Consider the following 72,089-nt stretch of genomic DNA (forward strand, 5'->3'; position numbering starts at 1 on the left):
CTCCTAGTTGAATCTGAGCATGTGTGAGTTTTGGTGTGTTGGAATTGCATACACACGATTCGAATTTCCATCGGGATAATTGAGAACATGCTATAAATTTTTGGCTGGCGGAAATTCGGACAGCTAAATTCTGATGGAGCATACACACATTCGCATTTTCCGATGAAAAGCTCTCATCGGTCTTTTTCTGGCCAGAATTCTGATCGTGTGTCCACGGCATTACAGTTTTAATGCAATCCAAGATGTGGTAGCTTTTCCAGAATTTGGATAGGACTCCTTTACCTGCTCCTTCTTCTTTGTCTATTGCTGCAATACACTTACTGAATGTTCTTTGTTCTTTTTAAATAGTTTAACTTGAAGGCGGCAATGACACATTGATAGGTACCTGTAACAATTAGAAGAACAAATATTGTACCGTACTGTAGAAGTTTTTTTTTTAGAGGGTCAGCGGCTGTAATGAGGTGTCCAGGGGATGTAGTGGGAGGGTCCAGGGCCTGTAGATGGGGGTCAGGGCCTGTAGTGGGGGCTATACTCCACTTATGTTTATGCAGACCACAATGCTGGGCAGGCTGGCAATCAACTGTGGGCCTCTAGGCTGGTGGGCAAAGCTGGGAAATGCTAGGCTGGCTGGTCGGGCACCTCTGGGCCTTGGTTCTGGCTAGTCGGGCACCTCTGGGCCTTTGTGCTGGCTGGCGGGCACCTCTGGGCCTTTGTGCTGGCTGGCGGGCACCTCTGGGCCTTTGTGCTGGCTGGCGGGCACCTCTGGGCCTTGGTGCTGGCTGGCGGGCACCTCTGGGCCTTGGTGCTGGCTGGTGGGGACCTCTGGTCCTTGGTCCTGGCTGGTGGGCACCTCTGGGCTGGCAGGCAATGCACGGTACATGATAGGTACCTGTAATAATGAAAATAACAAATACTGTACAGGGTCAGCGGATGTAGTGGGGGGGTCAGGGGCTGTAATGTGGGGTCCAGGGCCTGTAGTGGGGGGCTATAAAGTACTGTACAATTCTCCACTTATGTTTATGCAGACTGCAATGCTGGGCTGGCTGGCGAGCAACTCTGGGCCTCTGGGCTGGCAGCACTTCTGGGCAATGCTAGGCGGGCTGGTGGAGAAGTCTGGGCTGGTTGGCGGGGTACCTCTGGGCCGACAGGCAATGCTGGGCTGGCGGGTAATGCTGGGCTGGCTAGCTGACAACTCTGGGCTGCCTCGCAGGAACTTTGCCTCTTTCCTCTTCAACGGCAACAACTCCAGGTGGCAGCTCCGCCTCTTCAAGGTCATACCAAGGCTGCGAGGCATGGGAATGCCTGTATTTGTGATGCACTTTACGCACACTTGTGGGTATCTCCGTAGTCCCGAGTGTACGTAAAGCGAGTGTCCGTACAGCGGGGCATGCCTGTACCTAGTGTGGTGGCTGCATTAGGTTTCTTTTTAAGGCAAAGTACATACTCTGCAAATACAGAACATTTCTTGTTGGCCATGTAGAAATTCAGTAGCCTTGTCTGTTGTATCAGCTATCTTCTGTGAAATAGCGATAAGGAGAGTGGGAGATGATTGCAGTCCAAATCAGGAGATCAGCCAACTCTGCTTCCTTATAGATACAATAACAGTGCAATCAGCGAGTGCTTGCCAGGAAATGTGTTACTGGCAGGGTCACTAGGGAAAATAAGGGAATAAAAGCCTGAAAAAAAGGAAACTATTGCAACTGCCACACTTATGGACTGGTAGCCCGCATTATATAATTATTTTGTTTTGGGATATAGATATGCGTTAAACCTTAGCTCAAAACAACACTTTTATTTAACTATAGATACAGTGAGGAAGATTTATAGCCTTGTGAAGTTTTCATTGCAGTTTGTGTACCTATTGGGAATGGTTTCCATTTTCTAGACAATAAATAATGGGGAATTCCTCCAATATGGAGTTGTTTTATATGACTAAATGTGCCCTTTTGTCCTGATGACAACCATTCCACCTGATTTTTTTACCCTGATGTTACAGGTACAGGAAGAAAGATAAAGGCTTTCCGATTTGGGTGAAGCACAAAAGTAAATAAAAAAATAAAAAACAATTCCCCACTATAAAAAATAAATAAATAAAAATTGAGTTTTTTAACCTTCTCTCTCTGTATTATATGTTGTAGCATATTTTTAGGAGTTGGTACACACACATCCCAGTAGACTTGTTTGGAAAACTGGTGTAGTGATGTATTCTCATAAGGAAAATAAATAAAATAAGCGAAAAAAGCTATAGCATATGCTTTTATCAATCAAGCATCTCTTTTCTCTAAACATTCCAGGAATGGCAGTAATGGTACAGTACATTAAAAAAATACCGTTTGCATGCTCTGTCTGGACAGCCTTAATTGGTAGCTTTAATATATGGTTTAGAGAGGGAACAGCCAGTCCCCCAAAGTGTTTACTTTCAATAAGTTATAAATGGAGCCTGGTAGACTGAGTCAGCCCTTTGCTTCTTAAGCCGTGTACATGCGATCGGAATTTCCGTTAAATGTTCGATGTGAGCTTGTTGTCGGAATGTCCGACCGTGTGTATGCTCCATCGAACATTTGCTGTTGGAATTTCCACACACAAATGTTTGAGAGCAGGTTCTCAAATTTTCCGACAACAAAACTTGTTGTCGGAAAGTCCGATCATGTGTACACAAGTCCGTTGCACAAAAGTTCACACATGCTCTGAATCAAGCAGAAGGAGCCGCACTGGCTATTGAACTTCCTTTTTTCGGCTCGTCGTACATCATCACATTCTTGACGTTTTGGAATTTCCAACATTTTTGTGACCGTGTGTGTGGAAGACAAGTTTGAGCCAACATCCTTCGGAAAAAATATCCACGGTTTTGTTGTGGGAAAATCCGATTGTGTGTACGGGGCCTAACTGTATGTTTAAAGCCCCATACACATGATCAGAAATTCTGCCAGCAAAAGTTGGATGTGAGCTTTTGGTCAGAAATTACGACCGTGTGTATTCTGCAATGGACTTTAGCTGGCAGAATTCCCGCCAGAAAAAGATTGAGAGCAGGTTCTCTATGTTTCGGTCGGAAAAAGTTCCGATCGGAAATTCTGATCGTCTGTACAAATTCCGACGTGCAAAATTCCTACGCATTCTCGGAAATAATTCGATGCATGCTGGGAAGCATTGAACTTCATTTTCTCGGCTCGTCGTAGTTTTGTAGGTCAGTGCGTTCTTGACGGTTGAAATTTCAGAGAACTTTTGTGTGACTGTGTGTATGCAAGCCAAGCTTGAGTGGAATTCCGACAGAAAATCAGCTCGTGTGTACGGGACATTAGATACTGCAATAGCAAACGCTACCTGCCACTAATCCTGATTCTGCTAACCTTGGAGTTTTGGGTATTATTGTACTCTTGTATAAAATAAAATAGGCAGAATTGAAACCTCCCCAGCAAGTGCTTAGACCCAGGAACCCAGTCCCAGAGAACTCATCAATAGAGTCCCACTAGTTTAGCACTCTAGTATCTAAAAAATGCATTTGTTTTGGGAGGACTGATTCTTTCAACTAAAGGGTAGTTTAGCTCTCCAGTATCTAAAACAGGGATATGCAATTAGCGGACCTCCAGCTGTTGCAAAACTACTAAGTCCCATCATGCCTCTGCCTCTAGGTGTCATGCTTGTGGTTGTCAGAGTCTTGCTATGCCTCATGGGAATTGTAGTTCTGCAACAGCTGGAGGTCCGCTAATTACATATCCTTGATCTAAAAAAGAACAAAAATACATTCATTTTGGTTGACTGATCCTTTTTATTTTTAAGCTGATAAAAAAATGTTTAAAGTGATCATAATGGATGGGTATCCATGCACTCTACCACAGAAAACACTAACAGAAGAATGTATTCTACAAGTTCAGGATATTATATATTTCATAAGTTTAGTGGAGTCCTTAGAACTATGGCATTCACTGGATGACAAAAGCACTAAAAGTTAGGGGGGCTGGAGGGGACACATTAATATTTTTGGTACTGTCCATCATTCTTTCTCCAGTCTACATGAACATACATGCGGTTCCTTTTAGTAATTTTTCATTTGAGCAGCTACATACTGACAGAAGCAAATGCCATCCTTAAGGTGTCCAGGGGGTTCTGTAGAGTTGAATGGAAAATGTTTCTTGGCTAAGCAGCAGGCATAATCTGAAGAATATGTTGAAATGGTTTTTTCCCACATGTTTTTGCTCAATACACAACCAAAGACAGTTTGGAAAGTTTTTTTACAATCACTTAACTTAACGTACACAAAAAATAGCTGTGACTTAGAAGAAGAACCAACCAAGAGGGAACTGTTATTTAGGAGCAGGTTTGCTTGACAAGCCTTCTTTTTCATTGCTTGAGCGATCATCTTTGCTTTTTGTTTATTCCAGCAAACAGTTTTGATGAATATGATGGGTACAAGGATCATAGCAGTGATTCCAAGAGGCAAAACCACAAAAATCCGTGCACCATATTGTATATATGGTAAGGTAATGGCAATCGCAACAGAGAAAATAATACCAAACATTGCCAATAATACACAGAAAATACAAATTATTACCCTGCATGCAGTAAAACGAATGCAAGATGTAGGTGGTTTAACATCATTAATAATCTCTATAGCCTGCTTGTATGTTTGTGGGTTATCCACAACTGCCCTAAGTGGATCAGGAACAGGAGTAGAAGAAAATACCCCTGGCTGCCAGCTTTCACTTTCTTCATTGACAGCAGTCAAGGTAAGAAGAGTCTTTCCACTGTACAATAAAGATGACTGAAAATAGATTAAAGAATGAGCCACTTGATCATTGTTGCTGAAAAGCACTTGGGATAGTTTATCAAAGAATTGCTCATCATCGGTTTCCAAGTAAGTTAAATGACTTAGATGTAAAGGCAATTGGCATGGCTTCAGCATAATGGGAACAATGTCCTTCTGAGCGATACAGTCCTGGAACAAAGACAAGTTGGCTTCAAAGAGGCACCAGCGGCTGCGTACAAAGTCTGGACTCAGCACCATCACAGTCTTTTGGCTGCTCTGGATGCACTCAATCATATTATCTATAATGGTCTTCCCTGGGACAAAGTGCCTTTCATGAAAACAGATTTTCACAGTAGGAAAAGTCTTCTCTAGTTTATGAATAAGATTTGAAACCCAGACAGAATCTCCACTGCTGTAGCTGATGAAAATGTGGTACTTGTGATCCTTACCCAATTCAGGAACAGAAACAACTGGATATACATCATAGGTACCTGTTTCAGTATTCATTGTTGTAGCGTTAGCAGTCTAAAGGGTTTTCCTCAACAGTCTAAAAATAAAGTGAAAAAGGAATTCAATAAGGGGTATTCATTTATTTTTAAAATCCAAAATAAAGTATATTAAGCAGAACAAAAAAAAAGGCTCTTAGAGTATCTGTGTCATGAAAACAGTATACATCAAAATATGTGCCACTTGAATATACAAGCGCACAAAGTAATCAGCAATATTACAAAGTAAAGATGTAACCTCAGCTCATCTATCATACATTGACCAATATATGAGTTAAGTAAAGATTATCGTGCAAGTAAACATATTATCCAAGGGTAAATTCAAACCTGAGATACCTTAGAGCAGGGGTCTCAAACTGGCAGCCCTCCAGCTGTTGTGAAACTATCCCATCATGCCTCTGCCTGCAGGGATCATGCTTGTAACTGTCAGCCTTGCAATGCCTCATGGGACTTGTAGTTTTGCAAAAACTGGAGGGCAGCCAGTTTAAGATCCCTGCCTTAGAGAGTAGGCAATATGCCTAAAAAACTCACCCACAGCCTAACAGAGTAAGACTAGCTCCATGGGTGCTAAACCAGGTACAGACAGCCATCCTATATTCTATCAAATTTAGGAGGGCAACCCCTAGACTGATATATAATTTTTTCATACCGAAGGGTGGTACACTTTAGTAATCCAGTCCTGTGGGGACAGGGTTGAGGAGCTTTTCCAGTACATCAAAAGCACTTTACGGGCCTGAAATAATGCTCTGAATCTCCTTAACAAAAGTGTCAGGAATAACCGGATCCAGGATACCAATTATACAAGACAAGGGATTCCAAGGTAAATTTAATTGGTAAGCATGATTGATTTGCCAAGGACGGTGTCCCAGCAGCTATGAAACTTGGGACAATGCCATAGCATATGAATTAGGTCCCCATGGTCCCTTCAACACTTAGGACACATAAGGTCCACCAGTAAGTTCTTTTTAATGAAGTTTTAGAAAAGTATAACTCTAAGTAATATATACAGCTGAGAGAGGCATTGCGACACATTCGGGGAGCTATAACACACAACCTCCATAGCTTCCTCCCATTGATCTCCTGTCACTAAGTGAAGTAAACTTCTGACTTCTGGAACTTCTCCAGCCGTCTTCAGTGCTTACTTCTTTGCAATCCCCTATCAGAATCGCCGCCCTTGTGACCGTTGCATGATGGAAAAAAAATGCCTGTGGCCAATCCAGAACATTGGGGGTTACATGTAAGATATCAATGAGCCTCATGAGGCAGGTGTATAGGCTAACTGGTGAGTGAGCCAGGTACCCCAGGTAAGGTCAGATAGAAAAGTAGCAAACTAATTAAATTGTTTGGAAAGTAAAAGGATATCTTGAATAACAATAAAAATAACCATACAAGTTACAGTAAGATGACAGTGAAAGTTACCATAATCCTGGAGGTAAAAAGTTAGTCACAACAAAGTTAAAGGGGTTGCAAAGGCAGAAGTTTTTTTTATCTTAATGCATTAATCTATGCATTAAGATAAAACGCCTTCTGTGTTCAGCAGCACCCCTCAGCCCCCCTAATACTTACCTGAGCCCCATCTCTATCCAATGATGTCCACAAGTCCCTGTCAGTGCTGGGCTCAGCCCTTCCTTCTCAGAGCTGGCCGCTCAGCTTTCGGCTAATTGCCAGCTCCTATCACTCCACGGTTACTCAGCTGTTGATGATATCCTGCTTGTCAGTCCTGCCTACTTAAACCATTCAGCCCAGTGAATCTGCCTTCGCCTTGGTCAACATCACAGAAACTATCTCCTGCAATCCTGTTCAAGACTTGCTTTGCTGACATCCCTTCTGGCTCCTTTGCTGTTCCACTATATTGATCTCTGACTGCTGGCTTGGCTGACTATCCATTCCGGTTACTTAACTTTGGCTATGTTTTGATTACGTTTGCTCTTTTTACTTTTATTATTAAACAAGTGTGATTTAACTTTACTTCTGTCTCTGTCTGTTTTCATGGTTTCTGACAGTCTCTCAGCCGTCTGGAACTCTCCCTTCTGATTGGCTGAGACACAGCAGCGGAGCCATTGGCTCCCACTGCTGTCAACATCAGTTAGCCGATCAGGAGAGAGATGAGGCAGCTCTGTGTGTGAATGAACACACGGAGCTGCACTCACAGATGTTGAGCTAGTTTAGGCAAGACTCCATAATGGAAACTACAGGGCCGAGCTGGATGGATGGATGGGGTGACTGTATGAATATGGGACTGGATCTGCTTGGACACTCTGTTTGCTGATGCTGTAGAGCCGCTGGGATCGGGATCAATGATGACTCAAACCTGCCATGAGAGACAGGCTTCCCCGCCTGTATGCACTACTGTGAGGCTTGATGAAACTATGAGCATGTTTCATAAGAGTAATCTATTTCATCAGCCTGTGACGATTTCCGGTCTTCACAGATCTCGATCTCAGTGGCCTTGCAGCATCAGCAGTCATAGTGTCCAAGTGTCTCTGCATCCTGTGTATTATCCCTCCTGGGTTTGGGTTTATTAAAAGGAAATCACCCCACTGGTCCAGTTTCCTTGTCCTCTTTCCTCCATTCACATACTCACTATTCCTTCTCCATTGGTCTGACTGGTGCCTATCCTGCTTAAAATCACCTCCTAAACCATTATCCTGATTCCTATTATTTTGAATAGGAATAATAGGTATCAAGGATTCTCCTATATTCTCCTGCCACTAAAATACTTTTTTATTCCTTCTTTGATTTTTCTCTTTTTTTTTTATTTTTAATATCAATATATTTATTGAGTCTTGCAAGATAGACAAGTATAGATAAAATTGCGGACGCAGCCGCCAGGCTCACCGAAATCATGAAAATCATGAACGGGTAACATTTTACAAGCAATACTTGAGCAACAGAGTATTAATGAGCATTGATAACTTCCAATGTCGTACAGAAGATACTAGGCAATTAACAAGTATCAACATCAATAGTAATGTAAAAAAAGAAAAATGCAAAACTATATACATATGAATTTAACAAAACATAAAATGTATCAAGAGAGCAGAAAATGCATAAGCAGTGATTTACTAAAATGATTAAGTGATTGAATCACAAAATGAAGAAAAATATCCTTATGCACAATACAAAATCCAGGTTTGGGTGGTAAACAATCTCAAAATATCACCCTCAGTGTCTTACCTCCACCAGATATACAAAGTGCAAACTCACCAGAGCCACTTGGTGTCTAAATTATAGGACAGCAAAAACACATTCAATGATCGCTGATCTTCCTTTCAGGGGTGCATGTGATAATCAATGGATATGGTTGATCCTCCAATCACAATTGTAGGGCCATCAGGGGAACTGCTTACTCTCAGCTGACCAAAAAGCAGAAGTATCACCAACGACAGAAGAAAAATACTCATAGTGTAATATTTATTACAAATCATGAATTTAAAAAAATATATATAAAAACAAACACAATAATTCACATACCGTATATACTCGAGTATAGGCCGACCCGAATATAAGCCGAGGCCCCCAATTTACCCCCAAAAAAACTGGCAAACTTATTGACTCGTGTATAAGCCGAGGGTGAGACATGCCTGTCCATCCCTGTGTGTGTGTCCGTCCATCCCTGTGTGTCCGTCCATCCCTGTGTGTCCGTCCATCCCTGTGTGTCCGTCCATCCCTGTGTGTCCGTCCATCCATCCCTGTGTGTGTGTGTGTCCATCCATCCATCCATCCCTGTGTGTGTGTGTCTCCATCCATCCATCCATCCATCCCTGTGTGTGTGTGTCTCCATCCATCCATCCATCCATCCCTGTGTGTGTGTGTCTCCATCCATCCATCCATCCATCCCTGTGTGTGTCTCCATCCATGTGTGTGTGTGTGTGTGTGTGTGTGTGTCCAGCCTACCTTTGTCCCGAGCCTCCGTCCCGTGCCTTGCCTCCTTGCCTCCGTCCCGTGCCGTGCCTTGCCTCCTTGCATCCGTCCCGTGTCGTGCCTTGCCTTGCCCCCGTCCCGTCCCGTGCCGTGCCGTCCCGTGCCCTCTTCGTCGGCGGCCATTGTAAAGTTCAAAAGCTGCGCCGCCGCCTTCGCCTGTGATAGGCGGAACACTGAATTTCCCAGCAGCCTGTGTTCCGCCTATCACAGACGTCGTATCATCCTCGTCCGTAGTACGAGGATGATACGATGTCCGTGATAGGCGGAACACAGGCTGCTGGGAAATTCAGTGTTCCGCCTATCACAGGCGAAGGCGGAGCCGGAGGCGCGGCTTTTGAATAGAATGGCCGCTGTCTGTCTGCTCGACACGCTGATCGAGCGGGCAGACAGCGATGACTCGAGTATAAGCCGAGGGGGGCACTTTCAGCCTCAAAAAAGAGGCTGAAAATCTCGGCTTATACTCGAGTATATACGGTAAATGGATTGCTTGAGCATAAATGGGTAAGTAACAGTAACTTACCTCAGAAAACCACCAAACTAAAGCATAGGGAATGGTGGTTAGACCTTGAGTGTATAGCAGTTGATTTAAGCAGTTCATATAAAGTGCATGAAAATCATAAGTCAAGTAAATCTTACATAAGGTGCCGCCACGCTGAAATCGGAATGGCGGCGGGACCTCTGGTAGATCTACACCCATTTTGCGCCACATGCATCATCAGGAGCATAATAACATCACATACTGTGTCCTCTTATATATGAAGCCCTCACAGGATATCAGGATTCCATTGACTGGGGACAGCATGGGCCGTGGAATACCACAGACACCATTTTAGTGTAGTCCATGATGTAACGTCCAGTGCTGGCATCATATTTTTGTGGTCTGAGGCTCTACTTTCGGTCTGATCTTTTGGATCAGGAGACATAATGCAGCACGCGCACCATATTTAAGTAGACCAGGAAGAGAAAAAAACTCTATCAATAGAATTAAAGCGGAGGTCCGCCGACCACTGCAAATATTAAAAGCCAGCAGTTACACATACTGCATCTGCTGACTTTTTATAATAGGACACTTACCTGTCCTGGAGTCCAACGAGGTCAGCACTGCAACTGATGTTTTCATCAGCTGTCAGAAGCTGCTGTCCGATATTGCAGGTAAGGGAACCTGGCAGTGTAGAATTACAGCTTCGCACTGGGTCTCTACTGCGCATACGCGTGGCTCTACTGTGCTCTCCTACTGGCCCGGCAGAGGGGGAAGGAGGAGGGAGGAAGAAGAAGCCGAGCTGCTGGCGTAATTCACCATGGCCTGGAAGTGGGGACAGGATACCTATCAAAGACAGGTATCTGCTAATCCCCCCCCCCCCCCAAATGGTGCCAAATGTTGCACCAAAAGGGGGAGGAGAAAAATGAGTGTAAGTTCCACTTTTGGGTGGATCTCCGCCTTAAGAAACCTTGTGAAGGCGATATCGAAGGGCTAAAATCGAGGGAAAATAAAAAATGGACATACAAAAACTTAAATAAATGAAATGTAAATATATACTAATGAATATCAAATAAAAAATATATAGAATGTGTGTGGAAAAATCTACATAAAATATATAAAAAAAATATCCCAAAAATATTTATAGAGAATCAAAGAATAAAATAAAATAAAATAGAAAAAAGGAAAGTGTATATAAAAAAAACAGAATAATATAAAAAAATGGGAATCCAGGAATCTGAGATACAGATGTGGGCTGCATATTAGTGAGTCCAAACCTAAACAAGTCACATATATAGTAAATAGAATGAGATGTCAAAGTCCTAAGGAAGATATCAACTAGTGTTAATGAAACAACTGACAAGTCACAAGTCCATCCAGTTCAACTACAAAAAAATAAATAAAAAATTAATAATAATAATAATAATAATAATAATCATATCATACAATCCTATATACCCAATTATATACCCACAGTTGATCCAGAGGAAGGCGAAAAACCCCAGAAGAACATGATCCAATTTGCTACAGCAAGGGAAAAAATTCCTTCCTGATACCCCCGAGAGGATTTTGCCCAGATCAACTTTACCTATAAATGTTAGTATATCAGTTATATTATGTATACTTAGGAAATATTCCAGGCCTTTCTTAAAGCAATCTACTGAGCTGGCCAGAACCACCTCTGCAGGGAGTCTATTCCAAATTTTCACAGCTCTCACTTTGAAGAAACCTTTCCATATTTGGAGATGAAATCTCTTTTCCTCTAGACGTAAAGAGTGCCCCCTTGTCCTCTGTGTTGACTGTAAAGTGAATAACAACACCAAGTTCACTATATGGACCCCTTATATATTTGTACATGTTGATCATATCCCCCCCTTAATCTCCTCTCAAAGAATGAATAAATTCAGTTCCTCCTCCATGCCTCCATGCCTATTAACACTCCAGGAGGTATACTACATGTGTAGATCAGGACGCGTTGTGAAGTCAGTAGCTGGTGAGGCCCTGGCTAGTATCAGAGTTAGATACAGTTCTTCATCTTCAGCCCATTGGCTTACGCTTAAAAACCCATGCGTCAGGATCCAGGCAGTCAATTATATTCCCCCCAGACAAATAAATGTCTGGTGAAAGGAATCTATTGGACAGAGGATTTTTTTATTTTATTTCTGCATTATTTAACATCTCTGTAGATGCTGAGATTTCACTGGTCAAGTACAGGGTTGTTACAGAATGCAAAAATAAAAAATAAAATTACACTGTGCTCTAAATAGCTATCAATAAGTCCTGATTTTATTAAACCAAGTCCTTATGTTGGTTACATTAGTAAACTGTGAGAACTAATGAAAGTGCCATATATAATCTATATAATAAAAGAATAGAACCTGAACCATTTTCTGATTATATAAATTATATGGTATCTCAAAAAACTGAGTACACCCCTCACATTTTTGTAAATATTTTATTATATCTTTTCATGTGACAACACTAAAGAAATTACACTTTGCTACAATGTAGAGTAGTACGTGTACAGCTTGTATAACACAGTATAGTGTAAATTTGCTGTCCCCTCAAAATAACTCAACTCAATGAGTACACCACTAAGTGAAAATTTCCAAATTGAGCCCAATTAGCCATTTTCCCTCCCCAGTGACATGTGACTCGTTAGTGTGAATAGGGAGCATGTGTGTTAAATTTGTTGTTATCGCTCTCTCATACTGGTCACTGGAAGTTCAACATGGCACCTCATGGCAAAGAACTGTATATAAATTTGGAATAGGCTATAAGAAGATCGCAAAAACCCTGAAACAGAGCTGTAGCATGGTGGCCAAGATCATACAGCTGGTTAACAGGACAGGTTCCACTCAGAACAGGCCTCGCCATGGTTGACCAAAGAAGTTGAGTGCACGTGCTCTGCATCATATCTAGAGGTTGTCTTTGGGAAAGAAACATATATGAGTGCTGCCAGCATTTCTGCAGAGGTTGAAGAGGTGGGGGGGGGGGGTCAGTGCTCAAACCATACTTTGCACACTGCAATAAGTCTGTATGGCTGAAGGAAGGACGCCTCTTCTAAAGATGATGCACAAGAAAGCCTGCACACAGTTTGCTGAAGAAAAGCTTGGATTACTGGAACCATGTCCTGTGGTCTGATGAGACCAAGATAAACGTATTTGGTTCACATGGTGTCAAGCGTGTGTGGTGGCAATCAGGTGAGTAGTACAAAGACAAGTGTGTCTTGCCTACAGTCAAGCATGATGGTGGAAGTGTCAAGGTCTGGGGCTGCATGAGTGCTGCCGACACTGAAGAGCTACAGTTCATTGAGGGAACCACGAATGCCAACATGTACTGACATACTGAAGCAGAGCATGATCCCCTCCCTTTGGAGACTGAGCTTCAAGGCAGTATTTAAACAGGATAATGACCCCAAACACACCTCCAACACGACCATCGTCTTGCTAAAGAAGCTAAGATTAAAGGTGATGGACCGGCCAAGAATGTCTCTAGACCTAAACCCTATTGAGCATCTGCGGGGCATACTCAAATGGAAAGTGGTGGAGAGCAAGGTTAACATCCACAAGCTCCGTGATGTTGTCAAGGAGGAGTGGAAGAGGACTCCAGTGGCAACCTGTGAAGCTCTGGTGAACTCCACAAAATATTGACACTTTAGGTCCAGATTGGACTAGGAGGATACCGGAAGTGACGTCCAGCGTACGAACGTGGAGTCCGTTCGTTTGATGTTGTTGTTTTACTGTTGTTTTGCCTATGAACTGCATGACCAAATGTGAGTACCCAGGACTGTGTCCTTTTTAGAATAAAGTTTCATTGTAATTACATACTTCACTATTGGAGCTCCTCCTTTTCTCCTATGGACATGATTGATGGTTTTTGGCTAAGCACCTAGAAGGGACCACCTGTAGTACCTACACCAGCTGATAACACTGATTGCTAGAATTAACAATTGCTGTTTACCTTACAGCAGTGAGGTATGGTAGTCATTGCACCTAGTGTGTGGACACCTATTGTTTGAGGATTCACGAGATCACCGGTGGAACTATGTTTCTTGTTCACGGAGTTGCAAACGAGGATGAATTTACACAGACATACCATCAAGGAACATAAAGAAGACAGTTTATGTACACCTGTGGGACATCACTTCTCACAACCGGACCACACTATAGATGACCTCAATGTTTTAGTTCTTAAAGGGAATTTCAGAACTATCCAAGAAAGGAAAACCTTTGAACTAAGAATGATAATTCTTTTTGACACAAAAAATAATGGCCTGAATTTAGATATAGGTTTCCTTACTCATTATACTAAAGTTTTACAACCCCCTCTGTGACTAGCAACCCCCCCTCCATTCCATAGCTCTCCCTCTGTCTTATCTCACGAACTCTTCTGTTATCTTTATTGCCATTGATGTGTACCGTATATACTCGAGTATAGGCCGACCCGAATATAAGCCGAGGCCCCCAATTTACCCCCAAAAAAACTGGCAAACTTATTGACTCGTGTATAAGCCGAGGGTGAGACATGCCTGTCCATCCCTGTGTGTGTGTCCGTCCATCCCTGTGTGTCCGTCCATCCCTGTGTGTCCGTCCATCCCTGTGTGTCCGTCCATCCATCCCTGTGTGTGTGTGTGTCCATCCATCCATCCATCCCTGTGTGTGTGTGTGTCTCCATCCATCCATCCATCCATCCCTGTGTGTGTGTGTCTCCATCCATCCATCCATCCATCCCTGTGTGTGTGTGTCTCCATCCATCCATCCATCCCTGTGTGTGTGTGTATCCATCCATCCCTGTGTGTGTGTGTGTGTCTCCATCCATCCATCCATCCGTCCGTGTGTGTGTGTCTCCATCCGTGTGTGTGTGTGTGTGTGTGTGTGTGTGTGTGTGTGTGTCCAGCCTACCTGTGTCCCGAGCCTTTGTCCCGAGCCTCCGTCCCGTGTCGTGCCTTGCCTTCGTCCCGTCCCGTCCCGTCCCGTGCCGTGCCTTGCCTCCGTCCTGTGCCCTCTTCATCGGCGGCCATTGTAAAATTCAAAAGCCGCGCCTCCTCCTTCGCCTGTGATAGGCGGAACACTGAATTTCCCAGCAGCCTGTGTTCCGCCTATCACGGACGTCGTATCATCCTCGTCCGTAGTACGAGGATGATACGACGTCCGTGATAGGCGGAACACAGGCTGCTGGGAAATTCAGTGTTCCGCCTATCACAGGCGAAGGCGGAGCCGGAGGCGCGGCTTTTGAATCATAGAATGGCCGCTGTCTGTCTGCTCGACACGCTGATCGAGCGGGCAGACAGCGATGACTCGAGTATAAGCCGAGGGGGGCACTTTCAGCCTCAAAAAAGAGGCTGAAAATCTCGGCTTATACTCGAGTATATACGGTATGTGTTTTTTTTGTTGTTTTTTTTCTCTTCTTTCCCTCAGAGGTGTTTTTTTTTATTTTTATTTTTGTTTTGTTTTTACATTCTGCTTAAAAAATTGTAAATCAGTACTGCTTGGACCTTGAAGAAGGGGACATACCCGAAAGCTTGTCCTGAAAAATTGTATGTTAGTGCAAATAAAAAAAGTATCACGGACAGTACTCAATTTTCTTTGTTCACAGAGTTACTGTATTTCCATGACACAGTGTGGATTCACATACTACATCTCTGAATACGGACTGTTTTCTTATGTCAGAGATAGAGACACTGTCACTTTTATCGGATATCAATTATTCTTATTTTTTTGCTAAATATTTGCCAATAGAATTTTTTTTCTTTATTTATTTACACTGTTTTTACACTGTATGCACTTTATGGATTGAGTCACATCTTGAATTCCATTGTAATCTTAGAGTTTGTTTATCTTTATTGTCATTGTATGCACTTTATTGTCCTTAGTTAAAGAGGATCCAATCGTCACATTGCATGTGATTGACTACTGCTTAGTTGGCACTTATTCACCGTGGGAGGTGGACATTTGAAATCACTAGCTTAATTAGTCACATGTAGTTATTTAAACTATTTTGTGTACCATCCATTGACATATACATTTATTAATTTATGCACCTGACATGCATGCTTTGGCCAATCACAGCGCAATCTGCTGAGAGAGCCATAATTTGGCCAATCATGACTCAGGGGGACTTATGCCCTGTACACATGATCGGAAATTCGGCCAGCAAAAGACCGATGAGAGTTTTTGGTCGGATAATGCGACCGCGTGTATGCTCCATTGGACTTTTGCTGGCTAAATTCCCGCCAGCAAAAGATTGAGGCCCCGTACACGCGAGCGGAATTTCTGTCGGAAAAATCTTGTGCCACATACACACGATCGGAATTACGGTCGGAAAAAGCTCTGATGTTTTTCCCGACGGAATTCCGCTCAAGCTGTCTTGCATACACACGTCACACCAAATTCCAACCGCCAAGAATGCGGTTACGTACAACACATACGTCGGGACTGTAAAAGGCAAGTTCAATAGCCAGTGCTCCACCCTTTGGCTCCTTATGCTTATCTCATGTTTATCTTGTGTTAGTAAAAGTTTGGTGAGAGACGATTCACTCTTTTCAGCCCCGTGCTTTTCAGATCGTTGCTGCTCTTCAGTTTGTTCTTGTGGGTCTGTATCTGTTCTTCAGTGCGTGTAGTCAGTTCACATTTGTCAGCGCGTGCTATTTATAGTAGTACCATATTTGATTTGCAGTGCGTTCTTGTCCGCTCGTTTCGGATGTTCAGCTGGTTCTTTCAGGCCTTGCTGTTTTTCAGTGCTTTCTGTGTAGTTTGTTTTGACCAGCCGATTGTTTTGAAGCCATGTTGTGGGTATGTGCTCGTCGTAGAGTTCATGCTGTGCGGGGGCTTGGTGCTGGGCTTCTAGCTTTGACACAAACCCAGTCCATAAACAGGGCAAGGAGGAGTTCATGGACGAAGAATTGGTTGCTCCAGCGTGACCAATTCTCTCACATGCCTATTATTATTGCGTGAGATGCGAGAGAAAAACCATGATGATTTCAGGAATTTTCTCAGGATGACGGACCCCATTTTTCACCATCTGTTGGCTTTTCTGACCCCTTATATCGGCAGGCAGGATACCTTCATGCGGCAAGCCATCACTTCGGAGCAGAGGCTTGGTGCCTGGGAGAAGCCTGCAGGACCTCAGGTTCTCAACAGGCATCTCCCCCCAGGCTCTGGGGATCATTATTCCAGAGACCTGTTCTGCCATCATTCAGGTCCTGCAGAAGGACTATATGAAGGTAAGTTTCCTCCTTTAACATCACATTCTATGTATTTAATGTTTGCTAATATATTGTATTTATTTCATCATTCCCTAATTACCATGATTGGACTATGTTGTGAATGTCCCCTTTATCCCTTTCATGACTAAGCCTATTTTTGGCATTTGGTGTTTACAAGTTTAAATCCATACTTTTTGCTAAAAAATCATTTGGAACCCCCAAACATTATATATATTTTTTTAGCAGAGACTCTAGAGAATAAAATGGCGATTGTTGAAATATTTTATGTCACACGGTATTTGTGCAGTGGTGTTTTAAATGCAACCTTTTGGGAAAAGGGACACTTTCATGAGTTAAAAAAAAACGAAACAATAAAATTAGCCCAATTTTTTGGCATAATGTGAAAGATAATGTTATGTAAATAGATACCAAACATGTCACACTTTATAATTGCACGCACTCGTGGAATGACGACAAAGTACGGCACCTAAAAATCTCAATAGGTGACGCTTTAAAAAACAATTCCGGTTACTAGGTTAGCGTTACAGAGGAGGTCTAGTGCTATAATGTTTGCTCTCGCTCTGACCATTGCGGTGATACCTCACGTGTGTGATTTGAACACCGTTTACATATGCGGGCGCAACTTCCATAAGCGTTTTCTTTGCTTCCTGAGCTCGCGGGGACGGTGGGCGCTTTTAAAAAAAAAAAATTATTTTTATTTATTTATTTTATTTATTTTAAATGAATAAATAGTTAAAAAAAAAAAAAATGATCACTTTTATTGCTGTCACAAGGAATGTAAACATCCCTTGTGACAGTAATAGGTGGTGACAGGTACTCTTTATGGAGGGATCGGGGGGCTGAAAGACCCCTGATCCCTCCTTTACACTTCAAACTATTCAGATCGCTGAAAACGGCGATTCTGATTAGTGTATATTTTTTTTAAACCGGCGCCATTGGCAGCCGAGTAAACGGGAAGTGACATCATGACGTTGCTTCCGTGTTTACTATTAGAAGACTGGAATGAAGCCGCTTAATGCTTCATTCCAGTCCCTGCCCAGCAGCCAGAAGCGGCGGATGTGAGATTGGTGCTCCCGATTGAGCGGGAGCACCGGTAACAGCGGCGGGAGGTTGTTATGGCTGGATAGACAATCGCCCGCTGTAAAAAACAGTACCGGGATGATGCCTGCAGGTGCGGGCATCATCCCAGTAAAACCCCCCGGAAACCGAGTACGCACATCTGCGTACGCTCGGTGGGAAGGGGTTATACTCATGCAGGTTGGATTTTTTTATTTTTTCCTTTTTTGGTCCTTCATGCATATTTGTCTTCACTAATCCTCATGCTCCCCTGGGCCCATATAAACCTAGTCTAGTCATTTAATGATGTATATTGTCAGCTCCATTGTAGTTCTTACCCTAAACACCCTCTAAAATGTGTACAAATGTTATTGTTGTCCTTAAATTCATGCAGAGTGTCAGAGGTTTTCTTTTGGTGCCCAAAATCACTTGGAACCCTCCCTCCCCCCCCAACCGCTAAGTCAGCTGATACCAATCCTCTATCTGCTGACCTTTCCAAACCCATACACGCTATACCTACTACGTCTTGTGGTCATATTTATGGATGAATTCACCAAAGCATGTAGTGTAAGGGCCTGCCTGGATACTTGCAAATGATACTGTTTAAAGTTTTGTTCTCCTATTATCTTAATAAGTAATTGCAGAATCTAAAAATGAGCTTCCATTGTTTTGTTTTTGTTTTATTATGCCATTTCTTACCTGTCCAGTGGGCTGCCAATAGTGTAATTAAGGAGGGGCTGGCCAAAGTAACACACATTACTTTGTTACTCTATTACTTAGTTTAGAAGGTTACCTGTCCAAAACATACCCCAACCCCCCCCCCACCCTTTAAATACTCTTTACAATAAATGTTATACTGATGTTGGCAAAGAATGTTTGTGTCTAATCTGCTTGCAATGTTTATGTGCAAAATTACTAATAAGATTTTTCTTGTTTGACTCCATAGTTTCCTTCAATGCCACAGGAATGGCATACTGTGGCTTCCCAATTTGCCCAGCGGTGGGATTTTCCTAACTGCGGAGGGGCAATTGATGAAAAGCATGTCCACATTGTCCCACCACCCCATTCAGGGTCATACTATTTTAACTATAAGGGGTTTCATAGTATCGTGTTGATGGTGGTGGTGTTGGCAAGATACAAGTTTCTGTATGTGGATGGGGGGGGGAGGAATGGCCGGATGTTTGGATGGAGGAGTATTTATCCAGACCGAGTCCTACTGACGTCCCGAAAGTGGTGGCGAAGAGAACGTCAAAGAACTGCCATTGCCGGCTGGCCAGAGCTAGAAGAGTTGTGGAGAATGCGTTTGGGATCATGGCCAGCCAGTTCAGCCTGTTTCAAACAGCCAGAAATATGGCGAAGTACAAACTTAATCACATTGTGTTATCTTGCTACATCCTGCACAACTTTTTAAAACAAAATAATCCGAATTATGTTGCCTCAGTTTGGCCTGAGGCTGGACTTCAGGAAACAATGATGGCCCTGGAAGCGGCCCATCCTGGCTTGCCCCCTCAAAGCGTCCGTGAAGTGTGTCAGAATTATTTGACTATTTTTTGGGTAATTGGGCCATTGCTTTGCCAGCATATTTGAAATAAATCTTATATTTAATCTGCTAAAATTTTGATTTAGATTTACTGCTTGTGTTTCTTTTTGCAGTCTCCTAGGTTCTCCTAGTGCACTTGTAGTGCCAAGTGGTTTTTCCCTTATTAAATAACACCCAATGTCACTGTAAACACCAACTTCAAACACAAAAACTGGCATTGAAAGAAGAAGCCACACATTGTTGAGTATAAAACCTTTTACTCTGTACACATTCACATGTGCGTTGTAAAACATAACATACACAACTCTGAAACTTACAAAGTTCGACATTGAAAAACTTGTAAGGCATTATATTGTCCAAAATATTTGGGGGTTGAACCACTTCCTCTCACCTACTTGAGTTTCGAGGAAGGGGTTGCAGTCACAAAACGCATACATTAATATCCCCTGATGGCAGAAAGCACATGTTGACACACTGTGTGCATCTTCAAAATTTGGCTTATAAAATGTTTCCAAAATGTAAAAATTAAAAAGAAAATGGTGCCAGTTTTTTGGGAAATTAGATTCTTCCCGAGGACATCAATCATGAGTTCTTAAGTTTTTGTTCAATCTCCAGAGTTTTTTGTTTTAGGTCTAAATCCCAACTACGCCACATTATGTCCTGGATTAGCCTTTGGGCACTGTCACTGGTAAAATTATGAGATTGTTCTTCCACAACCTGTACATCACCTAAAAATAAAAATACACACCATGTATTATAAATATGCAGGCATACATCTCTTACCTGAATCTGTGGTGTCATCTGTGGTGTCAGACACTCACCTGTTGTGGTGACAATCACAACCACCTCTCCTTCCTCCACATCCTCAGGTTGTGACCTCTGTTCCCCTTCTTCAGGAGGATGGCGGGGGGGGGGTCCCTGGTGTGCTGAGACGTCCTGAGTAGGGATGAGCTTCGTGTTCGAGTCGAACATACGTTCGACTCGAACATTGGCTGTTCGTCCGTTCGGCGAAGTCCGAACATTTTGGTCCGTTCGCGCCAAATTCGTGTGGCGCTCACGGCCCACAATGCACTGCGATGGCGCAGTGCATTGCTGGCTCATGATTGGCCAAGCATGCACTGTGACCCCGCATGCTTGGCCAATCGCAGCGCCAGCAGCGAGGAGAGCCATGATTGGTCAGGCTGTGTAGTGCACGCCCCACACTATATAAGGCCGCCAGCGCGGCGGCCTTGTGTAGTGTGTTGGCGTCTAAAGCAGTGGGTGTTCTGTGTACCTTCAACACAGTACACACCGATCGTTTTCGGCCGATTTTCGATCTTGCTGTTGTGTAGTGGTTATTGTCTGCGTGCCCTGACCGCAGTATACACCGCTATATTCACCTCACCTATATAGCTAGTGATCTATCTTTTATAATAGAGCTTGCAGTCAGTAGTGTTAGGAGCTTGTGCGTGCTGTCTGCATGCTCTGTACCCAGTACACACCGTTATATCCACTTACATAGCTCTTATCTATTTGAGCCCACTTGCCATCTGCAGGAGTTATTGGAAGTTGTGTGTGCCTCCAGCACAGCACAGTATACATCTGTATATACCCCTTTATCTCTGGTGTTCTATAATAAAGGTATCTGCAGGAGTTAGTGGGTGTTGTGTGCCTCTAGCACAATATACACTACCCAACTGCTTTTTTACCCAACTCCCTTCAGGCCATTACCATGTCTGGAAGGCCAGCAAGGAGAGGCAGACAGGCGCGAGCCGATAAAAAGAGGGCAAGCAGGCTCTGTGTCTAGAGACAACAGTGCTGGTCGTGGACGTGGTGCATTGTCATCAGCACGTGGCCATGGGACACGCTTGTCCTTCTTTTCGGAAGCTGGACATGTTGAACCGCAACATGCCAACGACTTGGTAGAGTGGATGACCAAGCCCTCTTCATCCTCTCTCACCCAGTCTCAGGGTACTAGCAAAGCAGCTGCCAACGCATTGTCTTCCCTCCTCTCAATGTCATCATCAGTGACTCCTTCCCTAGACCCACCACGTCCTCCTGAGGAGTCTCCTGAACTCTTTGAGCACAGTGTTGGGTACATGCTCCAGGAGGATGCCCAGTGTTTTGTAGGCTCTGATGATGACACTCAGCTAAAGGAAGGCAGTAGCGTGAGCGCAGAGAGAGGGGATGCTCAAGAAGGACAGCAATCTGGCAGTCATGTTCCACAAGCTGCAGCATACTGCCAGGTTTGCTACAGTGATGAAGAGGGAGGGGGATGATGAGGGCACTGACTCCACGTGGGTGCCTGGAAGGAGGGAGGAGGAGGAGGCACATGTCCAACGAGGCAGGATGCCCTCCGGGGGCCAGCTTAGGGGCAGCACACCGACTGAATCACACCGCAGAGCTCCGCCTGTGCAGAGCGCTGACTCTGCGCGTTATTCTAAAAGTTCTTTGGTGTGGGCCTTTTTTGAGACGAGTGCATCAGATCGCACCGCTGCTATTTGCAACATATGTCTCAAGCGTATCTCACGTGGCCAAAACATCAGCCGCTTGGGCACCACATGCTTGACCAGACATATGTTGACCTGCCATGCAGCTCGTTGGCAAGCGTACCTCAAAGACCCACACCAAAGAACAAAGCGGACCTCTCCTTGCTCCTCATCAGCTGGCATCTCCAACCCCACTAGACCTTCAGTCCTCTCTGAAACCTGCTCTGACAGGAATGAACGTGTAGAATTAGGTGTGTCACAGCCAAGTGCTTCCGGGAACTCTGCTAGCGGTACACCCACGTCCGATTATAGCAGGAAAATGTCCCTGCCCCAGCTGCTGGACCGGCGGAATAAGTTCACTCCCAGCCATCCACATGCCCAGCGGTTGAATGCTAGCTTGGCTAAATTGCTAGCACTTCAACTGCTGCCTTTTCAGTTGGTAGACTCGGCCCCCTTCCGTAAGTTTGTACAATGTGCGGTTCCTCAGTGGCAGGTCCCCAAACGCCACTTTTTCTCACGGAAGGCGATTCCGGCTCTCTACAGGCATGTGGAAGGCAATGTCCTTGCCTCGCTGGACAGGGCGGTCAGCGGTAAGGTGCATATTACCGCTGACTCATGGTCCAGCAGGCATGGACAGGGACGTTACCTGTCTTTCACGGCCAATTGGGTCACTCTTCTGGCAGCTGGGAAGGATGCAGGACAAGGTGCAGTAGTGTTGGAGGTTGTTCCGCCACCACGCCTCCAAAATGCTACTATTGGTTGTGACACACCTCTCTCCTCCACCCCCTCCTCTTCTTCTTCCTCCATGGCCTCTTCCAGTGCTCTGTCCTCAGAACCAGCGGTGCTTCGTAGGTGTTCCAGGGGCTACGCAAGTACGCAGGCAAAACGATGCCATGCCGTGCTTGCGCTGGTTTGTTTGGGGGACAGGAGCCACACTGGGGCGGATGTTTTGTCAGCTCTGCAGGGGCAGGCCAAGAGGTGGTTGACGCCACGCCAGCTTAAGCCAGGAATGGTGGTTTGTGACAATGGCACCAACCTCCTCTCCGCCCTCTGACAGGGACAACTGACCCATGTGCCCTGTGTAGCTCACGTCCTTAACCTGGTGGTGCAGCGGTTCTTGGGCAGGTACCCCGGCTTACAAGATGTCTTGAAGCAGGCCAGGAAAGTCTGTGTGTATTTCCGCCGATCATTTAATGCCTGTGCTCGGCTGGCTGAGCTCCAAAAGGAGTTGAACCTGCCCAAGAACCTCCTTATATGTGACATGCCCACCAGATGGAACTCAACATTGGCCATGCTGCAGCGGCTGCACACGCAGCAGAGGGCCATCAATGAGTACCTGTGTGACTACGGCACCAGGACAGGGTCAGGGGAGCTCGGTTTTTTCTCACCACGCCAGTGGGGCATGATCAGGGATGCATGCACTGTCCTGTCACCATTTGAGGAGGCCACAAGGATGGTGAGCAGTGACAGTGCATGCATCAGTGACACTGTACCTCTTTTCCACCTCTTGGAGCATACGCTGCGTGGAATAATGGACAGGGCACTTGAGGCAGAACAGAGGCAGGAAGAGGAGGACTTCCTTGCCTCTCAAGGCCCCCTTTATCCAGACAGTGTTCCTGCTGTGCCACCCATCACACAGGAAGAGGATGAGGAGGAGGAGGAAGAGGAGGAGGAGGAGGATTGTGTCAGCATGGAGGTGGAGGCTGGCACTCAGCATCAGCATCAGCAGCAGCAGCAGTCTTGTAGGGATGATTTACAGTCCCAAGAAACACGTGGACTTGTACGTGGCTGGGAGGAGGTAGCTGCGGATCATGTTGTCCTTAGTGACCCAGAGGACTCCGGACCGAATGCCTCAGCTAACCTACGCTGCATGGCCTCCCTGATCCTGCAAAGCCTGCGGAAGGATCCTCGTATTCTTTGGATCAAGGAGAGGGACCATTACTGGCTGGCCACTCTCCTTGATCCACGGTACAAGGGTAAGGTTGCCAACCTCATCTTGCCATCGCAGAGGGAGCAGAGGATGAGACATCTCCGGGAGGCCTTGCAGAAAGGTCTGTGCAACGCGTTCCCAGAGACTGGGAGGTTACAAACTCCTGGTCCTGGACAACGTGTTGCTGAGGCATCGGTCAGAAGGAGCGGTGGAGAAGGTGGCCGTCTGACTGATGCTTTCAGACAATTTTTTAGTCCGCAGCCCCAAGGTATGATCGGTTCCAGCACCCATCGCCAGCGTCTGATTTACATGGTGCAGGAATACCTAGGGGCAAGGTCAGACTTGGACACCTTTCCCACCGAAAATCCTCTGGCTTACTGGGTCTTGAGGATGGATCACTGGCCAGAGCTTGCACAGTATGCAATTGAGCTACTGGCCTGTCCTGCATCCAGCGTTCTTTCGGAACGCACCTTCAGTGCTGCTGGTGGCTTTGTTACCGATCACAGGGTGCGCCTGTCCACCGAATCAGTTGATCGACTGACCTTCATCAAGATGAATCAGTCTTGGATCACCCACAGCTACCAAGCACCTGAAGCTGATGCAACAGAATAATTTTTTTTGAAATATCACATCCCTTCAAGACTGCCTATGCTGATGCTGAGTGACTGTCCTGTTATGTTGATTGTCTATCCTCTTCCTCCTCCGCTGATATGTTGGAAGAACATTTCTGGTTCTGGTTGATGCCATCAGCCCAATTTTTCTGCCCCTGTTTAACAGGGGCGTTTAAGTACAATTTTTGATGCAATGCTTTGCAGCAGGGCTAATTCCTGCAATAAAACTAGAGTATATGGAAGAGGTTGCAGTGTGGTGGCACCAGCAGCAGTGCCTAAGGCCCAATTTTTCTGCCCCTGTTTAACAGGGACATGTAATTACAATTCTTGATATAATATTTCACAGGAGGGCCCCTTCCTGTGCCCACCCAGAGTAACGGTGAGGACTTATAGTGTTGTGGCACCAGCACCACAACCACCAAAGGTCAATTTTTCTACCACTGTTCAACAATGGCATGTAATTACAATTCTTGATATAATCGTTCACAGCAGGGCGCTCCAGCGCCCACCAAGAGTCACTTTGAGGGCTTACAATGTTGTGGCAAAACCAACACCTTGTTCCGCCATCCGAGCATATAGGGCAGGCCCCTACTTTCAAACATCCAATTTACAAACATCTCCTACTTGCAAACGGAAGGAGACAACAGCAAGTGAGATGAAAAAAGATGGACGACAAAACAAATTATACAGGGGTGATAACCCTTCCCTATGTTTTCCAAAAAGCTTAAAAATAGTTTTTTTGACTGGAGCTACACTTTAAAAATGTACCAGTTGAAAATTACAAACAGATTCAACTTAACACAACAAACCTACACAGTCCTTGTTTGCACTGCCTGTATACTGCTGTTCTGAGTATATAGGGCCTGGGGGCCACACGCATTTCCTTTTTTTAATATGGGTACTGGGTTCCCCTTAATATGTGTAAAAGACCCAAAGGGGCTGGTAATTGGCAGGGAGGGCTACCCATGCCATTTTTCTCAATGATTTTCAACCATATTGCAGGAACCAGATATAACATTAAAACCGCAAGCAGTTTTAAATGGTGTTATTTCCGTTTAATGTCATTTTGTGCAGGGACTGTTCTAAACACGGGAAACACGTGGCACTTCACAGGCATACTACAGACACCCCCCAGGCACCATATTTAAAGGAATATTTCACTTTTTTTTTCACTTTAATCGTCATTAAAATCAGTGCTCCTGCCAAAACGGCCATTTTTAAAAACATTTTAAGCATTGACCCATGTCCCCTGGGGCAGGAGCCAGGTCCCCAAACCCTTTTTAGGACAGTATCTTGCATATTAGCCGTTAAAATTAGCACTTTTCATTTCAAACGTTCGAGTCCCATAGACTTCAATGGGGTTCTAACGTTCGTACGAATTTGGGGTCCGTTCGAAAGTTCTGGTGCAAACCGAACGGGGGGGGGGGGGGGGTGTTCGGCTCATCCCTAGTCCTGAGAATAAAACAAAAGGTATACTTAGCACACAGATATTTGAGGTAACAAGTATGAATGTGAAACATTGCTTGGAAGTGGGATACCTTTTTCTGTTTGGGCAGAGTTCCAAGCTGAAGACAAGATTAATTCCCTTACTAAAGCTGGAATACTTACCTTTTTTGGACAAATTTCATACCTGGAGAAACCCCAAGTATCCACTGGAGTACCTGTGTGGGACATCCTAAAAAGTTAGTTTTTGTGTCCAGATGTGTAAACAGCTGCTGAGTGTCCTCGCCTTACATTACACTGAATCTAGTTTGCTATTCCTTCTAGGTTCAAACACATCTAGACAACAATTTCCTAAACTTCTTTGAAAATAAAAAATAGCATGACCAAATGTATTTAATCCTGTATCTGGGAAAAACATTGTATTTATTTGGCAAACGAACAATGTTTACTACGACTGATTACTGGGCCCATGAACATGAAAGTAGCCATTTTAAAATGTCCAACAGTAAAGAAAAACACATGGCGCAGCATGCAAGTAATAATTAATAATAGGAACACATGACAAATACTTACTGTTTTGAAGAACCTTTTTGATCTTTCTGTACTGATCCTGCTCCCTTAATTTGAGGTCTGACCAGGGTTTCCTCAGTTGATCCTTGGATCGTCGTACCCCAAAATTCCTGTGCAGACTCTTCACAACTTTATTCATGATCTTGGCCTTTTTCATATTTGGGTTTGGGTATGGTCCACAATTCCCGTCATAGTCGTTCCTCCTCAAGATTTTCACCATCTACAACATCTCACCAAAGGACATATTGGAGGCCTTAAACCTCCTCCTGGATCATGACGTTTCTGGCTCCGGGCTTTCCTCCGCCTCTTATTGCCATTATGCATCTGCTGTGTCTCCGCCATGTTCCTCTACTACTGCAACGAAAAGGATGGGGCGGGGAATATTCTAGAAAGAACGTCAGGGGCGGGCGAAGTTTCACACATGCGCAGTGTATAAAAAGCTAACACGCGTGTGTCGTAACTATGTTCTGTGTGCGGAGGAAGGAGGAATGGAAGCGACAAATGTTATAACGAAGTTACGATTTTAACTTGGGACATGAGCGGCCTATACTGAATCTAGATTGAGGCCTACATTGGAATAAGATTAGCCTGAGATGAGTGTTTTTGTCTTTTGTTTGGTCTTGCAGAGAAAATGTATCCATTTAAAGATCAAGAATTCCTGGGCGAATTCCTTGATAAATATCAAGATATGAGAAATTTATGAAAAGGTGAAAAACCCGTTATATCACAATAAAGCAGCTAGGAAGGCATCGCTGGAGAAACTGCTTGAATTTATAAAGACTCGTGCCCCCATTGCAAACATGAGGTTCCTGGAAAGTAAAATTGGTAGCTTGAGAAGCACCTATAGGAAGGAGTATCTAAATGTCCAGAAGTCCCTGAGGTCAGGAGCAGCAGCAGAGGATATCTATGTACCCAGTCTGTGGTACTACAACAGGATGCGTTTTCTGGATGACCAGATTGAAGCCAGGGAATCGCTTTTCGACTCTTCTTGCCCTCCTTCCATCCAGCCTTCCATCCAGCCTTCCCTCCACCCTTCCCTCCACCCTTCCCTCCACCCTTCCCTCCACCCCAGCTGAGGTTTCCGTGGACCAGCCTGGGCCTTCCATCCAGGAAGAGATTGAGGAGCCCAGCTGAAGCCAGGTATAGTCTTTTTAGACATTTTTTTTATGGGAAAATGATTGTTGTTAACTAGATGTTATTATTGATAACAAATAAATGATTTAACAAAAGGGATTATTCTTTAGAGTTGCGGTTCCACATTGCTCTAATTGTCTGGTACAGGCAATAATCTAATAACAACAGGTATTAAAGTATTTTTTAAAACATATTGACACCTATACTTAAAAGCATGAAATAAATATTTTCTACTCTTATACTATCTTTGTTTGTACCTTGTAGGGCTTTTCTTTTTTCCGACCCCAGTGTGCCCCCAGTTTCGCCCTTCAGTTGCTTATTACCCTCCCCAGGGTGGAGGAGAAGGGGGGTCTGATGTTTTGGGTCAACAACAGGCCTCCTTGTACTGATGACAGCTGCAAATCATTAACCATCTGTGCATGTTCCTGCCACCAGGGACCCCTGGGGTGAAGATCTGAGAAATACCTGTACCCCTGTACATGTTTTTAAAGTTCATACACCTTTTGAACACCTTTAAAGTGGAGGTCCACCCAAAAGTGGACCTTCCGCTCATTGGAATCCTCCCCCCCTCCGGCGCCACAATTGGCACCTTTCAGGGGGGAGGGGGGGTGCAGGTCCCTGTACACTACAGGTATACAGAGAGCCACCACACAGATGTCTATCGTATTCTTCAGAAAGTAAGAGAGAACTCCAGCTCCATCCAAACTATAGTTCCATCGTGAACAGGTTAAATTCCTGGGTTATGTAATTTCCACTGCCGGTTTTTCGATGGACCCAGAGAAACTTTCGGCAGTCCTACAGTGGCCCTGAACTGTAGGTTTATGTCCTCTGCAGTGTTTCCTGGGATTTGTCAACTATTAACAGGGGCATGTAATTACAATTTTTGATATAGTCTTTCACAGCAGGGCCGTTCCTGCGCCCAACAAGAGTATCTGTGAGGGGTTACAGTGTTGTGGCACAACCACCACCACCCAAAGCCCAATTTTTCTGCCCCTGTTTAACAGGCCCCCCCCCCCCCCACTGTCCAATGCTGGAAGAGAGAGATTAATGATACCCTTCCGTATAAGAAATTGATCTATGCACATAGAGGATGTCCACTTAAATATGAGCAGATCTCTGGTAAATGGTTGGGAGATGGGGAGACATGTACCTGATTTGCTGCTATATTGTTCCCTTGCCCCCCTCCCCCCTCTGCTTCTCCCTTTCTGTGTTTCTTCCACCCCTTGGGCCTCCTCTTATTATGTTCCCCTCCTCCCCCCCTCTTCCCCCCCCCCTTTTTTTATTTATTTTTATATTAATTTTTGCTCCCCCTTCCCCTGCTGATACAAAATGGCTTTATAATTACTTTACCTATGATGAGTTTCTATCCTTATACAGCACAGCTAATCCAATGTACTCATGTATGCAATACTGCCTTTTCCAGGTTGGCCTATGTTACCTGTTGTTCCGTTGGTATGTTTGCTATGTCTGCTTTTTACCCCGTCTCCTGCTCCTTTCAATAAAGTTTGTTTTTTGATAAAAAAAATTAGCACTTTTTATTTTTCACAATTGCATCCCATAGACTTTAACGGTATTTGTGTGTTCGCACACATTTTTTGCCTGTTCGCATGTTCTGCTGAGAACTGGGGGTGCTGGGGTATTGTTTTGATATGGACTTGTTCATGGTTGCACTCACGCAAATGGCGAGGTCATGTTTTTTTAATTAGAGTTGGGTACAACTTTTTCCAATGACCCCCCCCCCTTTTTTTTTCATATGCACAATGCATGCATGCTTTACTTGGAGTGATGCCCAGGATAGGTTTCTAGGCCCTCTTTCTCTTTGGGAGCACCCAAGTATGCCCGCCCTGAGGGACCGCAATTTGCTTGGTGGCCCTGACTTCTTGCTGACATGGCTTGGGATCTTGGACGTCCCCTAGTCATGCCGTCCCTCCCTGTTGCATTTGTGTTGCATCAATATGGCTGATGCAATGGGGAGGGGTAGGTGCCTGCATATACTGGTGTCCACGGACATCAGCAAATACAACTCTGGCAAACGTTTTGCTCATTTTATGCTTGTAAATGGTTGAAAGGCCCCCCTTCCTTTTTCTGGAGTCGTTCAACCCATGGATGGGTTTCTTTGCATCAATATGGCTGATGCAATGGGGAGGGGCATATAATGACCCACGTGGTGGACACCATGTTGTTGGGATCCCTGGGAGCCTCACACCATTTGGACAGACATCAGGTATGCCTGCATATACTGGTGTCCATGGACATCAGCAAATACAACTCTGGCAAACGTTTTGCTCGTTTTATGCCTGTAAATGGTTGAAAGGCCCCCCTTCCTTTTTCTGGAGTCGTTCGACCCATGGATGGGCTTCTCTATTTAAAACAGAGGCAAGTATATTTAGCATGAAATCCTTGCAAAGTAGCAGTTTGTGCTCTATTTACAGAACATACGGCATGATTGGCAACTGGTATGGTTTATGTTTTATGTATTTTTAGAATCACAAAGTGGGCCACTGTATAACTACACCACTGATGCCGTCTGATGGGTCTTCAGGCTCCCAGTCTATTTAAATCCAAGGAAAGCTCTGTTTGAGTAATGCCCGTACACATGAGTGGATTTTTCATCAGAAAAATCATGGATGGTTTTTCCAATGGAATTCCGCTCAAGCTTGGCTTGCATACAAACGGTCACACAAGTTCTCTGAACTTTCGACTGTCAAGAACGTGGTGATGTACAACACTATGACGAGCTGAGAAAACTAAGTTCAATGCTTCCGAGCATGTGCTGAATTGTTTCTGAGCATGTGTAGGAATTTTGCGCGTTGGAATTTGTACAGACGATCGGAATTTCCTATCGGAACATTTTGCTCTCTCAATCTCTTGCTGGCAGGAAATTCGGCCAGCAAAAGTCTGATGGAGCATGCACACGGTCGCATCGGTCTTTTGCTGGCCAAATTTTCGATCGTGTGTACGGGGCAAAAGTTTTACCCTTGAAGATGTTTCTATCTCTACCATCCGAAAAGGGATGAACTTACATAGATATGTTATGTTTGGGCTGATTTGTAGGTGATACTTTAAGCTGTGTTTGACTTCATCCACCCATACCCCTCCCTAGGGAAGATCCGGCACATCTGGGCACTTGTGGCTGATGGGTTGCATGGCATCATTGGATCTTACTCACTTTTCACTTTCAGTCTGGCTCCCATGCTCAATTGGGGATGCTCGCCATATGTTTGATTGCAATCATATGTGTATATCGCATGCGCTTTGTATTATGATTCTCTTATCTCTTATATATATATATTGCTAATTCTTGTTTTCTTTTTCTTGTTAAGCTTTGACTGATACATATGTATCTTAGTACTTAGTAGATCAAATTCCATGTTTTTTCCTGAAGAAGCCATATGACACAACATGTAGAAATATGAATGTGGATACAGTGAATCAATATTACCAATAAGGTATCCATATACACCATTGGACATGGTTGTATTGTATGCATTGTTCTTATGATATTACTCATGTAATAAAATGCATATTTTTATAATTACGGTTTATGTATCTATATTACAGTGCAGCTATAAAGTCCCATATCCCCCCCAAATCTTTGTTTTCTGTATATATACAAGGGATGTTTGTTGCCATAAATATTAAAATGTTTGATACTTCGCTTTGACCACACAACTTTCCATTAATGGCTGTGTGTTGGGTTATTTTGAGGGGGCAGCAAATTTACGCTGTTATACAAGCTGTACAGTCACTACTTTACATTGTGGCAAAGTGTCTTTTCTTCAGTGTTGTCACATGAAAAGATATAATAAAATATTTACTTAAATGTAAGGAGTGTATATAGCACCTTCATTAGTTATCATAGTTTACTAATTTAACCAGCATATAAGGACTTGTTTTAGCATATGTAAACGGCGTTCAAACCACACATGTGAAGTATCACCACGAACGTTAGAACAACAGCAATAGTTTTAGCACTAGACCTCCTCTGTAACTCTAAACATGTAACCTGTAAAAAAATTTAAAGCATTGCCTATGAAGACTTTTAAGTACTGAAGTTTGGTGCCATACCACAAGTGTGCGCAATTTTAAAGCGTGACATTTTAGGCATCCATTTATGTGGCATAACACCATCTTTCGGATTGTACAAAAAAAAGTAGGCTAAATTTAGTGTTTTTTTAAATCTGTTTAAAAAATTGCTGCACAAATACCGTGTGACATAAAAAGTTGCAACCATTTGATTCCCTAGGGTGTCTGCTTAAAAAAAGTATATAATGTTTGGGGGTTCTGAGTAATTTTCTAGCAAAAATATTATGATTTTTACATGTAGGAGAGAAGTGTCAGAAATGGCATGGGTGGCAAGGGGTTAATTACCATGAGTAAGTAATATACAAATAATTATTATGTATTGTGTCAACGAAGTCACATAGATAGGGAAGGACAAGGGAAAAAAGGAACGGGGAATGGGAGATATGGGGGGGATACATTTAGCATGGTCCGAACACAGACAACCATATCAACAGGGAGTCATATGAACTTGTAATAACCATAAGAGCACCCTTCCTGTCCCAGACATTCAATCTAAATAGACAGGCCTCTCCTCCAAACTGGAAGGGGGTAGGCTGTTCAAAATGAATAAGAAAGGTAGTGGTGCGCTGTACACAAAAAGGATATATCTATTGATAAAAGCAGTATATAAAATTCGCAATGGGGGGATATCCAGTAAACAATACAGGTCTGGGTATGTCTATGTGATTAGTTTAAACAGCAACACTCATTTCTACTAATAGTCCACAACATAAACACATATAATAGTGAAAATTCATATACAATCCAAAGTGCAACGTGTTGCGATCCTGTAGTCGCATAAAAGTGCAAATATTCCAATGTGCCGCTGTGGCTGATAAAACAATAATGTTTGTTGCTATTAGTGTAAAATCTACAACATGAAACCGTGAAACAATAAAAACAAGAAAAAAGAAAAAACACAATATAACATTCAAAAGTGCAGCGTGTTGCGATCCTAAAATCGCATAAAGTGCAAGTGTTCAGCTGTGGTGCACATAGGCAAACCTTCAAACATAAATGATAATTAAGTGACAAAAAATATAAGTGTATCAGACACAAAGTCCGTTTTCAGTGCAAAGTGCTGCGATTATTCTCAAAATCGCATAGGGTGTGACTTCTTCAACAAGATATACGATGTGGAGCTGTTGCAATGGGAAGGGCAGTGGTGCTGGTGGAAGGGGATATGGCCTTGGTGGTCCCGTATATACCAGTAATGGATGTCCCCTTACCTTACCGCTGTAAGGTAACAGCGTATATATAGAGAGCTTTTTGGAATCCTTTTAGCTGAGTTTTCCCTTTAATGTGGGGTGCCCAGGTCCTGACCAATGATATGGTCCCTTTAAGGGAGTTTCCTCTGTGGTATTGCAGCCAGGGTTCCTCAGAGGTATGGCATATACATGGGTTTAAGCAGAGATGGAGGAAGAATACTCCATAGTGTAAAGTGCTTCAACAGGTTTATTGTTATTAAAAGTTTAAAAATACTCACAAACAAGCAAACAGTCTGTACAAGCAGTGTATAAACGAGCTGCGGGCTCGGTCTACGTCACTTCCTGGTTGCTGTGTCCCGCACGTGTTCGTCACGGGTCACGTGACTTCATCAGGGGATAAACACAACAGTAGGAAGTGTCCTTAAATAACTTAAACAGTGCTAGTATATGGCAGCCATTATTATGGAGACCCGGAAGTCAGCCGGCAGCCATTTTGTTGTTGATAATGTCGCCGGAAAGGGCACCGCGGCCATTTTTTTGGTGTCTGGCATACTTATTGTGCTTTAAAACCCGGAAATGGATAGAAGGCACCCGCCCATCTATCCATTAAACAGGAAATGCGGCCGGCGCCTTTGATATAGTTAGTTATATGTCACAGAATGGTTAGTGAACATACTGGATATAGAGGACCGTTTTACATATGTAAATATAAATAAAGAAATGTGAACACAGATAAAACAAGCAAGATTGCTAGTTAAGGGACGTATTGAGTTATGTGGCACTGAATAAACCATACACTGTTAAGATATGAAAAATATATTAATAGATATGTGTATGTATATGCCAATAGGTATATATATAACTATAAGGGGAAATAAAAATAAAATTAAAATTACATTTAATATAATCGGAGGGGAAAGGAAAGAAATTATTAAAAATTCCTGGAGAAACTCTTTAAAATATTAGAGGAATTTTTTTAAAATTAACAATTAAAATTAATAAAACACTAGCGTAAAAGTCGCATAATTAATAAATATATCAAATTTAATTTTTTTTATTTTTAATATAGACGTACCCGGAAATGACGTATATCGCCGAGTGAATAAAACCATTCATCCAACAGTTATATTAAAACGTGAGAAAGATAATGCACATAATAACAATCATTAATCATAATAGGGGGGAGGAGGGGGAAGGGAAGATGACTATAAAAAGACGTGAAAAGCCTATCCATAGTGGGGGGAGTGCCCCGAATGTGCCTACAATTCTCCTATATTCAATAAACCACCTAAGGCAAAGTAGATTGATTTTTCTGTTATCCTGGAAAAGAACTTGCTGGTGCGATTTTAAAAGTCGCTAATAAAACAATTGAAGCTTATCCATAGTGGGGGGAGTGTCCCGAATGTGCCTACGATTCTCCTATATTCAATAAGCCACCTGAGGAAGAGTAGATTGATTTTTCTGTTTTCCTGGAAAAAAACTTGCTGGTGCGATTTAAAAGTCGCTAATAAAGCAATTGAGGTCAAACTCAATGTTCAATCCATTTGGCGTCAATGTATCTAATGTATATATCCATTTGGATTCGAGTTGGCTCAAGGTGCGGACCTTAGGTCCACCGCGCCAATGTTTCACGTAGGGCTCGATCCCCCAAAATTTTAGTTGTGACGGGTCTTTGTTGTGGTGGATTAAGAAATGTTTGGACACGTTGTGTTTGTCGAAGCCTTTTAATATGTTGTAAGGCTGGCCGCAGGCCAGCCTGTATTTGTGGGAGGAGCCCGGGCGCTATTTAAGCCTCCCTCCCTGGCTGTGACGACGTCTGTTGCATATTTCCGGGTCACGACTTCACTTCCGGTATCGTGATTTCCGGTTTGCGTTCCAGCCGTGGTTCTTGCAAACCGGAGCACCAGGCTTTTCGTGGAGCGAGGCGGACGGGCTGTTGGACTGGCGGGAGGTAGGTGGTGTTGGGGGGGGCATGGGGGAGGATGGCTCTGACACATCGATGGCGCCGATCACGCTGATGGTGGGGGTTATTCCTGTGTGGGGACCATCTTTTGGGGGATCTTGGGGGCATGTTTCTGGCCCAAGGAAGGACACATCATGGGGGGAGGGTCGGTTTTCAGCACGGCCGCCGTTCCGAGGGGGGGGGGGGGGGACGTCCATCAGGGGTGATACAGCCCCCCCCCCCCCCCCCCGCACAAGCTGGCTTGATCAAGTCTGCTGTCATTTTCATCAGGTACATTGCTGGTTCTTTGTCAGGGTACAGGGCAGTGCCCCGGTCGCATGTGTCAGCCATGCCAGGTACTCGCACAATCACTCATGCGACAGGTGGGGTTCATCGGCCATGGGTGGTGCCATGGTGCAGTTCATCTCAGCATTCTCTCAAGTACGCGTCAGTGCTTGTTCATTCATTTATGCATTCATTCATTCATTCGTTCGCATCACTCATTCAGGTCTGGAGCATGACGCATATGGTTAGCCGGTTTTGCACATTTCACATTCCTCGTCAGTCGCAGGTTGACGGGGTCATGGCGGGGGCAGCTACTTAGCTATTTGGTGGTCTTACTTGGGGGGGGTGGGTTGCTGGGCTCACTGAGGGCATCTCAGGGCGGTCAGGTGCATGCAGGGGCGTTTGGGGCATGCGGCATGGTTATTGTGGGCTCAGTCGGTGAGGGGGGTGGGGGTGTTGGGGGGGGGGGGGGTAATCTGATGACCATCCAGGTTTTGTACCTTTTCTTCAAGGTTTCACGTTTGCTCCACAGGTTCTGTTCCTAGCTCAGGCGTTGTATGATTGTCAGGAAACCGTGATTTGATTGCCATTATCAGGTGTGTTCAGGGATGGGTGTCAGGGTTAGTAGGGGTTTGTCAGGCGCTTCATTTCTTCAACAGGGTAAGTAATGTGCTTGATTTTCTGTCCGTGTTAACTCATGTTAGGTACATTACCTTGCGGGTGACTCGTTCGTCTTGTCGCAACTTTTCGCAAACAGAAGGTGCGTGTATTTCTTCAGGTTTCATGGGTTCTTCACATGGGGCAAGTCAGGTTTTCATCTCGTCTTTAGATCCTTACGGGCCAGGATTCACTTAGTTTTCGTAGGTTACAGGCTCGCGGCCAACATTTCATACGTCATACGTCGCACTTCACTTCATACGCTTATTTCGGTACCCACCACGCTCTGTGGGTATTTTTGTTATTAGCCCTGAGTGTTCGTTATTAATTTACCTGTTGTAGCGCCGCAGGTCGCTCGGGCTTTCTCAGCACACTCATTCAGGTATGGGGGGGGGGCGCTTCAGGTTTTATTCATGCACTGATTGTTACAGGATTACATCCTTGGCAGGGTTAGGTCCGTACTTTCAGGGAGAGAGGGAGGGCCGGGTCAGTATGTAGTTTCTCATGTTCTTGTGCTTTTACCGCAGATTCATCATGTCACATGTTTCTGAGAGTGACGAATTTGCGTTCATTCCGCCATCTGTCACCGGGGGGTCTGCGCATGGCAGCACCCCTTCATTAAGGAGCTGGACGGTGCCCAGGCTCACGGCGGAACTTCGGCGCAGGGGAATTTCTTTTCCAGCTACTGCCAGGAAGGCTGAACTTTTTAGACTATTGCAATCCGGCACGGGACAGCCACTCCCCGACAACAGCATGTCGCAGGTTTCGGTGCAGAATTCCCTTACGCAGATTCATGCTTTGTTGAACTCATTATCCACTTCCATGTCCCAGATGCAGGATAGAATGGAGGTGGTGGAAGCGCATGCGGCCAGAACGCAGGCGCTTCCTGTGTCCCCAGCTCCAGTCCTTGCCGGGGCTCTCACAGGTAACATGGCCGTTCCCCTGCCTTTCACAGCTCCATCACCGTTGGCAGCTCCCCCATCTGTGTCACCGTCTCACTTCATTCCTGCCAATTTGAAAAGAGACATTTTGGATGGGAAGGATGTGAATCTAGCCTCTTTACTAATTGCTTCACAAGACATCACTGAAAACAAATCGTATGCTTGCGGTGAGGTGTCGGTTGTGCTGAAAGTCAAAGACCCCAGACTCAATCGCAAGCTCAATGTGGCTGAGTTTGTGCTGGCTTTCGGCATCTTCCGGGACATCATTTGCGCGGTCAGTCCGGATAGGAGGGTGGAGTTGGACCTTTATCTCCACAAGGTGGTAGATCTGGCTCACTAGTATGGGGGTTGCAGTTTCTATGACTATCACCGTTCCTTTTCGGCCAAGGTGGCGGCCACTTGGACTCAGTTCCAGGTGGTCATGTGTTGGAGCAACGTGGACATGGAGCTGTTTTGCAGGCATTTTGCCAATCAGAAGTCCCCGGTATGCAGCTCCTGTCAGTCTTCAACGCATACCGCTGCTTGGTGTCCTGTGGTTGAGGCCCCGGGTCCATCAGGGGTTAGCAGACAGGGGGTTGGTGTTTCTTCCACGGGTCCTTCAGGCCAGGTGGACAAGCTGGGCAGGACCATTCATTTTTTAGGGAAATCGCAGGTTTGCAACAATTTCAATCATGCTGGCTGCAATTACAATCAGTGCAGACTCCTGCATGTGTGTTCTAATTGCTTCAGGGCTCATCCCAAATCGTCCTGTATGGTCAAACCATTTGGGACCACATGACTAGGCCGGGTGAATGTTGCTGCTTTAGGGGGTTATTTAGAGGATCACCCATACACGGTGGTCAGGGATTTTCTGTTGAATGGCTTCATGGTTGGGTTCCACACAGGGTTAATCACGTTGCCTACGGAAACGTTTGAGTGTAGAAACCTGGTGTCTGCTGACCAACATGCCTCATTAGTTGATCAATTGTTGGGTGTAGAAGTTGCCAAAGGGTTTGTGATCGGCCCTTTTTCTTCCTCTCCGTTCGGCATGTGGAGGGTTAGCCCCATTGGGGTTGTATGTGGCAAATTTTCAAATAAATACCGTCTCATCTACGATTTGTCCGCTCCTCATTGCTCACACATTCCCAGCATCAACTCACTGATTCCTTCGGAAGAGTTTTCTTTGAAGTATTCTTCGGTTGATTCAGCCATTCAGCTTATTCTTCAGTTGGGTCAAGGGGCTTGGTTATCCAAGGCGGACGTTGCTGATGCGTTCAAGTTACTCCCAATCAGTGCGGCACTCTGGCAATGGCATGGCATCAGGTGGCGGGACTGTTATTATTTTGCCACAAAGTTAACTTTTGGGGCCAAAAGCAGTCCCTGTTTGTTCGATATTTTCGCCCAGGCTCTCCATTGGATCCTGGGTCATCACAAAGGCTGCCAGGGGGTGGTGCACTATCTCGACGATTTTTTGCTCGTGGAGGATCCATCCAGGGCTCCTAGGGACCTGCAGTATCTCATGGATTTGTTTACTGAGCTGAACGTGCCATTGGCTGTCCACAAAGTGGAAGGTCCCGCCAAGGTCATAAATTTTTTAGGCATCACGCTGGATTCCAGGCGCATGATTGCAAGTTTGCCCAAAGTGAAGCTGGACAGAATACGTCTGACCATCCATGCGTTTGTTTGTTCAGCCGTCTGTTCAAAAAAGGAGTTGCAGTCACTCTTGGGCATGCTCAATCATGCGATGCGAATCATTCCGCAAGGCAGGGCTTTTGTTTCCAGACTTTTGGCCCTCTTGCCCCTTAGCCAGGATGCGGACGCTCGTGTCAGCTTGCAAGCTGACGCACGCGCTGACCTGATCATGTGGGATCACTTTTTGCGGGACTGGAATGGCATCTCATTGCTTGTGCCACAGCCTTCCAGCTCTTCACCCAGGGTGTTCTCAGATGCAGCGGCATCAGGAGGGTTTGCGGCCATGTGTGGGGTGGAATGGCTGGCTGGTCGTTGGCCTCGGGAGGTGTTTCAGTTACCGAAATTCGCGCAGACTTCGGCTTTATTTGAAATCTACCCAATTGTGGCTGCAGCTGTCACTTGGGGGCCGGTCTGGACGGGAAGTTCTGTTATTTTTTTCACAGACAATCAGGCCACGGCCAACATAATCAACAAAGGCAGGTCAGGGTCCCTAGCCATTATGGCCTTCATGCGCAGATTGACATGGTTGGGGTTGACTCACAGGTTCCATTTTCAGGGGGAATTCATCAGTGGGGATTTTAATAGGGCGGCCGATGCTTTGTCACGTTTCAAATTCAGTCAATTTTTCTTACAGCATCCGGAAGCAGAACGGTTGGGCAAGCCAGTCCCTCCTTTTTGCCTTCTCACCATGGACTGACAAGATTCTGGACACAGGCGATCGGTTTGGCCAACGCATCCTTGTCCAGCAACACGTTTAAAGCCTACTCCACGGGGTGGAGGAGTTTTCTCAGGTTTTTGAGGTGGCATCCTTCTAGCAGCCCGTGGGATATCCGTTCTGTCATGGCATTTGCGGCCTATTGCCACAGCGAGTTGGCTTTGTCCGCCAGTACCATCAAATCTTATCTCGCAGGCATTCAGCATTTTAGGTCCATCCAAGACCCTGCTAGTCCGTCCATTTTTGCCACTCACCCTCTCAAAGCCTTGCTGAGGGGTGTGCGGAAAGCTCAGGGTCAGGCTCAGGCGGCCAGGCTGCCCATTTCCGGTCGGATGGTTCGGGACATTTCGGATTTACTTTCGGCATCCCCTTTTGGCGTAGGTCCCAGTCTGGTGATCAAAGCAGCAGTATATTTAAGTTTCTTTGGGTTCCTCAGACCAGGGGAGGTGTCACGGGTCAGCAATCATGCACCTTTTCTGTCCAAGGGTAGTCTTAGCAGGTTCTCGGACCACTTCGCTCTGCAGCTCAACAATAACAAGACCAAGCAGGTGGGTCAGGGGTATGTAGTTAAGTTCTATGGTACCAGCAGTAGGTGGTGTCCACTCCAGGTACTTGATGCGCTTGGCGTGTTTTTTGCGGCATCTCCTCAGCACAGCCCGTTGTTACCATTTCCATCCGATCCATTGACATCCAAACAGTTCATGACACATGTTAGGTTGTTAATCGCCAAGTTGGGGTTGGACCCCAAATCATTCACGGGTCATTCATTCAGAATCGGGGCAGCATCTGCCGCATCCAAACAGGGAGTGCCCCCTCATATCATCAAGCACATGGGGCGCTGGAATTCCGCCTGTTTTAGCAGGTATATCCCCGATCCACAGGAAGAAGTCAGCAGGGCATTCGCCTCTTTGTTAAATGAATCTCGGTTTGTGCAGCACTATTAAACACTCTATTTATTCACCTATCCACGTGTCTTTTTGCCCTCTTTTCAGGTATACTGACCTACAGGCCGAGGCACAATGCAGGTCTTAGTTAGGTTGCTCTCAGGTGTCGAGGAGGGCTCTGATTACAAGTTGTAAGGCTGGCCGCAGGCCAGCCTGTATTTGTGGGAGGAGCCCGGGCACTATTTAAGCCCCCCCTTCCTGGCTGTGACGACGTCTGTGACTATTTCCGGGTACCCACCCGCCCGGTTCCCACTTTCTCGGTATTTACAAACAAGCAGGTATTCATACAGGGTATGCCCTCTTTTCAGGTATACTGACCTACAGGCCGAGGCACAATGCAGGTCTTAGTTAGGTTGCTCTCAGGTGTCGAGGAGGGCTCTGATTACAAGTTTTGTACGTGTTCTTTTATGCGTGTTCTTAGTGGTCTTTTAGTGCGCCCAATGTACTGTAGTCCACAACTGCACTCCAAGGCATACACGGCACCCACTGTGTTGCAGCAGATGAATTCATTGATGGTATAGGTATCACCAGTGCTTGTAGAAGTGAACTCCTTTTTCTTTTCGTTGGGGCGCTTAGTCTTTGTGCAGGCAAAACACCTCTTACAGGGGAAAAAACCCTTCCCTGTGAAAAAAGTAAGTCCTCTCCCTGGGGGATCTGGGATGCTCTTCACAATCTTGTCCCTAATGGTAGGGGCTGTTCATAAGCATTGGATCTAGAGTCATTGCATACATGGCCCCCATAATGTAAACATAATACAGTAAGTGAAATCGAGGTACCTAAGCCGGTCAAAAACCTTCAGGTGTGAAGCTACCTGACCATCCGGGTAGCTCAAAAGTGAATAGACAAGTATCCTAAGGGTGTAATAAAGCAAAAAACATAACAATCAGAAAAGAGGGGGGAAGAAAAATAGGAAAAATCGGCAGGGAAGGAGAAGAAAGTGTGTGAAATAATTTTCACTGGATTCATTAATATATTGTGTCTACTTTCATGTAGAGCCTGTAGTTGTCGAAGGATGGTTCGCCTGGACAAGTCTCCCAAAGGAAGGATCCGCTAAAGTAAGTAATGCAATGTCTAAACTAGATGAGGCTGTAGTTGTGTCATGTACGTGGGTTTTCCAGGCTGTCCATGTAAGGTCGAATCGCTCACAGGTATCTCTACAGGTAGCGAGCCAGCTCTCTGCTTCCATGATTTCCCCCACCTTTTTCAACCAATCAAGCTCACTTGGAATATGCAAACTTTTCCAGTGTGTTGGTTGGTATAAGGCATTTTGCTGCATTGAGGAGGTGGGGAAGAGCACTTTGTATGGGGGGGGGGGGGGGATGCGGATCAGAAAGTGATTTGGCAGATCTGGGATATCTATACTCAGACTATCTGATATGTGTTTGCCAACCATAGTCCAAAACGGTGTTAGTACAGGGCACTCCCACCAGATAGCAGATGTGGAGGAATGTTCCCTTCATTCCATACTCCCTCCAGCACCTGTCGAAAGCAGTGGGCAAAATTCTAGCCAAGGTAGTAGGTACAGGTTAATCTTGATATGATTTTAGAATTGTTTTCTTGGGTCCTAGAATCTATTGAGCTTGAGTGAGTTAGGCGATATAGGTGGTGGAGCTGCTCAAATTGGAGATCCCTTTCCCGTTCTTTTACGTAGAGGGATTTGGAGCTAGGTGTTGCTGTCTCTAACATCCCATATAGAGCCGAGATTATATGGGGCAGGGGGTCTGCAGTTGCCCACATACTTTTGAATTCTGTTAGAGTGGTTCTCATCTGAGCTTGTCTATGCAATTTGGCTATGAATGTCTCTAACTGGCGGTACCTCCAAAGCAAAAGGGGAAGCTACCATATCGTTTTTGCATGGTGGCAAGTGGCATCAACGAGTCCCCCCTCCCCGAATCTTGCCATGCTAATAACCCCGTCACTTGCCCAGGTTCCAAGAGATGCCACCTGCTCCCCGGGTGGAAACCATGGGTACCCGCCTATAGGTGCCAGCGGAGATGTCCATGGGGCCAAAGCCAAACTGACATTCATTCTGTCCCACATCTTCAGCGAGTGCACCGTTAATGGGGAAACCCAGTCAGAGAGACCCCTTCTGCGGGGACCCAGGGCGCATAGGATAAAACCAGCGCACCATTGTTTTTTCCAGGGGAACCCATAGTTTAAAGGGTGTGTGGAACTTCCAATTTAAAATATGCTGCAAGCAATCACCTGGTAGTATTGCAATATGTTAGGTATGCCCAGATCCCCCTTAGATTAGATCTTTGTAGCATCGCCATGGCAAGACATGGTTTCTTTCCACCCCACACAAACTTAATAAAGAGGCTGCAGAGTTCCATAAAGAGACGCTTGGGTAAAGGCATTGGTATCATTTGCAGGAGTCATTTTTAAAATGTTTGTCCGGCCAACCCATGTAAATAACGCCTTGTTCCAGGTCTGTAGATCTTGCCAGATCTTCTTAAGTAAGGGGGCGAATTCCAGAGCCGCTGCCAATTTCATGGATTGGGAAACTGCATCCTCCATGAGACTTACCCTTTTGCCCCTTACAACTCCATTGGTGGTCTTGGCGATTGATGGCACTGTTCTCCCAGGGGGCCCTATCCGCTTCCAGACTCTTCCTGTTAAGATGTCAGTAGGGACACTCCACCAGGAGTGGATATCCTTCCTTGTCTTACCTAAGGCTTCATCTCCTATCATATTAGGTCTTCCTTGGTTACGGCTCCATTCTCCACACGTCGACTGGTCTGCTGGTCAGATCCTGGCTTGGGGTTCCTCCTGTTCCTCTTCCTACTTACTCAAGGGTACCCCAAAAGAGAAACTTCCTGTTACCACCATCCCAGTATCTTCTGCTCTTCCCGCTGTATATAGCGATCTCTGGGATGCGTCCTGCAATAGTCGGACTGATGCACTCTCTAGGTCATGTGGTACTCTGAATGAGGGGTCCACCTATGAACCTGAGTCGATCATTCACTCCAGTTCACATAACCATTTACCTTTGTCTGTCCCTAATCTCCCTTGGACGCACAGCCAGGCTAACTTGTCTGCAAGTTCCACAGTTGCTATGCCCTGTGATGCGATTGAGATGGTCGCTAAACCTGACAATACTATTCAGTCGACCTCTGCACCAGTTATGCCAGTCCAGTATATGCCCAATGAGCTTCCTGCTTCTTGTTCAGCACCTTCGGTGACCTGGCCTCACCCTACTGCTACTATGTCCGTTCAAACCCGTTTAAGAGGCTCAATTCATCCTTTCGATAGAATACCTCATTCGGCCAGGAGGGGTTTTCAATCTTTTTCTCAGGGTTCTCTGCATTCTGTTTGTGTTGCAGCTATCCAGCTTGACTCTTGTGACATGTCACTTTCTAACCAACCTGACCTCAGGGATCCACTGACCTCTGCCCAGTCTGGTGGTCCTGTTATGGATGCCCAGCTCATCTTTAAGGGTGTGGGGGACCCTGCTCAGACTCCTGATCTTCTCTTGCCCTTACCCATTCCTAAAAAGCCTTTAGTCCTCAAGTCCTCTTGTCCTCTCCCTACCTCTGTTTCCGTCTCTGAGGATAATCTAAAATACGAGGTTAGTCAAGTTTTGGATTCCCGGCTCCGTAAAGGCATTCTTCAGTACCTCGTACTTTGGAAAAGGTTGGGTCCTGAGGAGAGGTCTTGGATCACTGCATCTGAGGTCTTTGCTCCCTGTCTGTTAAGGAGGGTCCATCTGGAGTTTCCCTTTAAGCCTGGACCCAGGCGGGGGAGGGGGAGGCCTCGTAAGAGGGAGGGTACTGTCATGGTTATGCAGTGATCTTCCTGTGTTTGCTTACCTCCCCTCATGTGTTCAGACTATGAGGCCAGCCACTTCCACCTGGTGGTTTTTATAACCTCTACTCTAAGCATGGCTCCACCCCAGGCCCTATCAGGGAGCCCTATATTAACCTGTGCACTGCAGGCCATCAGTGCTGATCAACCATTGTGTATTCCTTTGTGTGTTAGCTTCCTGTTTCCTGCCGTGTGCTCTGCTTCTGTTTTCCGTTACCAACTTTGGCGTGTCTTAACTATGCCTGTTTGCCGGTGATCCTGACCCTTTGGCGTGTACCCGACTATTCTTCTCTGCTTGTGGCCCCGACCTTGGCTTTGTCATTCACTATCCCTATCCTCCTGTTGCCTACTGTGGGTGTGTGCTGGGGGGCCCTGGGGGTCGCGACCTGGAGCGAGTTGCAGCCAAGTCCATCCTCATCACTAGAGGCGCTGGTGAACACTTGCTGGCTCTTAGACTCTGCGCCCCAGGGAATCTTACGCTCTAACCCCAGTGGGATCTGTCCCCCGTCTGCAGCAGTCAGCCGTAGGGTCCACAACCTTGTGGTGCACTCCTGATCCCTACGGTGTGCACCTGTCACCTCGCCTCAAGGTGGCCTGACATCTGGTCAATGGTGGCACCAAGTAGCAAGTCAAAGGCGCCCTGATCTACTTGTAATAGGTCAATTCTAGTGTACACTTTGTGGACACTGGAATAGTAGCTAAAGTTCTACAGGACTAACACTGAAATCCCCCTAGGATTAGTCTGCCCTCCCGAAAGTCTGCCAGCTTGGTGAGGACTTGGTCAATGAATGTGAATTGTTGGGCGTTAGGGGAGTATAAGGCAAATGTGTATGCTTGGCCCATTATGGTGCCCTTCAAGAACACATAGCGTCTCTGGGTGTCCACCCTGTGGTCAGAAGGTTGGAAGGCTGGATTTATGTTTTGGGGAGTTGCTCAACCATTGTGAAAATAGGTGGATGGGTGAGTGAGGAGTCAGTGAAATGGATCTCCTGCAGAAACAGCACCTGCGTCCCCAGTCTTCTCAGCTCTAACCATAGCCTATTACGTTTATTGGGGGAGCACATACCATATACATCATATGACACTACCTTAACCATAGCCATGTTGCATTGGGGGATGATTCTCCAGGCGACCATCTTAGATCTGCTGAATCCGGAGAGGGTGAGTACAATTCCGCCTTCTGAGCAGTAAAAAAAGGGTAAAGTAGAGGGTGAAGAGACAAAAAGAGGGGAAGGAGAGAAAAAAGAAGATAATTATCATAGCATAAAGTAAACATAACAGCTTGGAGTTTTGTTTTACTAACGCCTCAAAGGATTTTACCCTAAACTGCTTGCCCGATTCATGCAGCTCCCCTAATATAGGGGAGCCGCATGAGTGCGGCAAGATGCCCATATCCAGGCTAACACCCAATATGGGTTGTCCTATGTGGGTGATATGATCGGACATAGAAAGCCAGGAAGTTTCTGCTCCTCATAGGAGTTAAAGCAGTGATTGGCAGTTGTTGGGACCCTGGATAAACCAGGGTTCTAAAATAGTGCACTAAAATGGTGTTGTCCTCTAACAGCCTTATAGTCCATTTGCCTGTGTGCATAGATTATAGTAAGCAAAATGAAAAAGAAAAAAGGGGGCTTCAAATGAGGTATCTGGACACATTCCTGATGCATGCATAACTGAAGAAGCTATTTTTAGTCAGTGGGCAAGTCTAAAGGTTGACAGTGGTTTATCAATGAGGATGTGGTCAGGTTTGTGGATTCTTCAGTCCCCTGCAAGGGCCTCCTGCCTCGCAGCTGTAGAGGAAGAATGATGTGGTTCCGTGAGTTCCGGTTGGATCGGGCTTGCTGCCAAGGCTGGGGCGCTAGTATTGTTTGGATATGCAAGGAGAATGTCCAATCTGGGAAGTCTACAGGTTCCAGATTAAATTGCGACAGGAAACATGGGAGGTCGTCTTTAGTGCATAGGGTTTTAGATTTTCCATCCCGTCCCGCGTGGAGGCTGAAGGGGAACCCCCGCCTATAGGTAATGCCTGCTGTGCGCTGTGATTCCAAGAGGGGGTGTAATGCTCTGCTCTGCATCAAAGTGTGACGGGACAAGTCCTGGTAAAAGAACAGACGGGCTCCATCAAAATCAAAGTAGGGGCATTTAAGCATCAGTTGCATGATTTGATCCTTGACTGTATATTTGTGCAGTTTGTAAATTATGTCATGTTGATTGTATGCATCCTGTGAGGGGGGTCGAAGGGCTCTGTGGGCCCTATCAATCTCAACTGCTTCATTGGGGGGAGGCCTAGAAGTTCCTTGAATATGCCTTGCAGTGTGGGAACAATGTCTTTGACTCCTGTTGCATCTGGTAACCCCCATATGCGTATATTGGATCTGCTGCTGCGATTCTCATAATCATCTAGCTGTGAGATTAGAGTCTCTATTTGGTGATTTGGGCTGTGCACTTGTCCCTAAGCTGGGGGTTGGCAGGCAGAGCTTCCTCTACTATCTGCTCCAGTGTCTACAACTTGTTGCCTAGCTGAGAAGTATCTGCTTTCAGCTGCTCTATGTCCTGCTTAGAGGCCTTTTCAACTCTGGCAGCAAAACGATCCAGGTTCTCTTTTGTGGGGAGAGATCATATATGTTGTTTCAAGTCCCGGTCCCCCGCCAGCTCTGAAACATCTGAGCCCTGATCTACTGAGGCCGAGGAGCCAGGGGATTCAGGGGGGCAATGTCTCTTACCAGTTGTGGTGTCTGGATGAAGGACATAGCAGGCTGTGGCAGTGCTCGGATCCCCGCTGCAGCATCCATTCTGTGGCCTTTCCCAGTCGCCATTTTGGGTGTCCTGCCACGCGACTGCCCTCTGCTGTCGAAATATGCTCCTGTGGAGCCTGTACCGTGCTGTGTGGTGCCCCTGTGTCTTGTTTTTAAGGTAATTTACTATATTTTCAAAAACTGTACTCAAGCAGGTGGCTTAACAGACAAATTACTGAAGTTTGAAGTTATAATTTCCAACCAGTAATTTCACAGTAAACAGAGAAATAATAAATTATTATGTTATAAAATATCTAAATATATTATTTAGCTTGATTAAAAAGGTACAAAAATTTGGGAAAAAAATACTGCGCTAAAGAAATCTCTCAACAATCAGTCTAAATATCTAAAGGCTGCGATTGATATGATGTGATAGACACCTATAAAGCATATAAGTCAGGAATTTCAACCGCGCTCACAATTACAAAAATCTAAAAAAATATATCTAAAACCTATAACAGAATAATATGTATACACTATAACTAGTCAAAAATTATAATACAAAAACCCAACTAAGTGAATAATAAAAATATACTCTATAACTCATACAATAATCAAGTGTACAATATATATATATATATATATATATATATATATATATATATATATATATATAGTTCTCAAAAATTATATATAAGCAACAGTTCCTCATAAAGACGTAGTAATGAGCATACAGTGGTAAAGTGCACAGAATTTTTGTGAACAATCGGAAATATTATGAATAGAGTGCTCAAAAATTATATATAAGAAAACAGTTCTTCATCAACATGTAATCGTGGGCATAACAGTCCAATAATCATAAGTGTTTCTTCTCAAGAAATCTTATGCGGGTGCAAGAGAGAGAATTTCCTTTACCAACACCGTGCTGATAAATGGTAAAAATGCGCGCTTACCGAATCCCAGAATCAGAAAGGCATTTGATATCAGAAATCTTTGGGGTCATCACACAGGGACATCACCTAGTTTTCACGTGGTTGGACCATTCATAAAAGGCAAGCAAAGACTCCCATAGCGTAAAACCGTAAACCAAAATCTTTTATTCCATAATAAAAAAACATACTCACAAACATAAAGGTCAAATCAGCGTTAAGAAAAGCCGGCCGGCAAAGCGAACGCCCAAATGTCACGTGATTTGCGTCAAGCACGTCAAGACCACCCTACGTACGTTTCGCCATATGTGGCATCGTCTGGGGCATTGATTAAAAAGGTACCTTTTCAGCAACAGATTCTCCCTCTTAACTGTGTGAGGAAAACATGGGATTATTGGTAAACCTTATACCCATAAACCCATGTTTTTTCCTTATGGTAAAGAGGACTAGGCTGGAAGGGAGCATGTGTCTTTTAGACACATGCCCCCTTCTATGAACCTGCAGTGAGAGGAGAGCCTCCACTAGCACATTTTTATTGGACAGCTTGGACCAATGGTGCTTTACCAATGGACCATGGTCCAAATCTCCAAGCTGTCACTTGGGCTCAGTGACTCTGACAAGAAGTCAGAGGCACTGTAAAGCTCATCATCTCAGTTTGCTGCAAAACAGCGTATGCCAGCTTGTACTTAAACTGGTCGCGCTGTATGTAGCTCCTGACAGGCTGCGCAAGGAGCCCAGTATAATCAGAACCATAGGTGCTAGGAGCCCCAAAGTTTGACCAATGGTGGGGTGGGACTTTGGCTACATACCCCATAAATTTGTGTCTGTGACCCCAGGTTGCCGAGATATGACCCTCAAAGCTCAATCTTTTTTTTTGCCTCCCCTGACTGCACATCCCTGGTGTAGATTCACAAGAAATAAAAGAATCAATTTTGCCTGTAGTCGTAGAAGTTCCATGGATTCTGCATATTTTTTTTAATCTGATAGTGCTGGACAGAAAAGTTAGTGATCAAAGGGCAAAACATTCTCCTCTCCTTTTTATTAATATTATTGAATGCTAGTAAAGAATCTATATCATAGCCTTTTTTTTAAGAACCTGGTTTTAAGAGCAGAGGATTATTGAATGAAATCATCGCAATCATTGCAGTTATGTCTCATACATAGGAATTCGCTTTTCGGGACATTTTTTAGCCATGAGGGATATAGTGAAAGCTATCAATGGCAATGTAGTTGTTGTGGTCTGTGGACTTGAAAAAAGTTTGGTATACATCCTTTCATTTATTATCCATAAATGAAGCCCCAGAAAATACATTTCAACTTTACTGTAGGTAAATGACAGCTGGATATTCAGAGTGTTATCATTTAGATAGGACATGAAGTTCTGTAAAGAAATTTAATCTCCTCTCCATGATAACAGGATGCCATCAATATAGCGCTTATATAAAAGTAAATTACTCCTTTGTTTGTTATATATAACCTCTGATTCCCAATTAGCCATAAATAAATTGGCTACATTGGGGGCAAATTTAGCCCTCATAGCTCCCCCTTTAGTCTGGATAAAATAGGAGCCATTGAACCAACAGTAGTTATGTAACATAGAAAAGTTTAAAAGCTTCAAAATAAATACCTGCTACCGGGGGAATAGTACTACAATGTACTCTACTACCATCTCTATGTTCTATATTCATGTACAATCAAGCCACGTCAGCAGTGACTAGGAAGGTGTTTTCATCTACATGCTTTATTTTAAAATCTGTTTGGTATCTTTCAGATAATAAGGTATAATAATAACCAAAATTTGTAAAAAAAAAAAAAACAATATATTCACCTACTCTGGTAGTCAGGGAATTTATCACACTAATGATGGGCCTACCAGGTGGATCTAGTGAATGTTTATGAATTTTAGGGAGAAAATTTATAATAGGAATTTGTGAAGCAGATGGAATTAGATAATCCTTTTCCTTTTTGTTCAAAATGTCTTGTTTATATCTAGCAATGGACGAACTTCCGACAGGATGTTTCGCAAACGCGAACGGCGAACACGGCAAAAAGTACGGACCCCATTGACTTTAATGGCAGGCGAACCTTAAAAACCTCCAGGTCATATTTTCAGCTACAAAATACTTACTAGCTGTGCACACATAGTCCCACAACATGGACACTGACATAACAAAAGTATTAAGTGAATCTGGGATCGACAACGACAAGCATTCTTTTTTTTATCTGTGAAATTTTGACAATTCAGGAGCGCATGAAGGCCATGGAGGATAGGTAAGGTTAGGCCAGGCTATGAAGGGGGTGCAGGAGATGATCAGTGCCACAGTCAGGGCAGTGCAGTCCTGTGCCAGTGTCCCAGTGTGCCAACCTGTGCTTGAGCCCCTCCCTCTGCCCGGCCCTTACCCCCACCTATGCAGGGCTCCACTGCGGTGGTCCAGAGGTGCCAGTCCAGTACTGATCCTCAGCCATGGTGCTGGCACTGCCTGCTGATTGGCTTCTCCGCTGCTATCTCCCTCACTGTCTCAAACCAGCACCGCGATAGAGACTGAGCACTGACACCAGCACTGTGATAGAGAGCACTGACACCAGCACTGTGATAGAGAGCACTGACACCAGCACTGTGATAGAGAGCACTGACACCAGCACCGTGATAGAGAGCACTGACACCAGCACTGAGATAGAGAGCACTGACACCAGCACTGAGATAGAGAGCACTGACACCAGCACCGTGATAGAGAGCACTCACACCAGCACCGAGATAGAGAGCACTGACACCACACCAGCACCGTGATAGAGAGAGCACTGACACCACACCAGCACCAAGATAGAGAGCACTGACACCACACCAGCACCAAGATAGAGAGCACTGACACCAGCACTGATACCAGCAATTCGCTGCGGGACCCAAAAATATGACATCGCTCAACCTCTTCAAACAGGAGGGTACGGGCATTTAGTACGGTGTGCTTTTTTTGTACAAGAAAGTGAACCAAAGGTAGAAAAAAGGTCCGTGTGCTAGATTAAATAAATTTGTTTATAGAGTTATGCATATACATGGTCTATTGGTCACACGTGTTGAATTCCTCCGAGATCCATGCCTCATTCATTTTTATAAATGTGAGATAGGCGAGTGCGCTTATCTGTCACGGTCCCCCCTGCTGTGCTGTACGTCCTTTCAGACAGGACACTGGACGAGGGGCAAGCTAACAGTTCCATTGCAAATTGGGCAAGCTCTGGGCAGAGGTCCATCCTGCCCACCCAGTAGTCCAGGGGTTCATCACTTCTCAGAGCGTCCACATCGGCCATTAACCCAATGTAGTCAGACACCCGTCGGTCTAGGCGTTCCCTGATGCTGGATCCAGATGAGACCTGTCGATGGGTCGGCTGAAAGAATGATCTCATATCAGAAGTCACCAACACATTTTCAAACCGCCCTCCTCTTGCAGGCGCTGTTGGATTGGTACCCGCAACTCTTTCTCTGGGAGTGGGAATTCCTATTCTGCCAGCGCACACAAAAGCAGAATGCAGCATTTCTCGAAGCAAGGCCTGGAAGTGCTCCATTCTGACAGCCCTCTCTGATGGTGGTAAAATTTTCGCCATTTTGTGTTTGTACCGGGGGTCTAAGTACATTACTACCCAGTACTGGTCCTTGACCTTTATGCTTTTTATACCGGGGTTCCTGTTAAAACACTGGAGCATGAAGGCCCCCATTTGCACTAAACTGGAAGTGGTGTGGTGGCCTGGCTCTTGCTCATCATCCAGGATAATGTCATCCTCCTCGTTCTCCTCTCCCCATCCACGGACAACAGGGATCCCAGAAAGGTTTAAAGCATGCTCTTCTTGCTCCTCCTCATCCGCCCCGGCACCATCCTCCTCTGACTCCTCTTCAGACTCCAGTTGTTGACTTGTCTCAGATAGAGTAGCCCCCCCTAAGAATTCATCCAGCATTGCGACTTCCTCATCTTCCTGCTCCTGCTCCTCCACGGCTTGATCAATGACACGACGCAATGAATGCTCCATAAAGAAGGCATAGGGTACGATGTCACTGATGGCGCCATGGCTGCGACTGATGAGTTTGGTGATCTCATCAAATGGCCGCAGAAGTCTCCATGCGTCTCGCATGAGCAGCCACTGGCGTGGTGAAAAAAAAAATCTCCCCAGAACCTGTTCTGCCATAAAGTTTGTACAGGTAGTCGTTAACTGCACGTTTTTGCTGGAGCAGCCAATCAGCATACAGAAGGTTGAGCTCCATCGCGTCAGGCAATCGCAAATAAGACGTCTGACCAGCAGATTGTGTCGCGCTGAATGTCAGCAAGGCGAGCCATGGACATGTAAGATCTTCTGAAATGGGCCGAGATTTTCCTTGCCTTCTGCAAGATGTCCTGGACCCCAGAGTATTTGACAACAAATCGCTGCATGACCAAGTTTAAGACGTGTGCCATGCATGGCATGTGTGTAATTTTGCCCTGTTTCAATGCACTAAGCAGAATGGCACCGTTGTCACACACCACTTTACCAACTGTCAAATTGACCGGTGTTAGCCACTGATCTGCCTGTGAATGCAAAGCTGAAAGGAGTGCAGGGCCAGTGTGGTTCTTGGCTTCCAGGCACAACAGGCGCAGCACAGCATGGCAACGTCTCACCTGGCATGTCGAATAGGTTCTAGGGATGTTGGGCGGCGCAGCGGAAGAGACACTAGCAGCGGAAAAGGAAGAGTCAGCCGAGAAGGAGAGGGAGGATGGAGTAGGAGGAGGAGGAGAAGAAGAGCCAGGCCTACATGCAATCCGTGGCGGTAAAACCAAATCTACACGGGTGCCACAGATTACATGCTTGACGGCCGTCAGAAGGTTCACCCAGTGGGCAGTAAAAGTGATATACCTTCCCTGCCCGTGTTTGCTAGACCACGTGTCTGTGGTCAGATGTATCTTGGCACTGACACTGTGTGCCAGAAATACATTCACTTGCCGCTGAACATGGCCATATAGCTCTGGGATGCCCTTCTGTGAGAAATACTTCCTTCCTGGGACTTTCCATTGTGGTGTTCCAATGGCCACAAATTTTCGAAAGGCCTCCGAGTCCACCAGTTTATATGGCAGTAGTTGGCGGACTGTCACTTCTGACAAGCCAGCCATCAACCGTTAGGCAAGAGGGTTATCCGCTCCAAAATTTGGCCCACGGAAGCCTGCCTTTTTCCAGAAAAACGTGAGGACGGCATGATGGAAGGTGGAGTTTAGCACAATTGTGAGGAGAGAAGAGAAGGAGAAGTAGAAGACGAGGCTGGATGGTGAGAGCCTGGAGTGTGGCTTTGTGGGTTCCGTTGCTCCCACTGGGCTCGGTGATGGCAGCTCATGTGCCTTCTTAAGGCAGTCATCCCTAGGTGAGTGTTGGGCTGACCGCGACTTATGCGTTGACTGCAAAGGCTGCAGATGGCAACACTATTGTCAGCAGTGGACACGTTAAAAAAAAAGTCCACACTGCGGAGCCAGATGTGACCGTACATGGTTGATGCCTCGCTCCTGATACATTAGCAGTCTGGTTTCTCCCTCCTGTGCAATCTAAGTTCCGCCTGCTTCTCCTCCCTATCTGCTGGTCCATATCTCCCTCTGAACTCCCCTCCTCTTTCTCTCTTGTGGGCACCCATGTGACATCACTAGACACGTCATCATCGACGTCACCTTCCCCACCGCTATAATTAGAGATCTCGGAGTAGGCAGCAACAGCGGGGACCAACCTCCTCCTTGGGCTGATCTGGGTACTGTCGTCAGACTGCTGAGTGGTGGTTGTTGCTACCTCCTCTTCCTGATCCAATGCCAAGAGTGGCTGCGCATCGGCAATGTCTTGTGATGGATCGGAAAATAATTCCCGTGACTCAAGTGGAGGGTATCTGGTGGTGGTGGTGGTGTTGGTGGTAGTGTCTTTGGGGGTGCACACAGCAGAGAGTGAAGAAGAGGGTGCAGATTGAGAGGATGAGGAGAGTGCAGAAGAGTAAGGCTGAGTGAGCCACTCAACCAAAGTCCTTTGACGTAATCGCACGCACCTTCTGTAGTTTGCCACTTTGGCTCAAGCCTGTTGCTCCTGCCCTACCCCTACCACCCCTGCGGAAGGGCCTGCCTCTTACTCTGCCTGTTATTTTTAAATGACCCTGTGACAAAAGTCTCTAGAGAAGTGCAGTATATGTGGAAGAAGGTATATAACACCCCGCTTCAATCTGTCGTTTTGGGGGGCCACTGGTCTATCACACCAGTTATAATACTTTTTTTCTAATTGCGTTTGTCACTCTTTGTAGTATCGCTGCAGAACCACTCAGCAGTCACAATGCTGCACAATGGAAAAGGACCTTTGTAGACCTAGTAGTAGCTAGCTAGTAGCTAGTGAAATGCCGACTGTCCCTGCTCCAAAAACCAAACTCCACTGAATAACGACAGCTGCAGAATCGGTCAGCAGCACTGCATGCAGTGCACTATAAATATGCTTTCTATATTTGAAAGAAAGTATATTATACGCGTATTACAACCCTATATACTGTACACCTATACCAGTCCCTAAAAGGACTTTTGTGGACCTAGCAGCTAGTGACTGTCCCTGCTCCAAACACCAAACTGTCCCTCAGTCCCTACACTGATAAAAGACAGCAGCAGAATCAGTCAGCACTCAGCTCAGCAGCACAGCAGTGAAGTATAATATGCTTTCTATATTTGAAAAAAAAGTATATTATACGTGTACAACCATATATACTGTACACCTATACCAGTCCTTAAAAGGACATTTGTGGACCTAGTGGCTAGTGATTTGCAGACTGTCCCTGCTTCAAACACCAAACTGCCCCTCCCTACACTGATAAAAGACAGCTGCAGAATTAGTCAGCACTCAGCAGCACAGCAGTGCACCATAATATACTTTCTATAATTGAAAGAAAGTATATTATAAGTGTATTACAACCCTATATACTGTACACCTATACCAGTCCTTAAAAGGACTTTTGTGGACCTAATATTAATAGCTAATTAGCTAGCTAGTGATTAGACTGACTGTTCCTGCTCCGCACAGTGTCCTTTCCCTACACTGACAAAAGACAGAATGTAAAATGGCCGCCAGATCAGATCTATTTATAAGGTAGGGGGTATGTCCAGGTGCTAAAATGTCTCAATTGGCTGTCCTGTACCCCATGATGGATGTGTCAGGAGTCAAAGTTCTTCACAATGTAAATAAATATGCCCGCCACGAACAGCGCCAGAAGTCCACCAGTTTGGCGAATCTTGAACGAGCAAAGTTTGCAGCGAACCGACCGCCGGGCGAACCGCAAGGCCATCTCTATTTATATCTGTTTTTAATCAGATTTTGAGCGTATTCTTGTATTCTACTGTACGGATCTGTACGGATCTGTATGGAGGGGTGAATAGGTGGTACTGTAATTTGACATGTTTTGAATCTTATTAACATAATATGTTTTGTTTTGTCCATAAGGACAATACCACCTCCCTTGTCTGCAGGTCTAATTACTAGATCCCACCTATCTAATAATTTCTTAATTTCTTCCTCCTTCCTCCGCTCTCTATCCTGACATATCCGGCACAGGGGGGGACCAGAGAGCCAGGGAAGACAAAGGGGGACCCGGAGGAGGACACGGATCAGGACCTGGAGGAGGACACAGAGTGGGACCAGGAGGATGACACGGATTGGGACCCAGATGAGGACCAAAGGAGGACATAGGTGACACGGGGAACACAGAGACCCGGGAAGCACAGAGGGGGACTCGGAAGAGGACACAGAAGACAGTTGTATGGCGGTTGGGGCAGTTACAGGCAGCAATCTCCCTAACAAGTGCAGGAGGGAGAGGAGGAGAAGCGGCTGCCAGAAAAGCTATACAAGGATATGGTGCCTTTAACTGGTGGGAGGTGCCTGTAACTACCCCACCGCCACATCGATCATGTCTGAAGCTGTGCAGGTATCGGCTTAGGCATGGGAGCATTTGTACAAGTATAGGTACTCATGCAAATGCTCGGTATTGGCACGGTATCGGTGCAACCCTAATGCCCCATACACACGGTCGGACATTCTGGCCACACAATCCATCTGATTTTTTCCGACGGATTTTGCCCGAAACTTGTGTTGCATACACACGGTCATACAAAGTTGTCGGAAAATGTGATTGTTCTGAACGAGGTGACGTACAACACGTACGTCGGGATTATAAACGGGCCAGTAGCCAATAGCTTACATCTCTTAGGCCGCGTACACACGGGCGGACTATCCGTCCAACTAAGTCCGTCAGACAATCCGACAGACAGTCCGTCCTACTTTTGAATGAACGGACTTGACCACACACGACGAACAGACAGTCCGCTGAAAGCTTGCGCGATGACGTGTACAGCACGTATGACGGGACTAGAAATACGACGTCCAATACACTGCAATGCAACCTTCGGCCGTGTAAATCCTTTCTGAGCATGCGCCATACTTAGTCCGTCCAACTTGCCTACTCACGAGCGGACTGTCCGCTGAAACCAAGTTTGGACGGACAATATTACGGAAATTCCGAAAGACTTAGTCCGCCAGACTGTCCGCTGAAAAAGTCAGCTGAAGCCCACACACGAGCGGATTGTCCGCTGAAACACGTTTCAGCGGACCAAGTCCGTCAGACAGTCCGCCCGTGTGTACGCGGCCTTAGTTTATTCTGAGCATGCGTGGCACTTTGTCCGTCGGAATTGTCTACACATGATCAGAATTTATGCGATCGGATTTTGTTTTTGGAAGATTTTAGATCCTGCTCTCAAAAAGATGGAGCCCACACACGATCGGATTTTCTGACAACATGATCCAATCACACATTTTCCATTGGAAAATCCGACCATGTGTGGGGCATTATAGTTAGTATGTCCCCCTATTGTTAGGTGTATTGTGATTGGGTAGGTTTTACCAATTAGGGTTCGAATTATTCTTAGATGAAATTTGAACTTTCAACCATTCACTATTGGTGGCCAATATTATCAAGAGTAATGTAGTTACCGGGCACACACATTAGACAAGAATTTGGATTATTTCTAGAATCCTAGGAAGGATAGCATGAAATCAACGTTTTCCAAACAGACTCGGCACAGAGGCAAATGAAGCAAGTGATTTTTCATATGAGTAATGTTGGTGGGCAATATTTACAACATCTGACGGATTAGGGACCACATTTTTGTTTCCAATGTCTCATGATAATAAATTTGGCAGACAGTAAGCTACTATACCTCGATATGTGGCAAGAAAGTTCTCAAAAGTTGAGTAAGACCAAGGCAGGATTTATTATCTCAGTTACTTCTGAAAGTTTTTTGCCAGAAGCTGTGAATGTTCTTGCAGGACCACAGAACATGCACCACAGCCAACATAGTGAGGAACATGTGTCAAACATTTTGGCCAGTCTGCAAGGGGCGAAATCTTAAATGCCATTTGCCAATGGTTCCGGCAATTCTCTTTTTCTCTTGAGCCTCCCTGTCCCACTTCTGTATCATAGTTTGCAATTCCCCTGACAATTTCACATATTTTCCGTGGCTTCTGCTCCCTGCTACACCCGCTCTGCTGGATGCTTGTGTTTAGGAGCACTGATAGATGTTAAATTTAGTTTATATAAATATAAAAATATTTTAACAATGTAAGTTGTGTACTGTATATTTTATATATTCTATGGCATGTATGTTTCTTAGTGATTATGTGTAGATCAAAGGCGTGTCCCTATCACTCCCCTTAGATATTTTTCACTGTTTAAATTGTAGGCAAAGTGCACAAAAATAAAGGGTATCTTAAATTCACTTGTATATAAATGTCCCATGTTTAGCACAAGTAAAATGTTATAGGGGGTCTATTTATAAATTTTACACAAGAGTCATACAACTTTAACCCAAGATTCACCAATTTTTCTAAATGGAGTCCTGGGTATGAGTTGTGTAAATCTTAAATGAACACATTTAAAAATGGAGCCAGGGACAGTAAAAATAGAAGGTTAAACCATGGTTTACCTCCCGCCTCCCCTAAGAAAAGCATCCACTGCAGATTGCCTTTCTGAGAGACAACAAGGGCTGCTGCTAATGTAAATAAGCTGGTAATGACCTTATAATAAGGACAAGTCACAGAATAACATTTGTACTTTTTATCTACAGTAATATTAAGTGCCCCTTCACACCAGGTACAGTGGGACTGTTTTGGGCAGCTATTCCAGCACAGTTTCACTGCAAGACAAGGCAAAATGTACTGTCTCCTACCAATCCAGTTCACACCACTGCGTTACGGTAGTATGCACCAGATTGTGGGCAGTCGAACTTAATAAAAATTCACCTTTGGATATTTCAATAAAGTTCTGTTGAAAATGATCCCTTTCACTGTGGCTACACCTGCACTGCAAGGATTAACTGCTTGGTTAGGTATAGGTGGCATAGGAAAGAAGTTTTACTTTTTCAATCCTTTGCTCCTCTATGCTGCTAGACTGGTTTTTGCAGTCTTTTCCCCTATGCTCCAGTGGTAAGGTCCTGATATAATCAAAGCTGATGCAGGACCCTGCATTGGACATGATAATGCTGATGGCAGTCCGCCACAGGAATGTGAATACTGTACATAGAATAAATGTGCAGTTAACCCTTGAAGTGCTGGTACAACCCCACTGCAAGGAAGAATTTTAAGATTTTCCGGAGTTGGGTTTAAAAAAAAGAAAAAAACAATACATCCTGCCACACAACAACAGCTGCATTCTATTCTCTTAAAACTACCACTGGTCAAACTGGGTCCAAAGAGTTACTTTTTTTGTTTTAAGCTGTGAGCCATATATTTTCCAACACATGGAAATTAATGTACTCCCGTTCACACTAGTGCGATGTCTCCTGTGTCTGCTACTGTGCTGCCATGCATGACAATGGAAATCACATTATTCTCATTTGTGCCCATTCACATCAATTAAACATGGTGTAATGTTACTTTTGAAAAGGTGCAGGTGCTTCTTTTGGTGCAGCACAGTGCATTTTTGGTGCCATAGACCTCAATGGGAAAACATGAAAAGCTCAAGTATAATGCACGTAAAACACATGTACATGCATGAAAACGCATCAAAACCACGTCTAAAAACATGCTACAAAAATGCACTGAACAATGCATGATTATGCAGCAGCACTAGTGTAACCTAGGCTAAAATGATTGTCAAAAATGGTTACATTTATTAGTAGTAAGAGATTAAACTCACCTGTGAAGTCTTGGGAACTAATACCATTAAGCAAGTGAAATAATTCTGCACAAAACCTCAAACTGATTTGCTAGTAAAAACTTACATATCTTCTTTGCCGTCTGTAGTATGGAGTTTTACTAAGTGCTGTTTTTTTAAACCTCTTAACCAATAGTCGTGTGCTGTTTCCTTGTGTGCAGAAGATTGGTATAAGAGGAGGGACTTCCCAGCACGCTGCTGCCCATGTAAAAATATCTGTACAGACTGGTTCTTTGAAAGAGATTGTACTGTGTTGTAATGAGTATTCTCCTATTTTCAATTATCCCAGTGCTATCATTATTATTTTTTAATAATACTATATAATATTGGTATTATAATATTATATAATATATTCATTATTATAATAATTATTTAATTCATAGTATGGATTAACGGAATGATATTATTTTTGTAATTATAAAGTATATAAAAATTATCACCCCCTTGAATGTTTCCATATTTTACTGTCATAGAACAATTAACACAGTAGATCTAAGCCCTTGTACACACGGTCGGACATTCTGCCAACCATATCCGTTGGATTTTACACGGTCCGATAGGACACATTCCGACGGATTCTCCGACCGTGTGTACAAGGGCTAAGGCATCATTTCCATTTTTGTCATGCAATTTGTCATTGCTGCCTTGACGTAACATTACATTGCGTCAAGGCAGCCCTAACATGCCACCAATTCGACATGCACTAAGAAGCGTAGCTGTGCATTGTGGCGTGCAGTAACCCCTTTTATGATCAGATAAAATTCTTCTAGAACTTTGTATATGCCAACAACCTGATTAAAACCAATTTGAATTTCAAGGATGGCTGCACTTCAAATTGTATTAAAAACAATATTATATTCAATAAACAATAAATAAACAATAAAGGTTTATTGATAAAAGATGTGATACATTTCATCATGTATAATGTAATCGAAGGCAGATGAATCATATCATATAGTAGGCTCTGAGTTTTAAAACCACTTGGTGCCCACACTACGTCATATGACTTCGTTGGCTTTGTGGCGGTATATCTGAATGATGCCTGAGGCCACAGACATCATTCAGATATCAGCATTTTCAGCCGGCGATTCCCTGCACCATAAGAATGATCATAGTGGCTGTTCCACCGCTTGATTGTCCTTACAGGAGGCGGGAAGGGACGCCCCCCCTCCCGCCGCCCTCCAGTGCTTGTACTGACTCACCGCTTCCATCGGTAAGTCAGTCACAGAATCCGCCGACCCCGGGTAATACCATAGAGATTTCCGGTGGACCAGATCATCCCTGGAGTCTCTATGATCGTTCGGAGGCCGGACGCGATGTTATGACGTTGCGCCTGGCCTCTGCATTCAAAATAACAGCGCTGATTTGGCTGGGAAGCTGTGATCGTTTTTTTTTTACTTTTTTATTTTAGGCTTCCCAGCCTAGAGGTGAGATATGGGGTCTAATTGACCCCATATCTCACTGTAAATAGGTTCCGATCGTGCCATATTCATATAAAAAGGGATGTTTACATTCCTTGTAATAGGAATAAAAGTAATCAAAAAAATGTTTTTTGAAAGTGTCAAAGTAAAAAAATAAAAATAACATTAACAATAAAAAAAAATTAAAGCGCCGCTGTCCCCGTGAGCTCATATGCAGAAACGAACGCATATGTAAGTCCCGCCCACATATGAAAACGGTGTTCAAACCACACATGTGAGGTATCGCTGCGAACGTTAGAGCGAGAGCAATAATTCTAGCCCTAGACCTCCTCTGTAACCCAAAACATGCAACCAGTAAAAAAAAATTAAAGCGTCGCCTATAGGGATTTTTAAATACCAACGTTTGGCGCCATTCCACGAGCGCATGCAATTTTGAAGTGTGACATATTGGGTATCTATTTACTCTGCTTATCTTATATTATGTAAAAAAATTGGGCTAACTTTACTGTTTTTTTTAAAGCATGAAACTGTTTTTTTTTTCTGAAAAAAACGTGTTTTAAACATTGCTGCGCGAATACCGTGCGAGATAAAAAGTTGCAACGACCGCCATTGTATTCTCTAGGGTCTTTGCTAAAAAAACATATATAATGTTCGGGGGTTCTATGTAATTTTCTAGCAAAAAAATTATGAATTTTACATGTAGGAGAGAAATGTCTGAATGCTAAGTGGTTAAAGTACAATGGTACATGTCTTTAACCATCTGATAACAAACTTTGACTTTGTATGTTGTCATTTGTCAAATACCAGCTGAAGTAAGGACAGCAAACCATTATAAACATATGTATAGAAGTAACAATGTATAACTTATGCCGCGTACACACGATCGGAATTTCCGACAACAAATGTTCGATGTGAGCGTGTTGTGTTTCTTTTTCTTTTTTTTTCTTACTTTCTTTTTTTATTGTTTTCACCATTACAAAACCTCCATTAAAAATACAACAATATTTATACATTCATCAGCACACATACGCTTTTTTACAAAAATACCTATTTTACCCCTCCTCCATCCCTCCCTTCCCTCCTTATGCCACTAATTTAACCACTTGACCACTGGGCACTTAAACACCCTTAATAACCAGACCAATTTTCAGCTTTCGGTGCTCTCACATTTTGAATGACAATTACTCAGTGATGCAACACTGTACCCATATGAAATTGTTGTCCTTTTTTTCACACAAATAGAGCTTTCTTTTGGTGGTATTTAATCACCGCTGGGTTTTTTATTTTTTTGTGCTATAACAGAAAAAAGACCGAAAATTCTGTAAAAAAATGAATTTTTCTTCGTTTCTGTTATACAATTTAGCAGATTAGTCCTTTTTCTTCATAATATTTGGCCAAAATGTATACTACTACACATCTTTGGTAAAAATAAGTACAAATTGGTGGATTTTATTTGGTTTTTGTGAAAGTTATAGAGTCCACAAGCTATGGTCCCAATATCTGAAAATTGATCACCCCCGAAGGACTGACGGCCTATCTCATTTCTTGAGACCCTAACATGCCATAAAAGTACAAATACCCCCCAAATGACCCCTTTTTGGAAAGAAGACATTACAAGGTATTTAGTAAGAGGCATGGTGAGGTTTTTGAAGTTGTCATTTTTTCCTACTATTCTTTGCAAAATCAAGATTTTTTTTCCTTTTTTTTCACAAAATTGTCATATTATCAGGTTATTTCTCATACGCAGCATATGCATACCACAAATTACACCCCAAAACACATTCTGCTATTACTCCTGAGTATGGCAATACCACATGTGTGAGACTTTTACACAGCGTGGCCACATACAGAGGCCCAACATGCAGGGAGCAAATCAGGCATTCTGGAGCACCCAGGCTAATTCTGACATTTCTCCCCTACATGTAAAAATCATCATTTATTTGCTAGAAAATTACATAGAACCCCAAAACATTATATATGATTTTTTTTTAGCAAAGACCCTAGAGAATACAATGGTGGTTGTTGTGACTTTTTATCACGCACAGTATTTGCGCAGCAATTTTTAGAACACGTTTTATTTTTGTTTTTAAAAAAACAGTTTTGTGCTAAAAAAAAAAAAAAAAACAGCAAAGTTAGCCCAATGTTTTTGTATAATGTGAAAGATGAAGTTACGCCCAGTAAATAGATACCCAACATGTCACCCTTCAAAATTTCACACGCTCGTGGAATGGCGCCAAAATGTCGCTAAAAATCCCCATAGGCGACACATTCAATTTTTTTTACTGGTTACATGTTTTGAGCTACAGAGGAGGTCTAGGGCCAAAATTATTGCTCTCGCTCTTACGCTCGCAGCGATACCTCACATGTTTGGTTTGAACACAGTTTTCAAATGTGGGCGGGACTTACGTATGCGTTCGCATCTGCGCGCAAACTCATGGGGACAGGGGCGCTTTAAAAAAAAAATCTTTTTTATTGTTCATTTTACTTTATTTATTTTAGTTTGACCTTTTTTTCCCCAAAAATAAATTTTTTAATCACTTTTATTCCTATTACAAGGAATGTAAACATCCCTTGTAATAGGAATATGGCATGACAGGTCCTCTTTACAGTAAGATATGGGGTCAATAAGACCCCACATCTCACCTCTAGGCTGGGAAGCCTGAAATAAAAAAAATAAAATAAAAAATGGCAGGGTATTGCAGAGTATTGGCAGGGTATTGCAGAGTATTGGCAGGGTATTGGATATTACAGAGTATTGGCAGGGTATTGGCAGAGTATTGGCAGGGTATTGGCAGGGTATTGGGTATTGCAGGGTATTGCAGAGTATTGGCAGGGTATGGCAGAGTATTGGCAGGGTATTGCGTATTGCAGAGTATTGGCAGGGTATTGCGGGTATTGCAGAGTATTGGCATGGTATTGCAGAGTATTGGCAGGGTATTGGGTATTGCAGAGTATTGGCAGGGTATGGCAGGGTATTGCAGAGTATTGGCAGGGTATTGGGTATTGCAGAGTATTGGCAGGGTATTGCAGAGTATTGGCAGGGTATTGGGTATTGCAGAGTATTGGCAGGGTATTGCAGAGTATTGGCAGGGTATTGCGTATTGCAGAGTATTTGCAGGGTATGGCAGGGTATTGCAGAGTATTGGCAGGGTATGGCAGGGTATTGCAGAGTATTGGCAGGGTATTGCAGAGTATTGGCAGGGTATTGGGTATTGCAGAGTATTGGCAGGGTATTGCAGAGTATTGGCAGGGAATTGAGGGGTTAATTTTCGGTGAGCAGCGATGTGGACACTGCAGATGCAGCCCACAGCGTTGCTGACACCGATCTCTTCCCCCTCCGCTGTACCAATCAGTAAAGAGAGGGGAGGGAGGTTTGTTTACAAGTGATCGCTCCGTCATTTGACGGAGCGAACGCGCGATAAACGGCCGCGATGAGTGGCCGTTTACCGTGATCCATGATGTGCCGAGTCCTGTGGACCCGGTAGTCATGGATGCTCTTGAGTGTGCGCCCCAGGGGGCACGCAAGAGCAGAATTCTAGGAGGCCGTTAATTAACGGCCTCTCAGAGTTAAACAACCCGCCCTGAAGCCGTTAATCGGCTATGGGCCGGTTTCTTAAGTGGTTAAACAACCACTAATTTTTTTTACTTTACATATCACTTAAATCTTACTTATACATTCCCAAGGGAAACTTGTTATTTCTTGTTTGTTTGTTTACACCTTCACCTGCTCTTTTCCACACAGTATCCCATAGTGCCCCTTTCTCTTGTTGTACTCCTCTATATTTCCCTTATGGTGGGCAGCCCATTCTTCTCAACCACGGTTCCCACAGTTTTTTAAATTTGTTAAAATTCCCTCTTTTAATAAATACTGCTCTTTCTTTCCATACTGTCATATTTATTACATTAACCCATTCTGCCAGTTTCGGAGCCTTCGGTGATTGCCACTTTTGTGCAATGAATTTTCTAGCCTGGAACAGGCACCCCAATGCCGCTACCATGATATTTGTTTGCCCGCATCTCTCTTCCATACATCCTAGTAGACACATTTTTGCCTCCCGTTCAATTCTAGTCCCAAAAGTTACATTAATAGTGTCCAATACTGTGGTCCAATACCTATGCAGCTTCATGCATTTCCACATCATGTGTATAAGATCACCTGTATCCTGGCATCTAGGACACTCATCATCTAATTTCCTCCCGTACATATATAGCCTCTTTGGAGTGGAATAAATTCTGTGAACCAAAGATAAATGAGATATTCTCTGTGATTGGGAAAGTGACACCAATGGCCCTCGCTCCAGTACCTGTTCCCACTGTTCAGCTGTTATAGTCCCTATGTCTTGCTCTCATTTCCCTTTATTTTTCTCCACACTTTCTGTAGATATGGAACTGCTGCTAATCTGTACATAAAGCTCTGAAATAATACCTTTAGAGTTGCTTAACCTATAAAGATGTGGTATTTTTTTCCATATAACTGGTTGTGTTTTGAATTGGACTTGGAGAGCGTGTCTTATTTGAAGGTACCTGTAGAATGAGGTGTGCGGAACTCCATGTTCTCTACTCAGTTCTGAGAAAGATTTCAATATACCTTCCTCATAAAGTTGTATTCCCTTAGTGATACCCAGATTTTCCCATTCTCTTATCTTCCCCATAGCCTGGATTTCCTGCAGATGTTTATTATCCCATAAGGGGGAATATTCAGTTAGTCCCTCATACCCCAACTCTATCTTACCTGCTTTCCACACTCTCATAATAATTTTCGGTGTTGGATATTTAACTGGGAAAGAGTCTGCCTCCAAAGTTTCTATTATGGTATTATGTGGAGCACCTAATAACATAATTTTACCACTGGCATTCTATTCTCCTCTTTTAATGCACCCACACAGGTGCTGTAATTGGGCCGCTAAAAAATATCTACTGGGGTGAGGGACAGCCATCCCTCCCTCATTTGTTAACAATTGAAAAGTTTGAAGGCTCATCCTCTCTCTTCCTTTTTTCACAAATCAGCTACCTAAAGAGGGTTTCTAAACCATTCTTTATTTATCCAAACTGGAGAATTATGAAGCACGTAGAGTAATTGTGGCATCCATATCATTTTGATAAGGTTGTTCCACCCAGCTACTAACAGTGGCAGTCGACTCCAAATATCCGCTTTTCTTTGAAATTTTACTAAAAGAGGGCCTAGATTATTACTTATATACTGTATTGCTCTGGGTTCCGTGTTACTACGATCCCTAGATATTCCATCTTTTCCACTATTTTTAACTGGGGTACACCTTCTAGATTTATATGCTCCAAAGGATCCACAGGTAAAAGTGCTTTTCCCAATTTATCACTAGACCCGAAAATTGTCCATATAGCTCTACTAGCTGCACCGTGTTTTTCAGAGATGTCTCAGTATCTCCCAAAAAGAGTATTGCATCATCTGCATACATTACAGTTTTTTCCTCCCCTAACTTCCTCTGAAATCCTTAAATGCCCTGTGTGGCTCTTATCGCAATCGCCAATGGCTCTATTGCCAATGCAAAGAGGAGGGAAGACAGGGGACAACCCTGTCTCGTCTCCCTCTTCAATTGAAATGTTTTTGAATATTCATTATTCATTTTTACTTTGGCCCTTTGGGAGTTATAAAGTGTTTTTACCAATTTAATAAAAGAAGGGCCAAACCCAAACTTCTCCAAAACCAGCCAGAGATAATCCCATTCTAAATTGTCAAATGCCTTAGTTGCATCTAAAGACAAAATAGCTCTAATCCCTGCATTCTCAGTTGATGTTTGTAAATTCAAATAGACCCTTCTGATATTAGTGCTTGTTGCTCTATTAGGGATAAACCTGGACTGGTCCAGGTGTATGAGTTTATGAATGTATTTGTTCATCCTAACTGCCAACACCCTGGCCAAAATGTTGACGTCTGTGCATAATAGTGATATCGGTCTATAGGATGATGCATCCAGACAGTCTTTCCCCTCTTTCTGTAATACAATTATAGTGGCTTCTGCCATTAAGGCAGACAGCTTCCCTTCTGCTACTGCCCAGTTTGTTACCTTCAATAGTTCTGGGAGCAATACCTCAGCGTACCATTTGTAGATTTCTACTGGTAGTCCATCTGGCCCTGGAGACTTCTGATTTGCCATCCCCTTCACCATTAATTGTAACTCCTCCAAAGTAATAAAGGCTTCCAGGACAACTCTATCTTCCTCTTTTAATACCGGCTTTTCTATTCCCCCCAAGAAAGGACGTACCGGAAGTACAGTAGGACTGGCGGAAGACGCCATGCCACCATTTTAACTTCTCTTGCTTTGTTTGTTCTTATATAATGTGAGAGTCCGATTTTACCATTTTACCAATAAATTGATTATTTGATTCGCTATATACTACACCATTGGAGCCTCCTCTGTTTCTCTCTTCCCCCTCCTCTTCTTTTTTTGAGCTATACATCATGAATCATCACGTTTGGGTCATCATTATTATACATGAGCTATTATGGCCCTCTAGTGGCTGGATATAGAAATGATCTTCTATCTGGCACAGTAAAAGGATCCTTCTGATTACTGAATATGAGGAATGAAGTGAGAAATTTGCAGAATTTGTGATGAGCCTGAATTTCCTTTCTTAAGGTGAGAGTTTTGTGAGCCCTTTCCCCTGGGATTGTTTATCACCGTTTGTCCATCCAGTTCTCATCATTGGTGTTTATGAATATATGGACTATTTTGTTACACTATTGAATATTTATATATATATTTTTTTCACATGGCTTTTTGCACTTAGCTATTTCTGGACTAAATTATTTTGGCATTTTTTGCGCAGGACTTCATTTTGTATTTCACGTTATTTGGTAGTTTGTGTTCACTATCTCGTCTTGCTGCATTTTTTGCATTTTTTTTTGCACGTGCACTTTGTTATTATTTACCAGTGTTTATTTGCTTTTATTGATATATTTTCAGAGGTATCAATATACCCTATTTTGTCTTCCACTTAGTAGCGCGAAGGTCTTCCCCTTTATATTCATTGCCTTTACTGCCTCAGTTGTTACTGCCCTCTTTGATTTATATAAGTTCTCATAGTAAGCCTCAAATGTATCTATAATTGTAGAAGTCTGGGAAGAAATTCCTCCATCCACCGTTCTAATTGTAGTAATATTAGAAGGAATTGAATTTGTTTTAGTCAAAAGAGCGAGCATATGCCCTACATTCTCTCCCTCTGCAAAAGCATTCTGTCTCTGAAAGAGGCGCTTATTATCCACTTTCTTTGTAATCATCATTTTGTATTGCTGCTGTTTCTCAAGCCATTTCCTTTGTTTTGTTAATGATGGATCCTCTACATACAATTTTTCTGCTTCTAACGCCTCTTTTTGATCTTCTCTTCCCAATCACTAGAGCTTCTCTTGATCTTAGCCACTTGTTGGATCAATAATCCCCTCAAGAAAGGCTTCAAAGCGTCCCATATCACTCCCACTGGTGCTGTCCCTACGTTAAAAGATACAAACTCCTTCAACTTTAAATTGACCTCTTCTGGCTTTTCCATCAGTTCCAACTAGAACAGACTTATTTTCCAATTACTCAAGGGATACTTTTTTCCTGTATTCATGGTAATAACCAGTGGTTAGTGATCTAACACTCCTCTTGGATGGTATACTATTTTCATAATTAATTGCAATATTTCCCTATTACCCAGAGCCATATCTATTCTAGATAATGTAGAGTGAGTACCCAAAAAACAAGAGTATTGCCACACATCTGGGTTTCCTATTCTCCACATATTGCACCACCCAACTTCTTCCAAAAATTGAGATAGACGTCCCTCCCTCATTCCGTCCATCCCCATTTTTATAGGGAATCTATCGAATGTTCTGTCAAGTACCACGTCAAAATCTCCTACCACCATTATCGGGATATCTTCCTTATTTAACACAAACTCCATCAATCCATACAAAACCTCCATTTTAAAGGGTGGAGGGATGTAGACATTTGCCAATACAAAAGGTACACTTTCTATAAGAAAATACAAAAAGATTTAGCGGCCGAATTTATCTATGCTAAAAGATAACCCTTTGTTCACTAATATACTCACCCCCCTTGAGTATGAGGAGTGAACTGAGTGGTACTGATACTGATATTTCCTATTGGCTAATTTTACCAATGTTTCCTTCCTTAAATGGGTCTCTTGTATGCAGATTAGATCCACTCCATATAAATCAAGTGTGGAAAAAATTGCAGCTCTTTTCACCGGGTCACCCATCCCACGGACATTCCAAGAGTCTATAATAAATGTTTTATACCACATAACTGGGTGGGAGAAAAATGAATAGAAGGAAGACATTATGAGAATGGGCAAAAAAACAAAACAAAAGGAGCTCACGAGAGACAAGAGAAGGAAAACTAGCACTGTATATATACAGAGCAAACAGAAAGAAAAGCAATAACAAAAAAGTACAAATAACACATTTTACCCCTAAACTATCGATGTGTTGCTTTTTTTTAAGTGCATTCTTCCAACTGTGTGGGTATCTTCCAAATATCTTAATAATATTTTTTACTTCCCTTCTCCCTTGTGTTTGAAAAGTGCTATTTGTGATTCCATACCATATTATTCCCTCCCATCTACTTTTAACCCCCTTCCCTCCCCCCTCCCCCTCCCCATTCCTTGCCTCTAGGCTACCCTTAGGGACTATACTTGTGACCCAATCCTGCCTTACACCCCTTACTCACCACACACGGTACATATAATCCTATACCTTCTGCACTTCTTCCCACTCTTATCCCACTGTCACCCCCCAAAAATATGCACCAAGACTTATTAATACTATCCTTCCAGACATTGTGATTCGTACCCTTACCCAATATGTACTTAAAAAAAAAAAACACCCAAACATCTTTTCCCACCCCTCCCTAAATATATTAATTTGTAAACATGTCCTACAGCGCTTACTCCCCCTACTATCTACTTCTCCCCATACCCCCACCCCCCACAGCTTTCAATCCATTCAGTCTAAAGTTCCAATTTATTATATTCCAACCATTTGGCTGTGTTCCTGGTGTGTCAAAAAACATAGGGCTCCCTGGCGTCGTTATCCGGAGGCGTGCTGGGTACAGTAATGCATAAGTAATTTTGTTCTTTAAAAGACTGCGTTTAACTGTTTTGAAATCTGTTCAACTTTACCTAATTTTGGAGAGAAATCTGGATACAACAAAATCCTTGCCCCATTGTAGAAGATATCCCCCATCTTTCTTGCTTTTTGCAGTGCAGTTACCTTATCATTATAATTAAGCAGCTTCAAGAGCAGGGGCCTAGGGTACCCATCTTTTAGCGGGGCTCTAAGTGGGACTCTGTGAGCTCTTTCTATCAGGAAGAGCAGAGAAAAAGCCTTTTCTCCAAATGTGTCTTTAAACCATATCTCAAGAAAGCTTATGGGGTGAGAGCCCTCACTGCGTTCTGGCAAACCCACTATCCGTATGTTGTTTCTGCGTAATCTATTTTCTATTTCATCAAGTTTTGATGCCTGCCTCCCGATTTGCTTTCATTTCTTGTTTCAGTGGACTAACATCATCCTCCACCACACTTAACCTGTCTTCAACTGCCACTGTCCTTGCCACAGTTCTCTGTAATTCCTGGCTTATTGAAACCAACTCTTTCTTAATTCCTATTAGTTGATCACTTAACCCGCTCACTGACCCTCTGCATGCTTTTCCTGGAGCCACCACAGGTGTTACAGTGGGGATCGTGGTGGACACAGATACTGAAACCTTCCCTAGGTTTTCCCCCACATGGCCTTTTCTAGTTGTTGACTTTGGGGCTGGTAAGTCCCGGCCATGGCTTCTCCTATCCGCTGGTACTTCCATTGGGGTTTTTGCCTGTGCTTGTTGATGTTGGTGCCCTTTGCCTGGTGAATTTGCTGAGGTTGCTGATGCGTGAGCAAACCATCCTAGTTTGGCAGCCGCAGCTGAGTGCGTTGTTTGAGAACCCCCACATTCCATATTGGAGTGTTCCTCTTTTTTCTTGGAGGACATTCCCCCCCCCCCTTTTTTTTTTTGCAACCAGTGAGCTAATCCATAGGCAGCCGGGGATAGTGGCAGGGGGTAGTGGAGTCCGGGTTTAGTTTAAATACCAAAAGACAGAGAAAAGAAAAAAGGAAAAAGTCCCTCACACAGTTATAGTTTCGTGTTCCACTGCACAGAAATGCTTAATGCCAGTTTAAACTCAGCCTTCACTGTAGGGAGAGGTACAGACCTAATATCCCCACTACTCCACACACTGCGCTCTTAAACGGGGGCCCACGGGGATAGCAAAGTCCATGTTAAATTTAAATACCAAAAGGAAAAAGTTTTTTCTCCTTTTTTTTTTCTCTCCCCTCTTCTTCTTCTCTTCCCTCCTGACCTGCAAGCAGCAGCAGTGGTGGAGACCATTTTAAATTTTTCACAAGTTTTCCATACAGTAATAGTTTCACAAGTGTACTTAAACAAGGAACCCTTAGAGATGGTAAAATCCGTATTGAATTAAATACCGAAGGGAAAAAGTTTTCTCTTCTTTTTTTTTCCTTCCCTCCATTTACACAGTGACAGCTTCACAGTCAACTTCAACGCAATTTTTAATGCAGGTTTGATGTACAATGCTTAATGCAGTTTTAATACACAAGCTTAATGTAGGTTTAATGCAGGTTTGATGTGCAATGCTTAACGCAGGTTTAAAGCACAATGCTTAATGTAGGTTTAATGCAGGTTTAAGCTCTGTCTTCACTGGGGAAAAAAAGTACCGAGCTAATTTCAACAAATTCTTACTCTCTGTGGCTTTACACAGAAGACCTAGGCTCTGCACATCCCCCACAGCCTTTCCACACAATAGGCTTTATCTCTGCACCCCTATAGTTTATACAGTTAAGTATGATTATATAATACGGACACTGTCCCTGGGCTCTTATTTCCTTAACTCCAGTTAATCCCGACAATCAAAAGGGGGTACCTGCTTCACCAGCCTGCTGCTCTCCAGGAGGCCTTCAGATAATCACAGGGACTTCCGACAGCATTCAGGATCCTCTCCATGCCGCTCTCCCCCTCAGGCTCTCTGAGCCGCTGCTTAGGATCTTGCGAGACTTCTCCCCAGGCAATGGAAGGGGGGGGGGGGGGAAATGCAACTCCTGCGCCTGTCCTTCCTTCCACTGTGAACTCCAGCACCTCACAGCCTCACAGCCCATTTAGGATCTGGTCAGGTGGGCACATCATCGGCAGCAACAGCGATCATGACGGTAAGAGCGTCTCAGTTCTCTAGTGCTTCACTCTCCATACTGCATACTGCAAACTTTATCTCCGGAGGGGTAGTGGGGATGGAGCAGGAAGAAGCCACATACAGCCTCTCACATCACACTCCACACAGACACCTGTGCTCGGTCACGCCCTCACTCACCGTTGTCGGAATTTCTGACAACAAATGTGTCAGGTCACCTAGAGCCCAGGTGACAGGTGCACACCGTAGGGTTGGGGATGCACCGCAAGGCTGTGGACCCTACGGCTGACGGCTGCAGACGGGGGACAGATCCCACTGGGGTAAGAGCGTAAGATTCCCCGGGGCGCGGAGTCTAAGAGCCAGCTGGTGTTCACCAGAGCTTCGAGTGGTGAAGATGGTCTTGGCTGCAACTGGCTCCAGGTCGCGACCCCCAGGGTCCCCCAGCTCACACCCACAGTAGGTAACAGGAGGATAGGGATGGTGAGGGACAAAGCCAAGGTCGGGGCCACAAGCAGAACAGAATAGTCGGGTACACGCCAATAGGTCAGGGTCACAGGCAAGCAGGGATGGTCAGAACACGCCAAGGTCGGTAACGGAAATCAGAAGCAGAGCACACGACAGGAAACAGGAAGCTAATACACAAAGGTTGATCAGCAGGATAGGCTAGCAGTGCAAAGGTTAATATAGTGTAGTCTGATAGGG

General features: G+C 44.3%; 1 protein-coding gene across 1 annotated transcript; it reads right to left on the reverse strand.

Annotated features, from left to right (window-relative positions):
• Positions 1-3,746: 3,746 nt before the first annotated feature.
• LOC143930500 (uncharacterized) lies at positions 3,747-58,874 on the reverse strand. The gene is made up of 3 exons (XM_077454856.1): positions 58,732-58,874; positions 8,458-8,606; positions 3,747-5,291 (listed from the first exon to the last, which is right to left on the reverse strand). The coding sequence occupies exon 3, from the start codon at positions 5,249-5,251 to the stop codon at positions 4,034-4,036; it is 1,218 nt and encodes a 405-aa protein (XP_077310982.1). The 5' UTR covers positions 5,252-5,291; positions 8,458-8,606; positions 58,732-58,874; the 3' UTR covers positions 3,747-4,033.
• Between the last annotated feature and the right edge of the window lie 13,215 nt (positions 58,875-72,089).

Source organism: Lithobates pipiens, unplaced genomic scaffold (genome assembly GCF_037356315.1).
Source record: "Lithobates pipiens isolate NorthernLeopardFrog02 unplaced genomic scaffold, aLitPip1_a1.2 Scaffold_25, whole genome shotgun sequence".
Classification (NCBI taxonomy): domain Eukaryota; kingdom Metazoa; phylum Chordata; class Amphibia; order Anura; family Ranidae; genus Lithobates; species Lithobates pipiens.

Coding starts and splice junctions, on each gene's coding strand:
- LOC143930500 (XM_077454856.1), bottom strand. CDS start 5,251: ATGAATACTGAAACAGGTACCTATGATGTATATCCAGTTGTTTCTGTT.